The sequence below is a fragment of the Rana temporaria genome, chromosome 6, assembly GCF_905171775.1.
Source record: "Rana temporaria chromosome 6, aRanTem1.1, whole genome shotgun sequence".
NCBI lineage: Eukaryota > Metazoa > Chordata > Amphibia > Anura > Ranidae > Rana > Rana temporaria.
Genome location: NC_053494.1, coordinates 27,031,395 through 27,103,483, shown reverse-complemented (window position 1 = coordinate 27,103,483; position 72,089 = coordinate 27,031,395). Strand labels below are relative to the sequence as shown.

The 72,089-nt window shown below is 43.3% G+C and overlaps 1 protein-coding gene across 1 annotated transcript; it reads right to left on the bottom strand.

The window, feature by feature from the left end:
• Positions 1-27,652: 27,652 nt before the first annotated feature.
• On the bottom strand, positions 27,653-66,577 carry LCMT1 (leucine carboxyl methyltransferase 1). The gene is made up of 11 exons (XM_040356510.1): positions 66,459-66,577; positions 64,974-65,065; positions 62,709-62,830; positions 60,185-60,261; positions 58,237-58,298; positions 53,665-53,767; positions 50,803-50,923; positions 49,208-49,309; positions 32,576-32,667; positions 30,317-30,414; positions 27,653-28,097 (listed from the first exon to the last, which is right to left on the bottom strand). Exons 1-11 carry the CDS (start codon positions 66,542-66,544, stop codon positions 28,075-28,077), a joined length of 978 nt encoding a protein of 325 aa, XP_040212444.1. The 5' UTR covers positions 66,545-66,577; the 3' UTR covers positions 27,653-28,074.
• Positions 66,578-72,089: the final 5,512 nt, after the last annotated feature.

Genomic DNA, 72,089 nt, shown 5'->3' with positions numbered 1-72,089 from the left:
GGCACTTGTATATTACAGCAAATTTCCCCATAAAAAATAATGGAAACTCAGATGATTCGTCCCGCAACCATTTATTCATAGGTCTTTCATTTAATAGTCCATATAAAAAGATTATAGCAATGTGATAGGTTGTGTAACCATAAAATGTCCATCCACAAATGGAAGCCTCCACAAGGGGATTGGAAGCAAAATCCAGCAGGAGCCACAGAGTATAAAAGAGAAGAGAGGCGCCTCTAAGTGTAGCAATATGGTTACATGTAATGAAGGTGCAACATTTAGCAACTCACATAGTTAAAAGATGATTAAAAGAGGCACATCTAAGTATGCAGGCATCCGGGGTAAAGCAATCCACATAGACCGTCCTCAGCACCGCCAGGTGCCAGCTCTCACCGCTGTCAGTCTGCAATCGTGACCGGGAAGACTACCCTGCAGTGAGTGAACTGAAATTGAGGCTTGAACCACTCATGGACCACTGGAAGGGAAGGAGTGTGGAAGGCACGACGTCGATGGCGGTGCGGAGGATGTGGACAGCCTATTTTAATCATCAACCATGTGAGTTGCTAAATGTTGTACCTTCATTAAATGTAACCATAGTACTACACTTAGAGGCGCCTCTCTTCTCTTTTATACCCAGTTGTGACCTGACGCTACTTGTATATCAAGACATTGCTTGTATATCAAGTCAAAATGTATTTTTTTAAAAATTCTTGTCTTGCAAAACGCTCTCAAACCAAGTTACTCTCAAACCAAGGTTTTACTGTATGTTATGGACCCGTTTGTTGCAAATTGTTGGTCTGCTAAGAATTTGCAGTTGACTGAACGGAACTGACCGTTGCGGTTGCTGCAAAAAAAAACAAAAAACGATTGTTATGGGTACATTTTTAAAAAGAAAAATCTTGCGTTGTTACGTGTTTTTTGTTGTTTTACTAAGGACATTATTGGGTTTGCAGAGCCAATGGGCAATATGTAAATATGTACATACTAGATAGTCAAGTGTTTTCTGCCTGTATTATTACCTGTCTATAGGGAATAGTGCTGCTGTGCAGGAGCTATGTCTATCTAGACACGGTAGCTGGATTTTAGATTAGATAGGATGTGTCTCTGCTTTATTCCAAGGCTATGGCAGATGATGAGTCACAAATACTGTATTTACTATATGAATTTGGTAAAGGAAAAGGGGATCATTTACAGTGCAATTTAAATTGGTGGAAATGATGAGAAAGAACAATGGGCCAGATTCACAACCAGCGGGCGCAACTTAACTTTTCCGATTTAAGTTACACCGCCGCAAAATTTTCTGCCTAAGTGCCCGATCCACAAAGCACTTACCTGGAAATTTGCAGCGGTGTAACTTAAATCCGTCCAGCGCAAGGCGGGCCCAATCGAATGGGGCGAGTCCCATTTAAATTAGACGCGCTCCCGCGCCGGACGTACTGCGCATGCTCCGTCGGGTAAATTACCCAACGTGCATTGCGCTAACTGACGTCGCACCGACGTAATTTGCTTAGACGTTAACGTAAATGGCGTCCAGCGCCATTCACGGACGTCTTACGCAAACGACGTTGATGTTTAAATTTCGACGCGGGAACGACGGCCATACTTACCATGGCTTAAGAGAACTAGGGCTAAGCCCTAGTTTTACGCGGCGTAACTCGACGGAAACTACTTGGATTTAGATCGACGGGCCGTTGGGGACGTTCGGGGATCGCCGTAAGTCTTCATTTGCATATTCTACGCCGGCCGCAATGGCCTCGCCACCTAGCGGCCGGCCTAGAATTGCATTCTTAAGATCCGACAGTGTAATTCAATTACACCTGTCGGATCTTAGGGCTAGCTATGCGTAACTGATTCTATGAATCAGTCGCATAGTTAGAAACAGAGATACGACGGCGTATCAGTAGATACGCCGTCGTATCTCGTTTGTGAATCTGGCCCAATGTCTTTGTTATAAAAATACAAAATAGATTTTATTTAATACAAAGGAATTCGCAAAAAAGATATATATTAAAATCTTGTTCAATTGATTTCACGGATGAACTTTAGCACAATATGCTAATTTTTTGAGAACCACCTGTATTTATGCCCAATAGGGGTACTAAAGTATTTCTAGGCCACTGGGCAGCAAGGTGGTTGCCATAGCATAGCATGTGGACTTTGGTTATTATATTGGGATTATGGGAAGGGATGGTTGGCACTCAGGATGGTGTCAAATAAAGTATTCCTTTATTGAAAATACAATTTTTGCAATGCTGTAAAAAACATCCTATGACATTAGAATTCATATAGCGCCAACAGTTTACACAACGCTTTACAATTTAAAATAAACTAGTACAGTTACAATACAATATAATACAAGTGGGTTAAAGTGGAGTTCCACCCTCAAAAAAAATCTTGACCAAAAAACCTAAATAAAAAAAATAAACAAAAAAGTTTACTTACCAGAAATAGCGGTTGCTATGCGGAAGTCTGTAATCTGCCTCTTCATCGTCCACAGCAGGTCTTCTTCCTCGGTCCTACTCGCGGTGTCTTCTGGTGAATGGGACGCGCTGCCTTCTGGGAACTGTGTGTATCCCAGAGAGCAGCCGGCCCATTCACAAAGCGCTGCGTGACTCGCGCATGCGCAGTAGGAAATGGGTAGTGAAGCCGCACGGCTTCACTGCCTGTTTCCTTTACTGAGGATGGCAGCACTGGGAGCTGCCAGGATCGAGGGATCGGCCTTGGGGGGGCTGACATCGCGGGCGAGTAGGACAGGTAAGTGTTCTTATTAAAAGTCAGCAGCTACAGTGTTTGTAGCTGCTGACTTTTAAAAAAAGAAAATCGCGGGTGGAATCCCGCTTTAAGAGGTCCCTGCTCATAAGAGCTTACAATCTAATATAATGCTTCAAACATACACTGTGATGTTCATGCTCATATGCTAACTTTGTTCCTTTGTAGGTGACAAAGATTTGAACTTTGGCTGCAGTACAATGTATTAGTAATACTGATGCACTATCATTCGCTGGTAGCTAGTGTTAGGGCTTTACCTAGATAGGTTGTCTAAATATGTATATATATTCATATGTAAAGTTTGCTGAAAGAGTTCTGTCTCCAGATGGCTATTTATTTGGCTTGACGGCAGACTCCCAATATGTTGTACAAAACTTTTGCACTTTGACTATGAGAATGTTAAAGCGGAGGTCCACCCTGGGAACTGTGTGTGTCCCAGAAGACAGCCGGCCATTCACAAAGAACCGCGCGACTCTCGCATGCGCAGTAGGAAACGGGCAGTGAAGCTGCAAGCAGATGGTGAGCGGCGACCACAGTACGGATAGGGCTATCACAGACCAGGGTCACTGTACACCTCCTGCTGTGTGGCTATGCCCATGTGTCCCCCCCCCCCGGGCGGACAGTGTCATAACCACCCACCTGTTAACATGATAGGTTGGGCAGCTCTTGCCCTCCGTCTAGATCTGCAGCTCCTCCCACCCCCTGCCTTGCTGATAGGGTGACATCATCAGCCGGGCAGGCGGGGGACCCGTGAAAGGACACATGGACTGAGAACAGCCCCTTCCCTGCTGACGGTAGAAGTCCTGTGCAGGGAATGCAGAGAATATAATTAGTTAGTGATATTAGAGAGCAAAGGGTGGGGGGGCAGACTGGGGGGGCACAATGATGGAGGAAGCTGTAATTGCTAGGGGCACTGTAATGTATAGGTCGCACTGTGAGATAAAGGGGACTGCATTGTAAAGGGGGGCACTATAATCATTACAGTGCCCCATTACAGAGCAGTCCCCTTTACATCACAGTGCCCCTTTTACAGAGAAGTCTCTGTTACACTATCGTAAACTGGACTGTTCTGTAAAGAGAACTACACTGTAAAGGGGCACTATGTTAAGGGGACTGTACTCTAAAGAGGCACTATGTAAAAGGGACTGTACTGTAAAGGGGCACTATGTAAAAGGGACTGTACTGTAAAGGGGCACTGTGTAAAGGGACTGTACTGTAAAGGGGCACTGTGTAAAGGGACTGTACGGTAAAGGGGCACTATCAGGGCTCAAGTCCTGCGGGAACGGAGTTCCTGCACTTTTTTCACAGCAGGAACGCAGTTCCCTTTGCAGGACTAGAGCAGCCGAGAGCAGCCGAGCCGCCCGAGCCAATCCTTCACTAAGCGGCGATGCCCAGCTCGAGTCACTTGCTTAAAGTTCTTTCTAAATCCTGCATTAATTTGCGGCAGACCTCCGCAATGTCTCCTGGGAACAATGACAAAAGCTCCCAGGAGACATTGCGGCATCGAGGAAGTGATGGAATACCCGCACACTTGCTGATGAATCCATATACAGGAAGCGGCCAGTAACATAAAGGATTACTAAGGTACAGTGGATCGGAAAAAATAAAAATGAGTAATTATGCATATGAGCGTATCATTTATTTTTTTTGGTGGGGGAGTGGATCTTGGGTGGGAGTTCCCATACTTTTTTCCCCAGGACTTGACCCCTGGGCACTATGTAATGGGACTATACTGTAAAGGGGCACTATGTAAAGAGGACTGTACTGTAAAGGGGCACTATGTAAAGAGGACTGTACTGTAAAGGGGCACTATGTGAAGAGGACTGTACTGTAAAGGGGCACTATGTGAAGAGGACTGTACTGTAAAGGGGCACTATGTAAAGGGGACTGTACTGTAAAGGGGCACTATGTAAAGGGGACTGTACTGTAAAGGGGCACTATGTAATGAGACTATACTGTAAAGGGACACTATGTAAAGGGATTGTACTGTAAAGGGGCACTATGTAATGAGACTATACTGTAAAGGGACACTATGTAAAGGGATTGTACTGTAAAGGGGCACTATGTAAAGAGGACTGTACTGTAAAGGGGCACTATGTAAAGAGGACTGTACTGTAAAGGGGCACTATGTAAAGAGGACTGTACTGTAAAGGGGCACTATGTAAAGGGGACTGCACTGTAAAGGGGCACTTTGTAAAGGGGATGTACTGTAAAGGGGCACTATGTAAAGGGGACTGCACTGTAAAGGGGCACTATCACGTAAAAGGGGGCTGTGATGTGAAGGGGAACTAAGGACACTGGGACTACTTTAATGGGGGAACTGTGATGTAAAGGGGGACTGTAGACACTGATATAAAGCGGGGACTGTGCTGTAAAGGGGGGTTGTGGTGTGAAAGGGGGCTGAGGACAGACTTCCCAGGCCCTGGGAAAAGTGGCTGCTGTGGAACTGGTCCCTACTGCCAAAAAGGTTGGGGACCGCTGCTCTAGAGGGTATTTTTGGTGGATTGCTGCAAAGTCCTTATTCACCTGAGTCACTATCAATCAGCTCTAGGTAGAAGGACAGAGACCTCTATATAGCACACTTATGCTGGTACGAAGAAAAGGCTCTGGTGAGCCAACCTTGATTTTCTCTAGTAAAAATTTCATTTACGAGGGGACGTTGTGTCTGATCTGCTTTATATAATTTTATCCGGAGTCCTGAGAAAATGTGATGCAAGAATCAAATAAGTTTTACATTGTGTAACTTGAACTTTAAACTACATACAGCCTATGCCAGCGAGTTATTTTAGTCTAGCTGTGGCCTGGTTTAACTTGTCTTCTCCCCAGCAGTAAACCAAGTCCATTTGGAAAAAATCCCATGAATTCCTATGTGGCCAGATAAAGTCTATGCACAGCAGTTTACAGCATTGTAAAGCCCAACTCCAGTTTTCTTTTTAATTAGTGCCACACCAATCAATACCATTAAAAGAAATACTCAACTCAAAATGACAACCAGGACTTTGAGTATTTACAGCGGGAACCGGCTGAATTGCAATCCATGTGTAGCCATCCATGTTCTAACGTTCAAGAGGAAGAGGTACTCATGGATCTAGTGACTGTAGTATTGGCCACATCCCTGGGCAACATATAACAAAAGAAAATAATCCCCCTGGGTGGGACTTTACAGGCCAAACACGGTGTTAATGTAAAACATGATCTTTAATGGGATAAGACATACACAACTTGGCACTTGATAAAAGCACACAATGCGCACCTAAGTGCATATAAAAGCAACAAACGTACAAAATAAAAAAACAATGCCACCAAAACAATACATGTGCCAAAGATGGCGAGAAAAGAGCAAAACAAAAAAGCACTCTCCTAGTGGGTGATGTAAGTATGCCCGACGCGTTTCTGGTTAACAACCGTCATCAGGGGCCACGGGAGAAGCGTAGTGCAAGTTGTAGTTCAAACCACGTGGTGGACTGGGTGTGGATCCCCTTTAATTAGTTTAAATTCAATCCAAGAGTTATATGGGGGTGGCTTAGCGTCCGAGCATCCCTCATTGCCAGAGGAGTGAAAACTAGAGGGGCCCAGGACCTGCCGGTGTTTAACTAGCCGGATAGCGTCCTGCCCAGTTCCAAGAACTCCCCGCTGCCTAATTCCCCTTTCGGGTCTAAATAGACCTAAAACACTCAGGTGGGTCCAGGGGTGAACTATGGCGTTATGCCAGCTGAGTAGGTGCCTCCTAACGTTCAAGAGGAAGTAAAGGCACAAAAAAACAAAAAAAACACTGCAAGACAAAGTCATAATGAGCTAGTATGCATAGCCGTACACCGCTCGGGCGGGCCGACATCTTTCCCGGGGGTTTCTTCCAGGTATCGTGGCTCCGGCGCTGTGATTGGCCGGAGCCGCGATCACATGTGCGTGGGGGCCGCCAACCATGGCACGGCTTCCCTTTGGAACGCCACCACCGCCGTTGCTAAAGTGCGCATGCGCCGTAGACATCTACGCCCGTGATTTTTGTAAATATCTCCTAAACCATGGAGGTTCAGGAGATATTTCAAGCACCTACAGGTAAAGTTAAAGTGGTTGTAAAGAGTTTACAACCCAGCGGAAAATGAGGTGGATTCATTAAAGATAAACAGATTAGAGGTCACAGCACAAATGGCAAATTTTCGTCATTCAAGTTTAGTCCTCATTCCAGTATCTGAGGCAGTTTTTCCAGCTATCTGAATAAAAAGAGCCAACTAAATTGGTAAGTGACGCCCAAATCACTAAAAACTAACAGTAAAAAGAGTACTTATCAATCTAGGGCGATGATATTTTAAGGTCAATAGAGATTAAATGCTTGCACCCAGGCCTTCCTGGCACTCATAGGCTTGGGTCTCAAGGGAGCTCTTTGTACTGGAACAGACTGGTAGTTGGTGCATTGACCTGCATATTTAGCGTGTGACAAGTCATCATTTATAAATAACCTTGACGCAACAATTCCAGACTTCCTTCTAACAAGAGACCAATGCAAGGAGGGTTTAACAAACATGACCAACAGTTCCAACACCGGAAGGCTTCAGGCGAAGTGAGCTGATTGTTTATCTGCATGATACCACTTTGCCAAGTTTCCAGAGACGTCATCGTCCAGTGTGTTTTCCGTAAATGCTATGTTCATTGATACATGTCCAACTGGGCTTCTAATAGGAAATCACTATAACGTAAGCAACAATTTATATTGTCTCTCTTGGAACTCTCACAAAATACCCAATGCTTCCATTTATGGTAGAGCATGACCTGCTCCCGTGAGGCCTGAACACTGTCACATGAGGAAGGAGGGCAATAGCAGGGGACTGCAGTAACCCTATAAGTGAGTCGAGGGTGGGCTTTAAAGATGCTCTGTCACTTTGCCCTGAATCATCCACTGTTCTCTCACATTTTTCAGACAAGGAATTACTCCACTGGAAATATCAAAGCCAACCAAGTTGGCTGTCCCAGGCAACAGGAGTTTCACCCTGTCGTCTCCAAAATATAAATACTCGAATACAGATCGTGAGACCCTTTATTGGTACCTATGGGGAACTAAAGCTGGACACTTGTGTGCATAGATAGCACCGCCAGAGTTTACTGATGGCTGAAATTACCTTTCAATTCTCATAATTTCACATACACCATTGACAGTGGTAGGATATGCACTGGGAACTATTCAGGCTCTATCACACTGCAGAATGCGCTCAGTATAAGATGTTTAAAGGGGTTTTAAAGGTACACGTTTTGTCACCTTAATGCATTCTATGCATTAAGGTGAAAAAACATCCGCGCATTAGTGGCCCCGCAGCCCCCCTGTTTACTTACCTGACCCCTCGAAAGTCCTGCGCCGTGAACACGCTGGCTTCTTGGCCAGGCTTCTCAGCTCATTCATTGGTTGATTGACAGCAGCGCCATTGGCTACCGCTGCAGTCAATCAAATCAATGACGCGGCGCACCAGGAGGCGGGGCCGAGTGATACAGTCAGTGGCTACAGTCAGGAGCGCCCCCACAAGCTAACCCCCTGGGAGAGAGCTTCCTATGAAGGGGGTTATGAAGGGGGTTAGCTGATGCAGGGAGAAGCCGACCCCAGAAGACGAGGATTACTCTGTGCAAGACGAGCTGCACAGTGGAGTTAAGTATGACATGTTTGTTATTTTAAAGAACAAAAATGGAAAACTTTAGTGTCCCTTTAAGGTACAGGGAGCTGGAGAAGGGTGTGTTTAGGCATCTTAAAGGAGAGGAGACCACTGGAGTGATGCCCTTACATAATCCAATGTACTGCTTAGTAAAACACTTAATATACTGTACATGCATTTCAAGTCAGTCTGAAAATCAAAATCTTAATATTCCCAATTCTCTACTAAAGACATAATTAATTTGTAAAAAATAAATAAAAAAGTATCTACCCTGCATTAAAGGAAACCTTTTTTGGACAAAATACAGGGGTCGCCATTGGGGACCTACACCGAAAAAGTGTGAGCCGAGACTTGCCCCTGGGGTACCCCAATTTCCCTCTTCTTACCTGCTTTCATTCCCTTGCTACTGGATCGACCCCCCCCTCTTTTTTTGTTCTCTTTTGGACTTTGGAAATGCCTTGGATACACTTTGCTCCCTATTTTGCACTGTGGACAACTTTTCCTTTCTTAACCCCCCCCCCCCATTTTTTTTTCTTTCTTCATCCTTAATATGGCTGAGGCCCACGATACTGTTCTGATTGTCCTTGTGGGGGGTTTGATGTTTCTGTCCGCAAACACGCATACACCTACATAATCTGATTACATTTGCTCTTATGTGACCTGTTCTTCGGCTAATGGAACATCTAGGTCATACTTCTTTGTTTAAATGTTGTACTTCATATTTTTTTTGTCAAGGGTGAAGATTTTGTGTACTTGTTTACTGTGATTGCACTCTCTATTTGCACCATACGTGTACTGTTCCTTTTGTTAAAACTTTATTACATTTAAGTAACAGTTTTTGGCAGCCATGCCACTTTTTTACTTCCGTGCTTTGTAGTCACCAATATGCAACAAGCATTGTCCAGTAAAGCACATCCTTGTTCTGCACTCTGTCAGTGACCCAGGAATGTCTGAAGTCATGATATTGGCATGGTAGCCATTGAACTAGTATTTTCTGGAAAGCAATGCCACATATCCTTGATGTTTCTCTCACCACAGGATTCCGTTAGTAGTGTAAACAAAACAGCACCTATATGGAATATTATGTTTTCCATAGTGACCAATCAGATGCCACTAAATATCACAACAATGCGTGTTGATTGGTGGGTATGGATTTTGTAATATTGATTTTGTTAGAATTAAGTAGAGAGCTTTGGTTTGTCTTGGCTGTTGTTCTAGAATTAAGTAAAACTGAAATTATTTGCCTCTCCCAGCATCTTGTGCCACGTACCTTGGTTGGTGGCCAAGAAGACAAGTGAGCTTCCCTTGCGGCTCTGGTCCAAGCACCCCTGAATATGGTGACAGAGACACAAGGCTCAAAGTAGCATGGGTGCTGGTAGCTGGGTAGAAGGTGGAGACCCCCCAGGATCGTGGTTGGCAGGGTGGTACCCGGGGGAAGAATCTTGGGAACATGGTATGAAGACTTGAGCAGGAGTACGCTCAGAGACCGAAGCATGTCATTGTTGGGATCAGAGACATAGTCAGAGCTTGCCAGGGCCATACAGGGTTGGAAAAGCATAGTCAAGTAGTTTTTATCCCCTGGTGCCCATTGTGCTGAATATGCTTTTATTTGTTGATCACTACAATAAAGATTTTGGCATCCTTTCGGAGTGTGCAGCCATTCATTCATTTTTCCATAACATCACTTTTGATTTACCCGAATGTCAACAGCGCCATTTTCAAAAATCAAACACATTTAAACACACGTGATTAAATGCTTTTAAGGGTAGAGGAGAGTTTTGGGGTCTTATAGAGTACCAGTCACATGCCTATTGCTGTCACAAGAGATGCTTACATTCCTTGTGACAGCAATAAAAGTAATACAATTTTTTTTTTTTTAAAGTGCCTCCATCCCCCCATGGAAAGTCAGTCTCGCACGCACGCGCTAACAGCAATCGTCCCATACCTGTGAGGTATCACTGCAAATGTCAGATCATGGGCAGGAATTCTAGCACTAGACCTCCTGTGTACATCTAAAGTGGTAACCTTTAAAGGCTTTTAGGCCTCGTACACACCTACGCATTTTTTTGAGCGTTTTCAGTTTTGCAGAAACACACTACAGTCCTTTTAACATGGTTTCCTGTGGATGTAGTTCACATCTGTGGATTTTATGGACAGGGCCAGGGACTTTTTTTCTGGTTTTTGGTTCCATAGGATTCAATGGATCAAAAACATGTATTGAAAAATTCAAAATACACCTGAAATATGCAAACTGCAACCTGCAGGCTTAAAAGCGTTGCCTATGGATAGTAAAATTGACGTTGTTTGTCGCAATTTTAACCCAAAACATTGGGTTATTTCTTTGAGAGCCGCCGCACACAGGTTTTTTGTGCGCGGCGGCCTTCGGGCACGTCCCGGGGACACATGCGCCATTTGGCGCTGGCGGTCCGCGGGGGATGCTCGAAGGGAGGTTAGCGATGGCTTTAGTACGTTGTGTTCTGTTGTTGTGTAATTTACCCATTGCGTGTACTGTGTGTACTATTATGTTTTATTTTTGTCGTCCTTGTCCCTGTTTTACAAATAAAAAATTTAGAAAACATTGGGTTATGTGTTGTGCTTTTTTTTGCATTCAAATGAATAAAAAGTACAATTCTTCCCAAAAATACAGTGTGACATAAAAAATTGCAAAACTCAGCATTTTATTCTTTAGGGCCTCTGCTTAAAAAAAATATTAATAATAATGTTTGGGGGTTCTAACTAATTTTCTAGCGAATTTTTTTTTGATTTTTACGTGTAACTAAAAGTATCAGAAAAAGGCTTGGAGCTCAAGTGGTTGACCAGGAGGTCAATCAGCCACAGCTTTAGGAACCCCTAGGAAACTCTGGCAGAACCGTAGGGTTGCACGGAAATCTGGTTGAGAATTGTTGCTGTAGACGGCAATTATTACGGCAATAACGGCAATAAATTCCTTGAACGATGCAAATGTTAGAACAACATGTAATGTAGGAACACTTTGGGGCCAGATTATTAACACCTGCGGCAACATCTGCACCAAAATTAAAAGATCTACAAAGCAAGAACATACAAAAATATGATTTATAACATTTATGTTATCAAACAAATTAAGCTGCAAGGAAACTTCACACCGAGAACAGATTAGACATTGTTATGTACAGCATTAAATTGGTCTACAACTACAATAACCACTGGTGTGTGAAAGAACATTGTGATCAGCAATATGTTTCTGAGGCTACACTCACAGGAATGAATAAGAAACAATGACATGCTTGCACTGTCTGCCCATCCATGTCCAGAAAAAAACATGGGGAGATGCTCAGTTACAGTTGGTGATACCATGAAAAGATTTATCCTGCAGGAAGTTGTACAGTTATTTTAGTTATAAAGAGGTTCAAGGCCTACCTGTACAAAGGTTCTGCTCTTGCATGGTAGAATTCTCTATAACGCCAAAAAAGACACGCACCACATTCACTTGATCATATATGAGGCTATGGTTTTGTACTGTGCTCTCTAAGCACACTGAGGGTTCTGTAAGTGCGTAAAGATGCAGCCCATGTATTGTGAGATCACAAGCTCATTTGAAGATAATCCTCCACATTGTAATTAACTAGACAGTTCAGCTCAGTGTCAAGTGAGATACTTAGGTTGCTTGAATGATGTGCAGCACTCAAGGGGGCAGATCCACAGAGATCTGCACCCGCGCAGCGTATCAGAGATATGCTACGCCGCCTTACCTTACCTGGCTTTAGTTCGAATCCTTCAAGATTTTGCACCGTAAGTTACGGCGGCGTAGTCTATCTCTGGCGGCGGAATTCAAATCGGCGATTAGGGGGCGTGTTTCATTTAAATGAAGCGCGTCCCCGCGCCGAATGAACTGCGCATGCGCCGTCCCGAAATTTCCCGCCGTGTATTGCGCTAAATGACGTCGCAAGGACGTCATTTTTTTTAACATAGACGTGAATTACATCCATCCCGATTCACAGACGACTTAAGCAAAAAAAAATAAAAAATTCAAATGAAACGCGGGAACGACGGCCATACTTAACATGGCAAGTCTAACTATACGCCGCAAAACACCAGCTTTAACTATACGCCGGAAAAAGCCGACTAGAGACGACGTAAGAGAATGCGACGGCCGCGCGTACGTTCGTGGATCGTTGGAAATAGCTAATTTGCATACTCGACACGGAAAACGACGAGAACTCCACCCAGCGGACGCCGAAGTATTGCATCTAAGATCCGAAGGCGTACGAAGCCATACGCCTGTCGGATCTAACTCAGATGCCGTCGTATCTTGGTTTGAGGATTCAAACCAAAGATACGACGCGGGAAATTTGAAAGTACGCCGGCGTATCAGTAGATACGCCAGCGTACTCGCTCTGTGGATCTGCCCCATGGTATCTAAACATTGCTCAGGATAATTTTTTAAACCATGATGGATTAAAAAAAATTACAAAATGTGGAACATTTCAAGGGGTATGAATACTTTTTCGAGACACTGTGGATGGTTGGGTGGAGAGTGATAGCAGATGGTAGAATGGAGGGGCTGCACATGGTAGGGAGGAGAATAGGAGAAGTAATGGGTGATTGTAGAAAGGGGGTTATAGATATTAGTCTGAGAAATAGGAGATGATATTAAAGAATTGGACATGGAAGGAAGTGCTAGCACAAGGCCATTTAACGCCAAAGTGCACCTCACTTGATCTGTGAACTGCTTTAACAGTATAGGTTGTAGGTCCTAACTCCTGACCTTTTTGTGCCCCCCTCCTTCTGAAGCATCAAAGGCGGCCATCTCTTATGCTTACTCTTATGCCGCGTACAGACAAGCGGACATTCCAACAACAAAACCGGGGATACATTTCCAACGGATGTTGGCTTAAACTTGTCTTGCATACACACAAATGTTGTCGGAAATCCTGAACGTCAAGAATGCGGCCACATACAACACGTACGACTGCACTATTAAAGGGAAGTTCAATACCAGTCGTGTTAGTAGAAGTTTGGTGAGAGACGATTCGCGCTTTTCAGTCTGTTACCACGTGACGAATGTGCTATCTCCATTACGAACGCTATCTTTACCAGACCTAGTGCTTCCGTCTCGTACTTGATTCAGAGCATGCGTGGAATTTTGTGCGGCGGAATTGTCCACACACAATCGGAATTTACGAGAACAGATTTTGTTGTCGGAAAATTTGAGAACCAGCTCTCAAATTTTTGTTGTTGGAAATTCCGACAACAAATGTCTGATGGGGCCTACACACGGTCGGAATTTCTGACTAAAAGCTCCTATCGGAAATTCCAAGAGCGTGTACGCTGCATTAGGCTCAACTTTAGTATGGAGGTCAATGAGGCTGATGGTGGAAGGTTGTTTGTTGGAAGGGAGGGGAATAGAATAAGCGTGTGGAGAGTGATGGTAAGATGGGGTTTTAGATAGCAGGGTAAAGAATAAGACCTGATGGTGGAGAAGTGGTGGGCAATGGTGAGAGAGGGAGGTTGTACATGGTAGTGAGGGCAATGGAAGCTGGTGGTGAAGTGAGGGTAATGGTAAAAAGCTTGTACATGGTAGGGAAAGGAATTGTAGCCGATAATGGGGAGTCTCAAGAGCTGATATGGGAGTGAGATATTGCAATGGGATTTTACCCCGGAGAGGACGCAGGACAGTTGAGACGTGTGTTGTAACCAGGGGCTGAAGGTTTATGAAAGGTAGACAAATTATGATTTTTAACAGGAGATGTAAAAGGGAAGAGGAAAATGAGCAGGACAGGGGCTGAATATCAGAGGAGTGGCCTTGCATTTTGGAAATCAGATGAGACAACTGGACGATTAGGGAAGTAGTGGCACATGAAAGAATGGAGAAGAATTGTTTTTTGTAATGGAAAGGAGGTGGGTGACAGACCCTCAAATGGAAAGGACTGTAGATGGAGAATGAGACAAGTGTGCAAGGAGTGGCAAAGGATCGTAAACAGGAACAGGAGGAGGCAGTAGGATGAGATTTTGGATTTGAAGTCAGAGGATACAAGCAAATGAACATTGGCAAAAGGCCCAGACTGGGTGCACAAAGTCCTATCTTGGCCAAAACGGTTCATATGCCATGTGTGTGCTACATGAAGGCACAGCTTTCCACACCACCAAGCACAAACTGAAGTGCAGGGGGCAGTGCACAGCTCACATATTTCAAGTTACAATTGCAGCATTTACCTTATGTGCCAGTTCAGCGACTTGGGATCCGACTTGTCAGACCTCAAATTGCTGGACATAAGAAATTCCATTGAAGTGAATGAGAGCTGTCTTAATGCACACTACTGAAGTTGCTCTGACTTCAGAAAAGGTTTCTGTACTACTTCAAGGCGACTTCTAAGCAACTTATTCCCATAGATTTCAATGGAAGTTGCCTCCAAGTCGGATCTCCATCTTAATTGAAGCAACTTTACAGGAAAAGAAAATAGTTTACCCAGACAAACCCCTCCCTCCCACAGAACTGATTATTCCATGATTGGCCACAGCCAAAGTCGCCTGTCCTGGAGGCAACTTAAGTCACGTTGTAAGTTTCTCAAAGTCGCGCTGAAGTCGCCTCCAAATCGCCACTGTAAGTCCTCGTACACACGATAGGATAGCCAGAGGACAACGGTCTGAAGGACCGTTTTCATCGGTCAAAACCGATCGTGTGTGGGCCCCATAGGTTATTTAACCTTCGGTTAAAAAAATAGGAACTTGCTTTAAAATTTAACCGATGGACGCCTAACCGATAGGTCAAAACCAATGGTTAGTATGCAAAAGCATCGGTTAAAAACCCACGCATGCTCAGAATTAAGTCGACGCATGCTTGGAAGCATTGAACTTCGTTTTTTTCAGCACGTCGTTGTTTTACGTCACCGCGTTGACACAATCGGTTATTTAACCTATGGTGTGTAGGCGTGACGGACCATCAGTCAGCTTCATCGGTTAACCTAAGACAACGTTCCATCAGACCGTTGTCCTCTGGCTATCCTATCGTGTGTACGAGGCCTTAGTCGTGTTGCCCCTGTGTGAATCGGCACTAAAGAAATTGTTTTTTTTGTAACTGGAATACAGAGATCTGTAGAGTGGGTACTTGAGAAAATTCTACATTTCATAACAATCACTTTACATGGTTGTCTAAATAATTGTTGAGTTAGAGCATCAGACACACAGAGTGCTTTCAATGAGAAGACCAACTCATTGCCTTGTATTGTATGAAAAGCTATAAATCAATGTGAAGCAGTGCAAAGTAAGAAGCATAGACTGCATAGGTAATAGCTCTCGTCATTTATTCGTGTAATTGAAAACTATAAATGGAAAAAAGTTTTTTTTTAAATATCAACAAGGGATCTCTTTCAAAAAATAAATTGGAGACAATCCATTCCTTTGAAATATACATTAAAACCAAAGGCTGTGCACTCATTATGGTAACAGATCGCTCAGCTCATGCTTGACATGTCGATCAGAGGCAGAGGAGCTGCAAAAAAAAAACAAGAAGCTGGCGGAGCTCGGTAGCAATGTTACTCGTGGTCTGGTGACAAAACGGCAGTCAGTAGGTCAAGCTTTTGCATCACATCAGCAGTCAGTAGGAGAAATACACAAATTGACTTCAATCTCACATGTGAGCTGAGTGCCTTCATGGAGAAGTAAAGGTGCCCATTTAGAAGCCAACTCATTCAAGCCGCTTCAAAACGCTACCCTTTTTCTGCTTGGGTAAGTGCTGCCAAAATGCTGCAAGGCAATTATGTGCCACTTGCCTGCAATTTGTCATCAACGTGCTGTGTATGGATAGAGGGGCACTTTAGATGGTTGTGGGATGTATGATGTCAGCTTCTTCTTTCCAAGGTCACCTCTGAAATAAAGAGGACCTGCAGCGGGAGGACGTGCTGTGAGAACAATAAACGTAGTTTAAGTGTGTGGTGCCAGAATTTGTCTTTCAGGGGAAAAGGAGCATTACAACATCTAATATTGACTCAGGATTATATATCACTCCCAATAGCTTCTGTGTGATTAGCAGACACAGTCATGTTCTCCACAGAAAGACGTAAGAGCAAATATGAAAATGTACAACATCTGAGAGCTATAGTCTAATCAAATAAGGCAATTTTGCACTTATACTGACTCAGTGTAAATGGAAAATCTATATTTGATTCTGGCATTCAATCAGGGCTCAAGTCCTGCGGGAACGGAGTTCCTGCACTTTTTTCACAGCAGGAACTCAGTTCCCATTGCAGGACTAGAGCAGCCGAGCCAATCCTTCACTAAGCGGCGATGACGAGCTCGAGTCAGTGTCAGGCGAACCTTAGTAATAGTTTATGTTACTGGCCGCTTCCTGTATATGGGTTTATCGGGTAGTGTGCGGGTATTCCGTCACTTCCTCGATGCCGCAATGTCTCCTGGGAGCTTTTGTCATTGTTCCCAGGAGACATTGCGGCGGTCTGCCGCGAGTTATCGCAGGATTTAGAAAGAACTTGCTTGCTCCTGGGAACAATGACAAAAGCTCCCAGGAGACATTGCGGCATCGAGGAAGTGAGGGAATACCCGCACACTGAATCCATATACAGGAAGTGGCCAGTAACAAAGGATTACTAAGGTACAGTAGATCGAAAAAAACAAAAAACAAACATGCGGTTTAGTAATTATGCATATGAGCGTATCTTTTTTTTTTTTTTTTTTGGTGGGGAAGTGGATCTTGGGTGGGAGTTCCCACACTTTTTTCCCCAGGACTTGACCCCTGCATTCAATCTTGAACACCTTGATGCCATGCTAGCTAAATCCCTAGTCACAGTATGCCCACTATCTGAATGGCCCTTTTCGGCTTCATGTGCTCTTTTAGGCATAATGTTACCTCATCCAGTCATTTAGATGTGAGAGGCAAGTGGCACAGGGCATGAATATTGAGAAAGAGGCTATTGTGCCACTAGGAGACTTTGTGAAATCCTTTCCATTCATATATTACTACTACATTTATTTTTTGAATCTTCCACTTTTTAACCACATGGCGACCAGCGACTAGGGATGAGCCGAACACCCCCCCCCCCATTTGGTTCCCACCAGAACCTACGAACAGACCAAAAGTTTGTGTGAATTTTAGCACCCCGTTAAAGTCTATGGGACTCAAACGTTTAAAATCTAAAGTGCTAATTTTAAAGGCTAATATGCAAGTTATTGTTCTTAAAAGTGTTTGGGGACCCGGGTCCTGCCCCAGGGAACATGCATCACTTCAAAAAAGAAAAAGTTTTAAAAACTGCAGTTTTTTCAGGAGCAGTTATTTTAATAATGCTTAAAGTGAAACAATAAAAGTTAAATATTCCTTTCGATTTCGTACCTAGGGGGTATATAGTATGCCTGTGAAGCTGTTTCCCGTGCTTAGAACTGTCCCTGCACAAACTGTCATTTCTGAAGGAAAAAAAAGTAATTTAAAACCACTCGCGGCTATAATGAATTGTGGCTCCCAGCAATACAGAGAAAAGGCATTGAAAGTCATTGATATAAAAAAAAATGCGTGGGGGTCCCCCCCAATTCAATTACCAGGCCCTTCAGGTCTGGTATGGATTTTAACCACTTAACGACCCCTTCACGCCGCTATACGTCGGCAGAATGGCACGGCTGGGCACATCAACGTATAGGTACGTTGTCCTTTAAGCCCAGACGTGGGGTCGCGGGCACGCTCCCGCAACCCGGTCCGAAGCTCCATGACCGCGGGACTCGCGGACCCGATCGCCGCTGCAATGGTCATTTTCACAATAAACAATGCATTTTAAATGCATTTTTTGCTGTGAAAATGACAATGGTCCCAAAAATGTGTCAAAATTGTCCGAAGTACATAATGTCGCAGTCATTATGCCATAATGCCATGAAGCACCTGCATTATTTAAGTAAAAAAACTCCCAGGGCCCAGTTCAGACTGAACAGAAAAAAAAAACACTCCTTCTGTGCTGACCGGGGGGGGGGGTTACCCAGGGGACTCAATGCTTAGCCATACCACCTCCCCTAAGAGGGAGGGACTGTACTTACCAGTCCACGCAACAACTCGCTGACACATTCCAGACAGGCGTACAACCGCAATGATGGTAGCCGTCGGCCCGGTCCACTGTGAGTGAGACAACACCACAGCCCAATCATGTGCGGACCTTGGAGCAAAGCTCACTGGCCACCCCAGGAGTCATGGAGCATGTCATGGCAGACCCAGCCTCTTTGTAAAGGTGTGCTCACGCTCGCTGGCCGAACTGAGAAGACTACAAGGATCTATAATATCCAGCCTGTCTCTCAGCCGACAGTGATAGAGGTCAAAAAGACAAAATAAATATAAAATCTTTTCCTCAGGGCGCTGGGCCCAAAGGGAGCCATACGTCCTTCTCCTGTGCTGGGCATAACGAAACTGAGGCTGCATGCTGCAGTGAGGAGGGTTATGTCTGGAGGGACCGCCCCCTGGGCGGGGCTGTTCAACTCTGTTAATGTAACATGTATTTAATTATCTAACATGTTTCTGCCTAGTCCTCTCCTGTAAACAGGGAACATAACCCACTTGTCAAGATTTAAAGAGAAAATGTATTTTTCCAAAATTGTCGCTCTGTTTATAGTGCAAAAACAAATAAAAACCGCAAAGGTGATCAAATACCACCAAAAGAAAGCTCTGTTTGTGAAAAAAAAAAAAAAAAGACTTCAATTTTGTTTGGGTACAGCGTCACACGACTGCACAATTATCAGTTAAAACGATGCAGTGCCGTATTGCAAAAAAAGGGGGGCAAATCCTTTTGGGGCTGAAGTGGTTAAAGTACTCTTTACAGAAAAACTCTCCTATATTTAGTATATATACACTCCTCTGCTTGCTCCAGCATACTTGCTTGCAGAAATCCTAGCTGGCACACTGTTAACCGCTTGAGGTCCCCTTTAAGAGCCCAGCCGTGGGTCGCGAGCGGTCCTCTTTTCCATGACCGTCCCCGCGGGAACAGCGGACACGATCGCCGCCAGTGTCCCACGATCGGGTCACAGAGAGGAAGAACGGGGAGAGACAAGTGTAAACAAACTTCTCCCCGTGCTTCCTAGTGTGGCTGTCTCTGATCATTTGTTCCCTGTCATAGGAAACGACGGTCAGTGACGTCACACGCACAGCCACGCCCCCCCACAGTAAGAATCACTCCCTTAGGGCACACTCAACCCCTTCAGCGCCCCCTCCTGGTTAACCCCTTTCACTGCCAGTGTAATTTTTACAGTAATCAGTGCATTTTTATAGCAATGTTCGCTGTAAAAATGACAATGGTCCCAAAATGGTGTAAAAAAAGTCACGATAAAAATCGCTGATCGCCGCCTTTACTAGAAAAAAATAATTTATAAAAATGCAATTAAACAATCTCCTATTTGGTAGACGCTATAAATTGTGTGCAAACCAATCAAACGCTTATTGCGATTTTTTTTTTTACCAAAAATATGTAGAAGAATACGTATCGGCCTAAACTGAGGGAAAATGTTTTATATATTGCATTTTTTTCAAAATTGTCGCTCTATTTTTGTTTTTGGCACAAAAAATAAAAACTGCAGAGGTGATCAACTACCACCAAAAGAAAGCTCTATTTGTGAAAAAAAAAAAAAAAAAAAAAAAAAAAGGATGCCAAGTCGCACGACCGCGCAATTGTCAGTTAAAGCGTTGCAGTGCCGAATCGCAAAAAGTGCCCAGGTCTTTTAGCTGCATAATGGTCCAGGGCTTAAGTGGTTAATTGAGAAATGGGAAAAATACTGCGCAAGAAATTAATGAAATAAACAAAAAATGCACCCTTAGGCAGCAGCTCTACTGCGAGATACACATAGAACCAGAAAGAAATTAGTTTGGAGCTGCGTTGCAAACCAAATAAAATAACTACCGTATTTATCGGCGTATACCGCGCACTTAAAAAAAGGGGAAAATCGTTTGAGTTTGAACTGTGCCGCCGACATATACCGAGCGCAGTACACTCGGGTACATTCGGCCAGGCTCGGCTTAGCTCGCAGTCACGCTCTGTGACGCCTCCTAGAAGCCGAGCATGCCCGAGTGTACTGTGCTCGGTATATGTTGTCGGCGGTGGCGGCGTTCAAACACAGCGCGGTAAGCGGGGATTCGACTCAGAGACAGCGCGGGAGGACACTACCGAGGCCACAGATGGACGCCGGACTGGACAAGGCCGCCGATGGACGCCGGGCAAGACATCGACGAGGGGCATTCAAACAAAGTATTTTTTTTTTCTGGAATTTTCCTTCCAGGTTGGGGGTGCGCGCAATACCCCGATAAATACGGTATATGCAAATGTAAGTACAGTGATACCTCGGTTCACGAACGCTTCTGTTCACGAACAACTCGGTTCACGAACAGGAAAGTTCATAAAAATATGCTCCGGTTCACGAACTCCGCCTCGGTTCACGAACAGGAGCCGCGGCCATTTTAATACTATTTCCCGGCTGTCACATGGTCGTGACTTTCTGTAGGAAGACCGTGGAGAGAAGAAGACACACAGAAAGAAGTACTGTGAGTACTCTGCAAACATTTTGAGTGATTTTTTGATTTTTGGTGTGCTTTTTAGCACATACAGTACTGTACTGTACTACAGTACTGTCCTTGCTGTATTGTACAGTTCACTGAAGGAGATCCCCCTGATGTCCTTATGGAGGGGGACTCTCCCCCCAAACAATAACTGCCTCCCACCTGCCTTCCTCCATGCCAGAAGTCATCTCAAGCAAGGTTAGTGTCCTCTCTTTATACATTACTATACTGTATTAATGTGTATTGTAATTTGTTTCATATTTTTGTGCTTCAAAAACCCCCAAAAAAAGGTCAGCACGGATTAACTGGATTTACATTGAACCCTATGGGAAAATGTGCCTCGGTTCACGACCAATTCGGTGCGCGACCAGAGTCAGTTCACGAATTAAGTTCGTGAACCGAGGTATCACTGTACCTAGAAACACAGTTCAATATACCTTAAAATAAACATAAATAAAATAAGATATATTTATATCCTTAAAAGTAGGTCATAAAAAGTCCATCATCCACAGGTGTAGGAAAATGAATCCTATTCATCATGGTGACTTGCAAACATGAATTCTGTGCACCACCACCACATAGATTGTGTGCTTACCAGATGGCAAGCTAAGGAGAGCTTGTGGCTATAGCCCAGCCAAGGCCTTTATACAGGGAGTAAAGGAGGTAACAGCTCATGGATAGACTTCTTGAAACACAGAGGCAGGGCACCACTCACAATATGTTTGAATGGATAACAACAAACTCCGTACTTAATGGTCAGATATCAACCAAAGTGACCCAAAAAGTCCGACCACTACTTATAGCGGAGGTTCACCCTAAAAACATGTATATACCATTACATTCAGCATACTTCCGACATGTACAGTATGCTGTTTGTTTTTCGCTGTACATTCCGTATTAATGTTTTGCTTTTCCACCCGGCTTCCGGGTTCTAGCTCCCGCGGGAGTAGGCGTTCCTATGCAGTGGCGCAATGTCATCTGGAACCAGATGATTGACGTGCTTGATAAAAACTTCCCCCCGGCGGATAAGGCACGTCACGAGTTTCCGAAAATAGCTGAACTAGGAGTCTGCTCTATACTGCGCCTGCGCACAGACTAGGAGCCGTGTAGAACTGACTGCGCAGGCGCCGTATAGAGCCGACCCCAGTTCGGAACTCGTGACGCGCCTTATCCGCCGGGGGGGAGTTTTTATTAAGCACTCTGACAGATTTGGAGTGTTTTAGCAAAGAAGAGTGGGAAAATATTGCCAAGTCAAGATGTGCTATGCTGATAGACTCATACCCAAAAAGACTGAGTGCTGTAATAAAATTTTAAAGGTGCTCTAACAAATTATTATTATCTAACAAATTATTCGTGGAAGGGTGTGCACACTTATGCAACCATATTGTTTTATTTCTACTTCCCTCCACCTAAAAGATTTCCGTTTGTTGTTCAACTTAGTTTTACAGTTTATAGGACACATTAAAAAAGGTGGAAAAAGTTCTTAAATGAATCCCATTGAAAATCTGTGGGGTGATCTGAAGAGGGCTGTGCACAGGAGATGCCCTCGCAATCTGACATATTTGGAGTGTTTTTGCAAAGATGAGTGGGCAAATATTGTGTGTGTGTTTGTGTACGTACGTACAAGAGGCCTACAGCAACATTGAAAGGAGCTGCAGGAATTTATAATATACACACATACACAGATATAGCTACACACACACACCTCTAAAAAAAAAAAAATTGCCATTTACAATAAAGTACATTATATATTAAAACAAAAAATACATTTCATAGACCAGATTAATGTAATATGTCAAAAATTATGTCTTAAACAATAATATGAATAATCACCTTTAATAAGACAGATTACCAAAGAATGAAGTTCCATTATTTTTATTGGCTGTGTAATGGGTTCCATCTTTGCTTACAATTTGTAGACATCGGCAATCATTTCCGATCATTGTACCTGCAAGTTATGGCATGAATAGACTTTCTGACATATTGGAAAATCTCTCCTGGCAGATCAGCGATTGTTCCTTATGAAAAGCTTGAGAATTCCTCCCTACATGGCATGGACAGCTGAGTCAGGAGGAAGCCCATGACTAATCCTTGTGGTTGTGCGATTTGGACCAGTGCACCTCTCACCACTAATCAGTCTTTGTGAGAGAAGTGCCCATCTGTGGTGTGCATGTTAAGAACAAAAGCATTAAACTACAGCTTATCAGTCCATTAGTAGTGATGGCTACATTAGTTTTTATTTATTTTTACTTCCCCCCCCATAGGTTTTTTTCCTTTTGACAGTAACACTTGTGTTACCCTAGAGACAACGCTCACACACTGTACTGCATCTGTAGAGGTGCAATTTTGTCAGCCAAGAACATGTCGTATTAGGACCATAGAGCATCCCATGGAGAGGTGTTATGCGGTCTACAGAGTTTAACTAGGCAGAGCTGATAACACTGCTTGGGATTTAGAAGCAGCACAGGAAGTGAGGAGCTCACTGGATTTCTGGAAGAATCAATGGGTATGAGCCAGATGTACGCATATATGTGGGGGTGCATATCAGCATACTGCCACATACATGTGTATAGCTGGTGCCGCTGAGTAAGCATACAAAGACAAAAAAGGGGAAAGCACCTCTAAGTGTAATAGATTAAAACTCCTTTATTAAAAACTACAAAGGGGCCACTCACATTTGGGTAACCATAAGAAGCTCATCATTTCGGTGAGCATCCGCTAGGATATTGCTAAAAGATCCTCGACAGGCTTAGCATAAACCACAATGCTGGGAAGGGACGCTGGCCACTCTCTTCCAGGTCGCGGGCTGCCAGAAACGCAGCGTCGTGAGCGTAATGGCATCACCAGAAGGGGGATGTGCAACACGTTTCAGAGCATCCCTCTTCTGGGGACGTCATCACGTTCACGTTGGTCCTGTGTTCTGACTTTCTGGCAGCCCGCGACCTGAAAGCGTGTCTGGCATCCCTTCCTAACACTGCCGTTTATGCCAAGCCCTTTGAGGATCTTCCAGTGATATACAGCAGATGCCCACCAGATTAATGAGCTTTTTATGGTTACCCAAATGCAAGTACCGTAGCTCTTTTGTAGTTTTTAATAAATTAGTTTTAGCCTATTACACTTAGAGGCGCTTTCTCTTTTTTTTTTGTCTTTGCATGTCATTCTACAGAGTTGACTTCCTGTGTGGATAATCTTGCCCTAAGTAAATGGACTTTGTATTTGAACTTTTTAAAAGGACTAGCTTTATCTTATTTTTCATGATCGATACATATACTAGAAGTCTACAGCCTTGTGTTTAATCTCCTTAGGTGCCTACAGTACTCTCCTTTTTCCGATGAATATGCATGCTCATTCCTTGCCCCAGCATGGTGACTGAGCGTTCATTGTTTAGGAGCCAGTAGGACAACCTTCTAATTATGGGATCAATGACATCGATTACAGCAATCACATGATCGAGAACCTGCCTTCTTGCGTTATAGCGGAAGTAAACCCATCCATAAAACAGTTTCAATTCCAGCATGTGCCGGAAATGCAACACTCCCATTGGTTGTGCTCTCAAACTGTCAAACCAGCCAATGGCTGGTGTCATAACTGATCACATGTGCAGCATCATGGCAGATGTAGATTAAACAGAGGCAAATATGTCAGCTACCTTGGCTGAAAACGATAGGGGGGGGGGGGTACTTCCACTTTAAGGAACCTTTAAAGGGCCAATGGAAGTTGACAGTAAGGTGTTAAGAGATCAATGGTAGGGTTTAACCACTTGATCACTGGGCACGTAAACCCCTTTAATAACCAGACCAATTTTCAGCTTTCGGTGCTCTCACAATTTGAATGACAATTACTCAGTCATACAACACTGTACCCAAATGAAATTTTCGTCCTTTTTTTCACACAAATAGAACTTTCTTTTGGTGGTATTTAATCACCGTTGGGTTTTTTATTTTTTGCGCTATAAGAGAAAAAAAGACTGAAAATTATGTAAAAAAAAAAAATGAATTTCTTTGTTATAAAATTTAGCAAATTTAGTATTTCTTCTTCATTATTTTGCATAAATGTGAAAGATGAAGTTACGCCGAGTAAATAGATACCAAACATGTCACCCTTCAAAATTGCACACGCTTGTGGAATGGTGCCAAACTTCGCTACTTAAAAATCCCCATAGGCGACGTTGCAGGGTATTTTGGGGTATTGCAGAGTAGTGTGGGGTATTGCAGAGTAGTGTGGGGTATTGCAGAGTAGTGTGGGGTATTGCAGAGTATAGGTGTGTAGTATTGCACAGTATGGGGCAGGGATGGCTGAGCAGGGATGGATGGCTGGATCTGTGACTGCATGTGTCACAGATCCAGCTCACAGCACTCGTGCTGCATCTGCTCTCTCCCCCCTCTCCTCTCACACTGTACCGTTGGACGGAGCGATCACGTGATAAACTGCCGCTATCAGCGGCGATTTACCGTGATCTGTGACGCCAGGTCCATGGACGTCCTCCCAGAGTTAAGCAACCGCTTTGCAGCCGTATTTCGACTGTAGGCGGTGGCTAAATTGTACATCCCATCTGTATATATTGCTATATTCAAGACTATGGGTTAAACAATAAATCTGGTTGTTTTAAATCTTTGGTTTTAGGTCTTTTTGTATATTCTTTATTCTTTAACAATATAAAGAATTTTTGGCTGTAATGCTTTTGATGGTAAAAAAAAAAAGGAAGGAAAAAATCCCACTGGCTTCTTTCCCCCGCAATTGCTTTTAAGTTGACCACTCGTTTAACTTGTACAACCAGCCTGTTGGATTTTACATGCGATTATTGCTGTAGGCTAAATATAGCGAATATACAGTGCCTTGCGAAAGTATTCGGCCCTTTTGCCACATTTCAGGCTTCAAACATAAAGATATAAAACTATAATTTTTTTGGAAGAATCAACAAGTGGGACACAATCATGAAGTGTAACAAAATATTTCAAACTTTTTTAACACATAAAAAACTGAAAAATTGAGCGTGCAAAATTATTCAGCCCCTTTACTTTCAGTGCAGCAAACCCTCTCCAGAAGTTAAGTGAGGATCTCTGAATGATCCAATGTTGACCTAAATGACTAATGATGATAAATAGAATCCACCTGTGTGTAATCAAGTCTCTGTATAAATGCACCTGCACTGTGATAGTCTCAGAGGTCCGTTTAAAGAGCATCATGAAGAACAAGGAACACACCAGGCAGGTCCGAGATACTGTTGTGGAGAAGTTTAAAGCTTGGGAAATCTTTTTGTATCCAAATCCGGCTTTAAACATCCCAAGGAGCACTGTGCAAGTGATAATATTGAAATGGAAGGAGTATCAGACCACTGCAAATCTACGAAGACCTGGCCGTCCCTCTAAACTTATAGCTCATACAAGGAGAAGACTGATCAGAGATGCAGCCAAGAGGCCCATGATCACTCTGGATGAACTGCAGAGATCTACAGCTGAGGTGGGAGACTGTCCATAGGACAACAATCAGTCGTATACTGCACAAATCTGGCCTTTATGGAAGAGTGGCAAGAAGAAAGCCATTTCTTAAAGATATCCATAAAAAGTGTTGTTTAAATTTTGCCACAAGCCACCTGGGAGACACACCAAACATGTGGAAGAAGGTGCTCTGGTCAGATGAAACCAAAATTGAACTTTTTGGCAACAATGCAAAACGTTATGTTTGGCGTAAAAGCAACACAGCTCATCACCCTGAACACACCATCCCCACTGTGAAACATGGTGGTGGCAGCTTAATGGTTTGGGCTGCTTTTCTTCAGCAGGGACAGGGAAGATGGTTAAAATTGATGGGAAGATGGATGGAGCCAAATACAGGACCATTCTGGAAGAAAACCTGATGGAGTCTGCAAAAGACCTGAGACTGGGACGGAGATTTGTCTTCCAACAAGACAATGATCCAAAACATAAAGCAAAATCTACAATGGAATGGTTCACAAATAAACATATCCAGGTGTTAGAATGGCCAAGTCAAAGTCCAGTCCTGAATCCAATCGAGAATCTGTGGAAAGAACTTAAAACTGCTGTTCACAACCTCACTGAGCTCGAGCGGTTTTGCAAGGAGGAATGGGCAAAAATGTCAGTCTCTCGATGTGCAAAACTGATAGACATACCCCAAGCGACTTACAGCTGTAATCGCAGCAAAAGGTGGCGCTACAAAGTATTAACGTAAGGGGGCTGAATAATTTTGCACGTCCAATTTTTCAGTTTTTTATTTGTTAAAAAAGTTTGAAATAGTTTGAAATATCCAATAATAGTCCCGATTGGACCCCCGACCCACGTCTAGGCAGGGACGTACGGGTACGCCCATCTGCCTGTACGTGCCATTCTGTGGACGTATATGTACATGCGGCCACTTTAAATCTACTGGCATGTGAGAGGACATTCACAAACAGGCACCATCAACATGACCAGAGTAAGGCTGGGTTCACACCTATGCCAATTGAATGCGGCTTATACTGACATTTTCTAATCTGTTCGTTTGAATGAGGCTGGCTCACATATGTGTGTTGCATTAGCACTCGGCATTGCCCAACAAAAAGTGTGTGTTTTCTTGGATTCATTGCAGTGTGAATTGCATCTTCACAGAGAAAACCGAGCTGGAATTCGCACCGCACATGTGTGAATCCAGCCTCAAGGTCTGTGAATTGATGGTTTGTTGTACTGAAAATGATAATGGTCACCCTTCTATGTTTCCTATGGGCTTCACAATACTTACAACCACATTTCATATAACGGAATTTTAATTTTGCTGTCACATCAGCAGCAATCAGCAGACAAAGAAAAAAACTAAAAAGGACCAGAAAGTCAGTAGTGCCAAACCTTGTACCAAGTAATATTTGCTCATCATAATAAAAAGTAACATAAAGAAGCACACGGTCAATGAAGTTTGCACTTTGGAGACTGAGGGCATGCAAACTGCACAATAACTCCATTCCATGCTTACAGCCAGACTTCCACAGACATGGGAGATTTGTCTCAAACTCTGAAAACACAAACAGCTCATGAAGCACTTGGCATCAGCAATAACATTTTCTGCTAGGTGTAGCTGGGAAGATGGAAAGCCAAAATGTCTTGAGCCTGACAAATTTTCCGATTTGAAGTCAGTGCGATAGGAATCTCATGGCCGGGTGCACTTTTCTGTAGGTCAAAACATGATTTTTGACAGACCTAAAAAAACAAGAAAGAGGGATGACAGCCATCAAGAACAGGCATGAGAATCTTTTATAGGAGCGGTCGTACTTTTCATTTGGCAGGACAAGAACAAATCCCAGGTCCTAATATAGGAGCAAGGATGGCCATGTACGTTAGGGTGGCTCTGCATGCCACCCTAACTTGGCTCTATATCACCTAACTGGCACTATATCCCACCCTAACCATAGGTGCCAACAGTCCGGATTTTCACGTACCATGTCTGCACCCTTTCCTGTACCATTTTATCACCCTCTACTGTAGTGGTCATCAACCCTGTCCTGCAGGGCCCAGTAACAGGCCAGGTTTGCAAGATAACTGAAATGCATCACAGCTGATATCATTTGCTCCTCAGTGATTGCAGTATTCTAGACTGCATCTCCCCAAGGTAATACATAAAACCTGGCCTGTTAGTGGGCCCTGCAGGACAGGGTTGATGACCACTACAGTAGAGGGTGATAAAATGGTACAGGAAAGGGTGCAGACATGGTACGTGAACATCTGGACTGTTGGCACCTATGGTTAGGGTGGGATATAGTGCCAGTTAGGTGATATAGAGCCAACAGTCCGGATTTTCACGTACCATGTCTGCACCCTTTCCTGTACCATTTTATCACCCTCTACTGCAGTGGTCATCAACCCTGTCCTGCAGGGCCCACTAACAGGCCAGGTTTTATGAATTACCTTGGGGAGATGCAGTCTAGAATACTGCAATCACTGAGGAGCAAATGATATCAGCTGTGATGTATTTCAGTTATCTTGCAAACCTGGCCTGTTAGTGGGCCCTGCAGGACAGGGTTGATGACCACTGCTCTACTGTACCTAGTCTGCACACTCTCCAGTGCCATCTCTTGTATCATTTCTCAATAAATGGAAGTTTTTTAATTACTATAACAATAAGGAATAGGGTGGGACTTTAAATGAGGCATGCACCCCAGGAGAGTAACAATAACAGTGGGATTTGGACAGGTACTTGATCCAGCAGAACCGAGCAAATAACATGAAAGCATTGCACGGATACAAAAAACAGTCAGTTATTTAATAGTATAAAAATTGTATATACAGTAGATACAATAGTAGCATGGTAGATCTGTTACAATAATCAAAGAAAATTGCATACATTTCAACAGTTCATGGTAACAATGGTAGGAATAAATAAATAAATATAATAGGTTCATGCTGGAAACGATATCAAAAGAGGCCAAATCACTGGAAAGTATCTCCATGATAAATGAATATTGATACGTTGGTACACTCCACTGGTATAAAGAGGAAATTAGTTGGTAAAAGATATCATATATAAACCAGAGGGGCTTCTAATGGCTCCTAACAGTAAAAGTTAATGCATAGTATAAACATTAAATGAGACCAAATTCGTTGGAATAACTCCACAGTAATAGTGACCACAATCGATCATATAGTCGATGTGTATGATAATGATTAGTACATTAGCAACGGGCATGGGGGGGGGGGGCATCTGGTGGCTCCTCCATAGTGATAACACCCATAGTTGAGAAGTATATAAAATACAATCGATCTGTAGAACGTTGGTAAAGATGTAATGGCAACGATTGAGAGGGGGGGGGGCGTCTATTGGCTCAACGCGTTTCGTGGCTAGTGCCACTCCTCAGGAGCAGAGTATGAGGTAGATGTCTGTAAATATCAAAAACCATGATTTAAAATGAGGGTATATATAATAGATCCAGTTATGGAGAGAAGGGGAAATGGGATCATAGTAGTAACTAATCCCCAAAGTACTTACGGGTGTGTCAAAACCGAAGGTACAGACTAGGAGGGCAGAAACGTAGCCGGGGAGGTAACATGGCTCTATGCCTTGCGCCTCATTTAAAGTCCCACCCATTTAGTTTCTTGCATTTACATTTTTTAATTACTACACGATGATAGAAAAACAAAAAAGCCAGCGCAAATTATTTTGAATCACCTACTAGCTTTTCATCAGATCTTTGCACCCATGTTTCCAGCTCCGCCCACTGCTATGGCTAATATTCTTGTAACCTGAATCTCTATAAGTTTTAGAGTGTCAAGCTCCGCTTTAAGACAATCTACCTGCTGAATTCTTATTCCCCATCTCAAAAGACTCAACTTGGAGAAATATTAAACAAATGATAAAGTGGCCCACGATGTACGCAGCAGTTTTTTTTTTTTTTTTTAAATGTGCCGAGACAAAATGTCCTTACCCAAGTGTAATGAGTCTTTTGTACCCCAGCTGATACAGTAATGGAGTAGCAGCTGTTCCAGTAATTCCTTCTCATCTAAAAATTCCAGCTTCTCAATCCTAGGGGGGGAAGGGAGACAAAATTAAGTTTTACTCATTTATTGCATTCATTTATATAGCGTCAACAAGCTGTGCACAGCTTTACAGAGCACACGGACATCAAACCGTGAGTACACCCCTCACATTCTTGTAAATATTTTATATCTTTTCACGGAAGAAATGACACTTTGCTACAATGTAAAGTAGTGAGTGTACAGCTTGTATAACAGTGTAAATTTGCTGTCCCCTCAAAATAACTCAACACACAGCCATTGATGTCTAAACCTCTGGCAACAAGAGTGAGTACAGAGTGAGAAAATGTCCAAATTTGGCCCAAAGTGTCAATATTTTGTGTGGTCACCATTATTTTCCAGCACTGCCTTAACCCTCTTGGGCATGGAGTTCATCAGAGCTTCACAGGTTGCCACTGGAGTCTCTTCCACTCCTCCATGACGACATCACAGAGCTGGTGGATGTTAGAGACCTTGCACTCCTTCACCTTCCGTTTGAGGATGCCCCACAGATGATCAATAGGGTTTAGGTCTGGAGACATGCTTGGCCAGTCCATCACTTTTAACCTCAGCTTTTTTTGCAAAGGCAGTGGTCATCTTGGAGGTGTGTATGGGGTCGTTGTGATGGAATACTGCCCTGCGCCCAAAGGGAGGGGATCATGCTCTGCTTCAGTATGTCACAGTACATGTTGGCATTCATGGTTCCCTTAATGAACTGCATCTCCCCAGTGCCGGCAGCACTCATGCAGCCCCAGACCATGACACTCCCACCACCATGCTTGACTGTAGGCAAGACACAGTCTTGCCCAAGTCTTTTTACTCCTCACCTGGCTGCCGCCACACATGCTTGACACCATCTGAACCAAATAAGTTCATCTTGGTCTCATCAGATCACAGGACATGGTTCCAGTAAGACATTAATGGCTGTTAGAATGCATTAAGGTAAAAAACCTTGAGGCTTTACAAAAGTCCAGGGTAGGCATGCCAGGGGTTGTTAGCCATGGGCACAATAGCTTTTCAAATCTCCCAGGTACACCTCCATGACTAGAGAAATGTTTTTCCAAGCAAAGTGTATTGTTAATTTGGTTCTTCCACTCAGAGTGTGAAAGGGTTTGGAGACTCATATCTCATAAGAATAAGCTTCCTGCCTTCTTAGGAGTCTTGCAAGGAAGGCGTTTAGTATATCCCAGAACATAGTGTACATAAGAGGGTCACCAATTTGAAAATAATACTGCATTTATAGCGTTACTAAACCCAGGAGCCTGCATTCACTATATCTGGTCTCCCACAGAACATGGAAATGCAATAGTTTTAGTAAATATAAACTGCATGCTTTACTGCATACACAAACTGATTTTACGGTTGTGGGTTTAGTAACACTTTAACGTACTGGTGACTGCACCCCAAAAGAGCATTCAGCCAGTCTTTACTCACAAAGTCCTCCATTACTGCATAGACAGGCATGGAATATGCCCATTCCCTGGTTTACCTTATCAGCTTCCCTCTGAGGCCAATCTGCTTAGTAGACCGTGTCAGCACTACTATGTGCTAGCTAATTTGCTACTAGGGGCCGACGAACATTGATCTCTTTCTCAATACCCATCAATCCCTGCACCATGTTAAACTGGTCAAACCAAGGATGGCAGCGGTATGGGAGGGACATAAACCAGAATGGGGGGCAAAGCCACGGAATCTGACATCTATAGCACCGGATATGTGAGAATTGTCCTCAGGCTACACATGCTCACACAAAATGTGTTCAACAGCGATCACCGCAGGTAACTACTGGCTGCGTAGGTAGTCACGGATAGCTGCAGTAGCCAACTCCTGTCATTGAAGTGTACAGGGCTCGGCGGGGGCAGCTAGCGGCTCACAGGTGGCAGAAACACCTGCAGGAACCAGCTTCCTGCCGATAACTCATGCCCATGCAGTCTTATAGGAAGAGAGGCATTGGGGCTTATTTACCAAAACTGAAGAGTGTAAAATCTGGGGCAGCTTTGCATAAAAAAAATGGTTTTAGTGCTAAAGCTTAATTGAACAAGCTGAAGTTAGAAGCCGATTGGCTACCATACACAGCTGCACCAGATTCTGAGTGCAACAGCTTTAGTAAATCTCCCCCAATTGCATGCACATTCAGAAATGACACAGGTTAGATGTGTGAGGTTACATACCGTGCTAGATCATTCCGAGGTAGGCTGCCATATACTCGGATCATGTCCAAGGCATCTGCTGCTTCCCACCCATTAGACAAGAATCGATCAATCTGCAACAAATACATTAATGTAAAAACCCTACTTTATAAAAGAATTAAAACAGAATTTTTAATTTTTTATAAAAATGTCGATACAAATAAATGTGGAAACAAATCTTTTTTTTAAAACTTGACATAGACCTTGCTAGAAAATCTGATATGGTAAGACAGGACTTAACCTACATGTCTTTATATATTATTTATAACCCATATTGTTACTTTACACTGTTTTGATTTTTATCGATTTGTCTTAATTTTTTTGCATTAACACAGTGGTTTCTAAACTGTGGTCCATAGGCCGAATGCAGCCATCTGATTGCTCTTATCTGGCCTATGGGGCACTGATTTACCCACTGATATGAGGCATTCTTCCATCCACTGACACAAACGATGGGGCACTGCTCCTCCCACTGATGAGGTATTCCATCCACTAATACTAAATGATAGGGAATTATTTCTCCTTCAGCTGACAAGAGGTGCTATATAATTTTGTATACTCTCTCTGACCACCAAACCTAAGACATTTTCTACTCCCACCCACCTATAGTGCGAAGGACAGTAAACCTGACCTTTGTTTAGAAAGTCTGGAGAACCCCTGCAAGGAAACCAACCCAGTAGTATAGTAATGTGCTTTTATTAAAGATAAAGAATGGCAACACATATACTGGCTTTTGCACTAATTTATAAAAGACCCACCTGATAGAAAAGCATTATTATAATGTAAAAGCGTATTAAACCACCAACTACAATTATGTGACCTCCCTTTCTTGCAATGAAAAAGCAACTTCTATCCAGCCTAGCAACTGACAGCTTGGAGCCCATTTTGTAAAAGCCATACGCAGTGCCATAGTCCGTAGAAATCTGTCTCACGGTAGTGCGACAAATGGTGCCACTTGTAACAGAATAATGTACAGTGCCTTAAAAGTATTCATACCCCTTGAAAAACTTTCCACATTTTGTCATGTTACAACCAAAAACATAAATGTATTTTATTGGGATTTTATGAGAGCAACACAAAGTGGCACATAATTGTTAAGTGGTAGGAAAATTATAAAATCGGTTAAAAATTTTTTTTTTAGAAACAAAATATCTGAAAAGTGTGGTGTGCATTTGTATTCAGTCCCCTTTACTCTGATACCCCTAACTAAAATCTAGTGGAACCAATTGCCTTCAAAAGTCACCTAAATAGTAAATAGAGTCCACGTGTGTAATTTAATCTCAGTATAAATACAACCGTTCTGTGAAGCCCTTAGGTTTGTTAAAAGAACCTTAGTGAACAAAAAGCATCAGGAAGGCCAAGGAACACACCAGACAGGTCAGAGATAAAGTTGTGGAGAAGTATAAAGCAGGGTTAGGTCGTTAAAAAAAAAAAAAAAAAAAAAAAGATATCCCAAGCCTGAACATCTCACTGAGCACTGTTCAATTCATCATCCGTAAAATGGAAAGAGTATGGCACAACTGCACACCTACCAAGACATGGCCGTCCACCTAAACTGACAGGCCGGGCAAGGAGAGCATTAATCAGAGAAGCAGCCAAGAGGCCCATGGTAACTCTGGAGGAGCTGCAGAGATCCACAGCTCAGGTGGGAGAATCTGTCCACAGGACAACTATTAGTTGTGCTCTCCACAAATCTGTCCTTTATGGAAGAGTGGCAAGAAGAAAGCCATTGTAAAAATAAAGCCATAATAAGTCCTTTTTGCAATTTGCAAGAAGCCATGAGGGGGGACACAGCAAACATGTGGAAGAAGGTGCTCTGGTCAGATGAGACCAAAATTGAACTTTTTGGCATAAAAGCAAAATGCTATGTGTGGTGGAAAACTAACACTGCACATCACCCTGAACACACCATCCCCACCGTGAAACATGGTGGTTGCAACATCATGTTGTGGGGATGCTCTTCTTCAGCAGGGACAAGGAAGCTGGTCAGAGTTGATGGGAAGATGGATGGAGCCAAATACAGGACAATCTTAGAAGAAAACCTGTTAGATTCTGCAAAAGACTTCACTGGGGGAGGTTCACTTTCCAGCAGGACAACGACCCTAAACATACAACCAGAGCTACAATGGAATGGAATGGTTTAGATCAGGGATAAGCAATTAGCGGACCTCCAGCTGTTGCCAAACTACAAGTCCCATCATGCCTCTGCCTCTGGGTGTCATGCTTGATGCTGTCAGAGTCTTGCTATGCCTCATGGGACTTGTAGTTTGGCAACAGCTGGAGGTCCGCTAATTGCATATACCTGGTTTAGATCAAAGCATATTCATGTGTTAGAATGGCCCAGTCACAGTCCAGACCTAAAGTCAAATGGAAATCTATGGCAAGACTTGAAAATTGCTGTTCACAGACGCTCTCCATCCAATCTGACAGAACTTGAGCGATTTTGCAAAATAAGAATGGGCAAAAATGTCCCTCTCTAGATGTGCAAAGCTGGTAGAGACATCCCCAAAAAGACTTGCAGCTGTGATTGCAGTGAAAGGAGGTTCTACAAAGTATTGACTCCGGGGGGCTGAATACAAATACACACCACACTTTTCACATATTTGTAAAAAAGAAAAAAAAAAAAAAATTATGTTGAAAACCATTTATCATTTTCCTTCCACTCCACAATGTGCCACTTTGTGTTGGTCACATAAAATCTCTCTCATTGATCTGACACAACTACAAACCACACACGGGTCTCATGAATTTACAGCAAGGCTTTTTTGACTGCATACACACTGCCAGAAATGTGTCACACATGGCTTATTAAATTGCCTCCAGTGTATCTGTGTACACCCCCTCAAACACATCATGATGACCATATGGTAGAATAGGTTTTAATACGATCTCATTTTCTTGATTTGGACCCACCAAAGCATGGCCTTTGAGGAGCAATGGTCACACACAAAATTCTTTTACTTTTGACCGATTATTTGAAACATGGAGACACCATTAATACAAGTTTTCTTCCATGTAAATATTTTTACACAAGCAATTGCTATTTTCCTTAACCACTTCAATACTGGGCACGTTCATCCCCTTCCTGCCCAGGCCAATTTTCAGCGCTGTCACACTTTAAATCACAATTGTGCAGTCATGCAACAAATGACATTTTTAAAAAAAATTGACAAATAGAGCTTTCTTTTGGTGAGATTTAATCATGACTGGGTTTTTAATTTCTTGCAATAAATAAAAAAATAAATTCCAAAACTTTTCTGCTTTTATTTTTTTTCAAAAAAACACCTTTTCCCCCCTCGTTGCCATTATACAAATTTAGCAAATATATATTTTTTCTTCTTCCTTGATGTGTACTGATGAGGCTACACTGATGGGCACTGATCAGTGTGAACAATGTACTCACTGTGCCCCTTACAGATCCTTTTCTCACATTCTCTGTGTGCGGAAAAAGAGCCGTTAACCGGCAAGTCGTATATTGGCTATAGCCCAGGTGGCAAGTGGTTAAAATAACCAAGTTACTGATTTGTGACCAATTCCAACATCATATGTACTTAGCAGGGTTTCTCCTTTAAAAAAAAAAGAAAAAAAAAAAAAAGTAAAACATGATTATTGGGTTTACGTGTCAAACAAGATCCTACAGAAGTAGTCGCATGTTCTATAGATCCCCTGTTCATGAATATTCATTCATGCTCGAATTCACAAAGCTGCTGATATCTTATCTACGCAAAAAGTCAAATAGGCTTTCCACCTGCTAATCGATCGTCTCTGTACATGGCAAAATGAACTCCCAGGATAAACGGACGTCAGCTGCATCGACGAGTCTGCAATTAGCTTAGTGAAAGATTAATGAGAGAAAAAGTCAGGTCACCGAGGTCGTGATGAGGGCACACTCATGGTACATACCTGTGTAGAATCCGGCACGTCAATACAGGGTTTTTAGTGACTTGCCAGATTCTATACAGGTATGTACCATGAGTATGTCCTCACCATGACTGCTAGGCACTGGGCATCAGAAGACATCCCAACTGACTGAATTAAAGAGAAGCTGTACTTTGCCTAATGAAACTCAATTAAGTTTTTTTTTTCAACAAACATTTATTGTGGAGAAAACGAACACCTTGCATTTTTCTATTTTTTTTTTTTCAGTTTCCGCAGCTTTTAAAAGTATGCAAAGTCTACAGTCCAAGACCCTTTCACATGACAAGCACGCTCGGATCGGCCTGTCTATTTTTCAGGTGGATCCGAGCGGGCCATCCATTGACTCCTATGGGCAGGCGGGTGTCAGCAGAGATGTGTCCGCTGACAACCATCTACAATCCGATGTGTTAAAATCAGACGTACAGTTTGAATGTGCCAATGGTCGCGCACTAGACCCGGGAGAGCTTGGGGGGTTGAAGAAATTATCCAAGTTGTTTAGATAGGGGGTGCAGATACCCGTCTAAGACAGGTATTTGCACCCATTCTGGGAATACACTCCGGCGGCAGTCACACCCCTACCCGCACCCGTCTTTTGGGAAACACACTGTTCCCAGGAGAGAGCGGAGACCAGCGACGGCGTGCCGCACTACTCGCGCAAGCGCAGTAGGGTACTGGGCAGTGAACCAGCAAGGCTTCACTTCCCGATTCCCTCACTGAGAATGGCAGCGGCAGCAGACATTGCGGGCACGCTGGACAGGTAAGTGTCCATTTTTTTTTTTAAAGTCAGTATTTTTAGCTGCTGGCTTTTAAAAACAAAATTTCGGTGGAACCTCCGCTTTAAGCAAGTGATCAGCAGATTGCACAGGTATTTAGGAACACACTTGTCTAAAGGGATCTTAGGGCTGTGCTCTTCCAGGAATAGCAGTACACTAACTGATGCCAGTCCAAAAGATCATGCCTGTATATGACAACAAGCAAGATAGGGCAAAGACCGTAGGAATCAGGTGGAGGCAGAATTGATTGACGATTGAGGTCATTCAGACAGGAAATGTAGGTGGATTCAAGAAAGTTGCTGCAGCTTCAAGGGGTTTTATTGTCGAGGTGCAAGTTTGCAGAACATTCAGAGTAATCAGTTTCAACACGCTAAATGATTTGCCACAAGTGTGGAGAAAAATGTAAGGCTGGAGCTCAGCTTAAAAAAACGATTTTATACAGTGTGTAGTTGCCTAAAGAGTAATTTTAGTTGGTGTGTTTTTTTTTACTTTAACAAACTAAATGGGATCCTTTCAACACTGCAGCACAATGCATGGTTTTCAATGAGACCTCTTGGTACCAATGTATAGTCCAGACATTGCACGTGTGCTGGAAAATGGGGCAAAAACTGTCAACTCACCTAGTGTGAACGAGACCTTTGTGGGTAGTGAATACACTATCACTAGTAATTTACAGGAATGCACACATATGCAGAAATCTGCAAATGTGTCGCCATGGATCAATACAATCAATACCTTCAGGCTGCATTCACACCCGAGTGTTTTCAGCTCATAAAATGCCTGAAAAAACACCTGAAAAGCCCCCACCAGGCAAAATTCCATTAATTTCAATGGCCCTGTTCACATCTGAGCGTTTTGTCACCTGAAGCAAAAACGCTTTGAAAAACACCTTAAGCTGAAAAAAGAACATACGCTTCTTTGGGGCAGATTACAGAAGTTTCTCTGCTTTTTACATTGGTGACCTGTACAAAATTGCGGCAAAAAACGTGCGTTTTTGAAACGCTCAGGAGTGAATGCAGCTTCAAGGTCTATAAACCACTTAAGCCCCGGACCATATTGCTGGTCGACTTTTTGCGATTCGGCACTGCGTCGCTTTAACTGACAAATGCGCAGTCGTGCGATGTGGCTCCCAAATAAAATTGGCGTCCTCCCCCCCCCCCCCCCCCCACAAATAGAGCTTTATTTTGGTGGTATTTGATCACCTCTGCTGTTGAGTTTTTGCGCTATAAACAAAAATAGAGCCACAATTTTGAAAAAAAAACGAATATTTTTTCAGTTGTTTCACACTTTTTTTTAGGTATAATTCCACATGTGTTAATTCATAGTTTTGATGCCTTCAGTGTGAATCTACAATTTTCATAGTCATGAATGTGTATGTATGTATGTATGTATGTATGTATGTATAATAAATTATATATATATATATATATATACATACACACACACACACACACACATACACATACACACACACACACATATTATACACACACACAATTCATATTTGATGGGTCATTATAATATAACATCAATCCTTATAAAATTATTAGTGAAAAAAAGTCCCAAAATGTAGTGCATATATGAAAATCAAACTTTCTCCTTAGTAAACCCGAGCTGTTGGATTCTGAGGAATACAGGATGAAATATGATTGGAGGTGTATCTGCCTTCACATCTCATCTGGCGAGTGCATTCCAGAGGTGATGGTTTGGTGCACTGCTAGTGAGAAAGTGGATTTTTTGCACCTTTGGATCTGCATTTACCAAGGAGAAAGATTGATTTTCATCTTTGCACTGAATGTTGGGGCTTTTTTTGCACTAATATTTAATAAGAATTGAGGTCATTTAATAATGACCCATCAATATATGATTTTTTTTACATATTTATTCATATGATGTTGTAGCTTGATTTTGAGTAATCACTTAATTCAGCACTTTTTATTTAGCATTTTAGAAGCGCTGCACTTTTCAGATTTGTATGTCATGTTAGCCGATTACCTTTAATTTTTGTCATAGGTTGCCACGAGGCTGTGGATAGCGCTGTAGGAAGCTGGGCATTGGCAGCTTTTTGACAACTGTCAAATCTGGTTTCCAATGCCAGCTTGGGAAGCAAAGGCTACCGACGCACTTTTTTTTTTTAACATTAGATTTTGGGAAGCAGAATCGGGTCTTTTTTTTTTAAATCGAAGCAGTACTTACAGTTTTAGAGAGCGTTGTTCTCCGCCGCTTCCGGGTATGGTCTTCGGGACAAGGGCGTTCCCATTTGATTGACAGGCTTCCGACGGTCGCATACATCGCGTCACGAGTAGCCGAAAGAAGCCGAACGTCGGTGCGGCTCTATACGGCGCCAGCGCACCGACGTTCGGCTACTTTCGGAAAATCGTGACGCACTGTATGCGACTGTCGGAAGCCTGGCGGAAGACTGTCAATCAAATAGGAACGCCCAGTGCCGCAGCCCATACCCGGAAGCGGCGGAGAACATCGCTCTCTAAAACGGTAAGTACAGCTTCGATTTTAAAAAACCACCCGATTCTGCTTACCAAAACGAGCCTCAATCTAATGTTAAAAAATTTAGTTTTTGGGTGAACCTCCACTTTAACAACTTTGCTGTGCCCACATCCAATCCTTAGATCCTTTTACACTGGGCGTTTTTCAGGCGCTTTAGCGTTAAAAAAAAAGTGCGTGTAAAGCGCCTGAAAGAAGCTGCATCTGCAATCCCAATGTGAAAGCCAGAGTGCTTTCACACTAAAGCGCCTGAAAAACGCCTCAGTGTAAAAGGGGTCTTAGCATTAAAAAAAGCGCCTGAAAGAAGCTGCATCTGCAATCCCAATGTAAATGCCCGAGTGCTTTCACACTGAGGCGCTGCGCTGGCAGGGCGTAAAAAAAAAATCCTTTATCAGCATTTTTCGGGCGCTGCCAGTGTGAAAGGGCTCTGGAAGCACTCTGGCTTTCACATTGGGATTGCAGCTGAGGCTTCTTTCAGGCGCTTTACAGACTTTTTTTTAACGCCAAAGCGCCTGAAAAACGCCTCAGTGTAAAAGGGGTCTTAAGCTAAATATCAAGAATCTTGTCCCTGACATCCTTGGACAGAACTTTGGTCTTGGCCATGGTGGAGAGAGACTGGAATCTGATTGATTGCTTTATACAGTTAACAAGCTGAGATTAACAAGCTCTCCCTTTGAGAGTGCTAGTAATCTCAGCTCGTTACCCGTATAGAAGAAGGGAGTAACCGCTCAAGTGCGATTGTTGAACCTCTTCACTGGATCCAAAGCCACAGGTGCTGGCAATGCAAATGATAATGCAAAAAAGTAGGAAGGAAGGTTTGGCAGCCGCACTCTAAAAAAAAATTGTTTTTTCTTATTAAATGTTAAGAAAAACATAGAAAGTTAATTTAACTTTAATTATAAAAACGTATCTAGTATATTGATCGACAGTCACTTTATAGTAGGCATCACTTTAGCCAGTCACGTAGACATACCAGAGTGTTTACATTTTCTGGAAGCAGACACGATCGCATTTTATTGACAATATATCCTGAAGAACTGAACAGTCTTTCGCACGGAACAGATGTTGCCGATACACAAAGAATTGTCTGCACAAAACTGCTTAAAAACTGGTAATTTTTGCCCCCTTCCCCTGATGCATCCTCCTGCTCCACAGATGCAAAAGGTACCTCAATCCAATGGGTGCAGTTTGCTCGCATCCAGCAGGGTAAGTCTGTCCGGAGACGTCAAGAATTTTGAACGATCAAAAAAAAATTAAAGATTAATCGAGGAATTAATCTTTTAATTTCCCCAGCCCTAATTTTTGTGATTTGATTTTACAATAAAAGAAACCAATTTTTTCGGACTGCGGCTGTCCAAACCTTAGTTACCCGTATAGAAGACACCTGGGGGCCAGAAATCTTGCTAAATTGATAGGGGATCAAATCATTCTCACTCAATTTGTTTTTCTGGATTTTCTTTTGTTATTCTGTCTCTCACTGTTGAAATAAACCTCCAATTAAAATTAAAGACTGATCATTTCTTTGTCAGTGGGCAAACGTACAAAATCAGCAGGGGATCAAATATTTTTTTCCCCCTCGCTGCAAGTGTGCAATTTTAATTGCTCAATAAAGGTTTCTCGCTATGCGAATAATGATCCCGCGCTACTATTCTTTTGTCATAGAAAGGAGACTGAAGCTCATCTTCAAGTTTAGATTATTAAATTACAGTCTATGGCCGCCGCAACTTAGAGAGGCAAGTGCTGTATTCACAAAGCACTTGCGTCCTAAGTTACGGCGGCGTAGCGTAAATGGGCCGGCGTAAGCGCGCCCAATTAAAATTGTGAAGAGGTGGGCGTGTTTTATGCTAATGATAGAGGATGAGACCAAGTGAATATAAACCAAAGGCTGCTTAGGGCCAGTTAGCATAAATACTCATAGGTCAAGGGATATTGGTTGGGACTTTCGAGGCACTGATAGGAAACCACATTTGACCCATTATATAGCAATTCTAACAGAGGCCAGTCTTCCTTTTTGACTTTTATGCTAATGAATCGTGACCCGACGTGATTGACGTTTTAAACGAACGGCGCATGCGCCGTCCGTGGACGTATCGCAGTGTGCATGCGTCGGATAGAATGCCTAAGATACGTCGAACACTGCCTACGACGTGAATGTAACTTACGCACAGCCCTATTAGCGTACGACTTACGCAAACAACGTAAAAAGATACGCTTGTTCCGACGTCCATACTTTGCATGGGCTGCGCCACCTAGAGACCTGCTTTATCTTTACGCCGGTGTATGTCTTACGTAAACGGCGTAACTAAATGCGACGGGTGCGCGTACGTTCGTGAATCGGCGTATCCAGCTCATTTGCATATTCAACGCGGAAATCAACGGAAGCGCCACCTAGCGGCCAGCGTAAATATGCACCCAAGATACGACGGCGTAAGAGACTTACGCCGCTCGTATCTTGGCTAAATTTAAGCGTATCTGGTTTCCAGAATACACTTAAATATACGCCGGCGCAAATTCGGACTTAGGACGGCGTATCTACTGATACGCCGTCGTAAATCTTTAAAAATCTGGCCCTATGAAGCAAAAGCAACTGCTCACTGTGTCATCTTCTAGCCACTCATCCTTTTTTACATTTCAATGTTTTTATTGAAAACAATCCAGCAGTAACAGAAGTAGCTGTTAAACAGAGGCCAATTCTCGAATTGTCACTATGCCAGATACATGAATACAGAAAATATGAATTAACCAAAATAACATCACCCATGAACACAAGGGAACGATCAATAATTGTGGGATGTTCTCAGATAAATCTGCTGAGATTAGGAAGTCCAACAAACAGTCAATAAATAAGAAAAAGTTAACTTTATCTACAAAAGAACTGTCCTAATCAAGAGTCAGAATTGTAACCATGTGCAATAGAGTGCAGCAACCCGAGTATGGTACGGAGAGATAAACGGGGAGGGGGGTGGAGGGGGAATAGTGGATAAGGGGAAACAAGGGATCCTCATACCGATTCCTTAATAAAGCTTTAAAAGGAGTTGTAAATAAAAAAAAAAAATTATGCTTCCCTTAAACGGGAAGGTGGAATAGTACAGATTCCCTAACAGCCCCGGAAGAATTTACCCCCTTCCTGACCAGAGCACTTTTTGCGATTCAGCACTGCGTCGCTTTAACCGACAATTGCGCAGTCGTGCGACGTGGCACCCAAACAAAATTGACGTGCTTTTTTTTCCACAAATGGAGCTTTCTTTTGGTGGTATTTGATCACCTCTGCGGTTTATTTTTTGCACTATAAACATAAAAAAAAAAAATTCGGAAAAATAAAAATAAAGCATTTTTGCCATAATAAATATCCCCCAAAAATATATAAGTCTCTCTCAGTTAAGGCCAATATTTTGTAAAAAAAAAAAAAAAAAAGGCAATAAGCGTTTATTGATTGGTTTGCGCAAAAGTTATAGCGTCTACAAAATAGGGGATAGTTTTAAGGCATTTTTACTATTTTTAAATTTTTATTATTAGTAATGGCGATGGGTGATCTGCGATTTTTATTGTGACTGCGACATTATGGCAGACACATCGGACACTTGACTATTTTTGGACCATTGTCATTTATACATCGATCAATGCTATAAAAATGCACCGATTACTGTGTAAATGACACGGGCAGTGAAGGGGTTAAACACTAGGGGCGATCAAGGGGTTAAAGTGGTTGTAAACCCACTTTTGCAAGTTACACCTACAGGTAAGCCTAGATTAAGGCTTACCTGTAGGCGTTAGCAGTATCCCCTAAACCAGGGGTACTTAATTAAAATTCAAGGAGGTCCGGTCGCCAAAATTTTCTTTGGCCCGAGGTCCGAATCTCAAGTCTGTGTTATGACTCTGAGAAAGATTGTAGTCATTGTATTTCTATTAAAACATGAAAAATGTACAATTTCACAGCGCCCCTTTACATCAGGTGTCCCCATCACAGTGCCCCTTTACATCAGGTGTCCCCATCACAGTGCCCCTTTACATCAGGTGTCCCCATCACAGTGCCCCTTTACATCAGGTGTCCCCATCACAGTGCCCCTTTACATCAGGTGTCCCCATCACAGTGCCCCTTTACATCAGGTGTCCCCATCACAGTGCCCCTTTACATCTGGTGTCCCCATCACAGTGCCCCTTTACATCAGGTGTCCCCATCACAGTGCCCCTTTACATCAGGTGTCCCCATCACAGTGCCCTCTTACATCAGGTGTCCCCATCACAGTGCCCCTTTACATCAGGCATTCCCGTCAGAGTGCCTCCTTACATCAGATGTCCCATCAGAGTCCCCCTTAACATAAAATGTGCCCATCAGCATCTCCCTTAACATAAAATAAGAGTCACGCTGATGGGCACATTATATGTTAAGGGACCCTCTGATGGGCAAATTTTATGTTAAGGGACACCCTGATGGGCACATTTTATATTAAGGGGCACTCCGATGAGCACAACAAAACGTGCCCCTTAACATAAAATATGCCCACCAGAGTGCTCATTACCAAAAATGTGCCCATCGGAGTGTTCCTTAACATAAAATATGTCCAACAGCATGCCCCTTAATATAAATGTGCCCATCAGTGTGCCCCTTAACATAAAATAAGGGTCACGCTGATGGGCACATTTTATTTTAAGGGGCACGCTGATGGACAAAATGTAATTTAAGGGGCACGCTGATGGACAAATTTTATTTTACGAGGTATGCTGATGGACAAATTTTATTTTAAGGGGCATGCTGATGGGTATATTTTTAATGTGCAAACTGATGGCCACATTTTATGTTAAGGGGCACGACAAAATATGTCCATCAGTGTGCCCCTTAACAAAATATGCCCATCAGTGTGCACATAAAAAATATACCCATCAGCGTGCCCCTTAAAATAAAATGTGTCCATCAGAGTGCCCCTTAAAATAAAAAAAGGTGCCCATCAGCCTGACCTTTAATTTATATATGCCCAGCAGTGTGCACAATAAAAATACTTGATCACTAGTTAAGTGTATAACACATACCTTGCATGCAGGAGGGCACATCTTAAATATCGAAGGGACAGAAGCTGCGAGACATTGGGAGCCAGGACCCGGGAACCGCGAACAGCGGGGGGACGGGCGCGCCCGTGACGTCACGCCTCTACTCGCAGGGGGAGCCGGGAACCGCGAGCAGCAGGGGGCGGGGCGCACGTGACGTCACGCCCCTACTCACGGCCCGTGAGTCAACTTTTGTTTTTGCCGAGACCAGCGGTGAGGAGCAGGGGGCGGGCACATGCACGCAGCGTCAGTGGTTGCTGAGGAAACCCGCGATCCCAGCAAACCAACGCTGCCATTTACATTATACTGGCGGTCCGGGAAGAAGCGTCACTCGGTCCGGACTCGGACCGCGGGCCGCCATTTAGTGACGGCTGCCCTAAACCTACACGGTTTAGGAGGTATTTGCCGAATGACAGAACCGCTGTTTACGGCGCATGCGCCATAGACAACGGCACGCAGGCGCACCAACAACAGCCGTCCTAAACACGGCAATGTTTGACGGCTACCGCGTGCATGACGTCATTGCCACTCCGGCCAATCACAGCACCGGAGCGGCGAAGAAGATCGCCGGAGACATGGCGGCGGCAGAGGAGAGCTTCGGGGTTTCGTTCTCAGGTAAGTCGATCACAATGAGCTAGTAGCTCATTATGACTTTATCTTGCAGGGTATTTAAAAAAAAAAAAACACAAGGGTTTACTTCCTTTTTAAGCGTCTCCTAGGGTGTTATTCTTACTGCGTGGGGGCTGGGCTTACTGTGACATGACACTGATCGCTGCTCCCGATGGCAGGTAGCAGGCGATCAGTGTCCTGTCACTAGGCAGCACAGGGAGATACCTTGTTTACACAGGCAGCCCCCCATTCTGCAGCTCTGTGACATGATCGCGAAACACCGGCGGACAGTCCAAGCTTACGTCATGGAGCGCGTACGACGGCAAAAATTAAAGGGACGTGTGTATATATATATATATATATATATATATATATATATATATATATATATATATATATACACACACACACACGCCCATGTGCCTGTCCGTGCCATTCTGCCAACGTAAAAGTGCGTGCAGCAGTGGGCAAGTGGTTAAACAAAGGCCAATTCTCAAATTGTCACTATGCCAGATACATAAATACAGAAAATACGAATTAACCAAAATAACATCACCCATGAATATAAGGGAACGATCAATAATTGTGGGATGTTCTCAGATAAATCTGCTGAGATTAGGAAGTCCAACAAACAGTCAGTAAATAATAAAATGAACACTTTATCTACAAAAGAACTGTCCTAATCAAGAGTCAGAATTGTAACCATGTGCAATAGAGTGCAGCAACCCGAGTATGGTACGGAGAGATAAACGGGGAGGGGGAATAGTGGATAAGGGGAAACAAGGGATCCTCATACCGATTCCTTAATAAAGCTTTAAAAGGAGTTGTAAACAAAAAAAAAAATTATGCTGAAATGACTGTTTACAGGGTATAGAGACATAATAATTAACCGATTCCTTTTAAAAACAAAAATCAATCATATAATGTACCTGCAGTTTCTAGTTTTGTTTTTGCATGTTGTTTCCTGCCTCTCTGCTGTACAGAGCCACAGAGCAGTGATGGTTTGGAAAACGAAACTGATCCAAAGGGGAGGTGCTGAGGGGTTTTAGACACACAGTAATCACACCTCTTTGAAGTTAGTGACCACAGAGAGAAAGCTCCCAGCACTGTAGTTATCAGGAAACAGACAACCAGGAAGTGTGGAGATCAGAGAAGAATTACAGCAACTTGAGAGCAAAAACGAACAATGAGGACATGAAAACAGCACTGCATTAAGGTATAGGAAGCTATTAAGATGGAAAAAAAAAATCCTTTACAAACCCTTTAAAGTAGGGTAGGGACCAAGTACCAGCGCAAAAGTGTGTTATTCTGCCACTCAGACAGAGCAAAAGATTCAGGTCTTTTTCCCACTGGTACATATAGGAGGAGTTTTTAATTTGGTTCAGTGAGAGGCATACACCGCAGATATTCGTCCTCTCAAAAGATCCCTAGCCTGGCAAGACAACTCAAAAGTTGTAAGTGTATGTGGCCGAACTGTTAGATTAAATTTGCATTTGACAAAAGACACAATTTGATTATATTGGAATATTTCCCCAATAGGTATCTGCATATTGTCTTAAAAGTGTTGTAAAAAGTATACCTGGTTTTCATTAAAAGGGGTTGTAAAAGGTAAAAAAAAAAAAAAATCCTAAATAGCTTCCTTTACCTTAGTGCAGTCCTCCTTCACTTACCTCATCCTTCCATTTTGCTTTTAAATGTCCTTATTTCTTCTGAGAAATCCTCACTTTCTGTTCTTCTGTCTGTAACTCCACACAGTAATGTGAGGCTTTCTCCCTGGTGTGGAGCGTCATGCTCGCCCCCTCCCTTGGACTAACGGAGAGTCTGCAATGAAGAGAGCGTCCTGACCCTCCAGTAGTCCAAGGAAGGGGTGAGCATGACACTCCACACCAGGGAGAAAGCCTCACATTACTGTGTGGAGTTACAGACAGAAGAACAGGAAGTGAGGATTTCTCAGAAGAAATTAGGACATTTAAAAGCAAAATGGAAGGATGAGGTAAGTGAAGGAGGACTGCACTAAAGTAAAGGAAGCTATTTAGGGGGGGAAAAAAAATTGTACCTTTACAACCCCTTTAAAGTGAAGTGCACCAACTATTAAAGAAGAACTGTAACCCCACCCCTTATGCATATAAAAATCATTTTATAAAAATGTCTTCCTTCATCATAGATACTCCCTCCTAGGATGGGTTTCTAATAACTTCTTGCACGGTCTACTCCCATTATTATAGAGGATATATATATATATATATATATATATATATATATATATATATATATATATATATATATATACACACACACACACACACACACATACACACACATATATATATATATATACACACACACACACACACACACACACACACACACACACACACTGCAAGGTAGCCTTCCGGGTCATGATTGCAGACGGACAACGGTGAGAGCCGGCGGTGCAGAGAATGGTCTATGTCAGGGGTGCCCAACCTTTCGAAGAGCGAGGGCCACTTAAGCGACTTGGTAACTGATCACGGGCCACAATGAGAGGAGTGGGTGGATAACAGCCCACTCGGCTCTATAGAGCCCACTCTACTTTCAGCACACGAAACTCGCAGGTAACAGAAGTCTATGGCTCAGTGCATGTAACCCATAGGTGCACTTCTCTGCACCTGCGGATCAGTTTGAAAGCAGCCCAGTAACCACTGCATAACAGATATGTTCATATATACACTGTGATATTAGTAATAAACTTATCTTTAATAACAGTATTGGATTCTATTTTATTCCACCCCAAAGCAGGAGGTCGCGGGCCACATCAGAGGGCTCTGCGGGCCACATGTGGCCCCCGGGCCACTGGTTGGGCACCCCTGGTCTATGTGGACAGCTTTATCCCAGATGCCTGTATACTTAGATGTGCCTGTTTTAATCATCAACCATGTGAGTTGCTAAATGTTGTTCTTTCATTAAATGTAACCATATTGCTACATATAGGTGCCCCTCTTCTATTTTATATTCTGTAGCTCCTGCTGGATTTTGCTTCTAATCCCTTTGTGGATGGACATTTTATGGTTTACACAGCCCATCATGGTGCTATAATCTTTTTATATGGACTATAAACTGAAGGACTTATAAATAAATGGTTGTGGAACGAATCATTTGAGTTTATTATTTCTTATGGGAAAATTTGCTTTGATATAAGAGTGTTTTGGATTACAAGCATGTTTCTGGAACTAATTATGCTCGCAATCCAAGGTTCTAATTAAGCTGATTGCATATGAGTAAAAAGTGTGAAGTTTACATAGTTATTAGTTATTCTAAAAAGATTGTTTTATAAACTATGTCCAGACCATTGTCATTTTGCTTGTGGGCATTGTGAAGCCCACAAGCACTTACTTCCTGGAAGTCTTGGGTGGGGAGTGATAATTGGGTAGTGCACTGCACCCTGGGAAATGATGACACACATTTCCCAGGAGCATTAGAGGGAGATGATGTCAGGATCCTAGGTGATTCCAAAGGCAGATTTCGTGGGACCGCATAGCAACAGGCATTTCCAGATGAGTAAAAAAACATTATTTTTTTCTTTTTTAGGTCTAATGAGCACAATAATGGAAAAAAAAAAATTTGGGATGCAAACTCCACTTTAATACTAGTGCCGAGAGCTCAAATAAAAGCAAAGGTGGTGGGAAATGCAACCAGCCAGCTTCGATCAAAACTCAAACATCAAGTCTGGGTGGACTTTGCCCCTCTAAACATTGTGCAACAGAGAGAAGGAAAGCAGTGGGCTCCTCACCTGAGACTGGAGTGACCGGCAGGCCTCAACTCCCGCCAGATTGCATTGTCGTCTCTGCAGATTCTCTATCATGATCTGTCCAAAGCGGTCTGCCATGTTGACCTGGTCAGTAGAAGAACAGAGGTCAATAGACATTTCTTATCACTGGCTGGCTCGTAAAATAATCAAATAAAACATCAGACTGTTCTCATCAAATGTTTGACATCTCATAAACCCTTCTGCCCATCCTGCCAGCTGAATCGGGTCCAGCAAGAATGGAGTTTATAGAAGGAGCAGAGATATACAATATTACAGAATCCCTGAATATTTCTCAATCTGTCAGCTCAGTCCATGTTGATCTTGAGCTCTAACAAATTTCTGTAGTTCTGCAATGGTTGTGTATGTTCAAAGCGCATTTGTCACCTATAGACAGCAAAGGCTGTTATTCATAATAAAAGTGAAATACCAGGACTTTAACCACTTAAGCCCCGGACCATATTGCTGGTCAAAGACCAGGCCACTTTTTGCGATCACTTTAACTGACAATTGTGCGGTCGTGCGACGTGGCTCACAAACCAAATTGGCATCCTTTTTTCCCCGCAAATAGAGCTTTCTTTTGGTGGCATTTGATCACCTCTGCGGTTTTTATTTTTTGAGCTATAAACAAAATTAGAGCGACAATTTTGGAAAAAAAATGAATATTTTTTACCATAATAAAATATTCCCCAAAAATGTATTATATATATATATATATATATATATATATATATATATATATATATATATATATATATATATATATATAAGGAAAAAAAATTCCCTCAGTTTAGGCCGATACATATTCTTCTACATATTTTTAGTAAAAAAAAAAAAAAAAAAAAAAAATAAATAAAAATAAATCGCAATAAGCGTTTATTGATTGGTTTGTGCAAAAGTTATAGCGTTTACAAAATAGGGGATAGTTTTATGGCATTTTTATTAATATTTTTTTTACTAGTAATGGCGGCGATCAGCGATTTTTTTTTCGGTACTACGACATTATGGCGGACACTTCGGACACATTTTTGGGACCATTGTAATTTTTATAGCGATCAGTGCTATAAAAATGCATTGATTACTATAAAAATGCCACTGGCAGGGAAGGGGTTAACACTAGGGGGCGGGGAAGGGGTCAAGTATGTTCCCTGGGTGTGTTCTAACTGTAGGGGGGGTGGACTCATTAGGGGAAATGACTGATCGCTGGTCATACGGCGCTTGCGCCCGCCGTGTAGAGCGGACTGCGCAGGCGCCGTATAGTGCCGACTCGCAGCTCGGCTATTTCCGGAAATCTGGTGACGTGCGTTGTGCGACAGGGGACCTGTTTCACAAGCCGTCAATCATGGAACCGAAGGATAGGAACGCCCAGTCCCGCAGTCATCAGAACCCGGAAGCCCTGGACAAAAGCAGAATATAAAAGGAATGTACGAAAAAAAAAGACCTGCCGAAAGTAAATGTCCTTAGTATGCTGGCTCTAATATTAGAAATTAGTTTTTAGGGTGAACCCCCGCTTTAATTTTTTGCTGGGGGGGGGGGGGGGGAGCAGAACTCTGCTTTAAGAACACCATATGATCCTATACCTGTTCATAGTTTACAAACATGGCTGTGGGAAAGGTGTCAGTTGCCCATCTCAGGAGGTTGGCGGAATTCTCAGGAGACATGTAAACCAGCACACACTCCGCCACAAGCAGTGTTGGAAGCCTGGAAATAAAGACAGAAAGAAGATTTCAAGCAAAACCAACACAACATGGCAAAAAAGAACTTCTAGTTGAAAGGGAGCGTGAAAAAAAAAAAGATGAATTGGAAAGTCAGTATTTCTTTCCCTTCATCAATAAAATATTTGCACAAGGAATTGGCGAGTCAGTAGAGTCCATACAATCATATCTGCAAAAAGTTGGTAACCTACAGATTTGAGGATTGACCCTGCATTCACACCTGAGCGTTTTATCGCCTGAAGCGCGACGCTCAAAAACGCTAGAGGGGAAAAAATACATTATTCCCTATGGAGATAGTTCACATCTCCACTCCAAAACGCCCGACGCCGAACACCTGAACGCGCGTATCGGGCGTTTTTGAGCGTTTCCATTTCCCATAGAAAGTAATGGAAACGCTTGATTCAAGCGACTACGAGCATTTGCTACGGGCGTTTCGTCGCTTTAATCAATAGAACATTTCACCCAGGCAGAAGATAAAAAAAAATCTACCAACAAGTGATGAAAAGATGATCATTTTTCCTAATGGCTAAAATAAAAAAACGTCGGACGACACTGTATGCAAACGCGCAAATAAGCATGAATACGTGCGACAAAACGCCGGAAAAACCGACCGCACGACCAACCTACGCTCAGGTGTGAATGCAGCCTTAGGCAATTCCTCTACTTCAGGGCTTGTGATAGCTTCTGCAGAACTCTTCTCCATGTGTGTCAGTTTATGTGGCTAATCTCTAAAAAGAATTTAGGATGCATCAGCAAGGCCTGAAAGTCATTGGCTACCAACTTTTAATAAATCTAAATTGTTGAAACCTGACATTCAACAATCCATATATTTGGGGCTCCACTTCTTTCTACACATTCATCCCAGGTGTCTCAATACATAAAGGGTAACTCTGGTCAAGCAGAAGATTTTATTTAAAGAGTAATTCTACTTCTGTTGAAAAAAAATTTAAAAATAAAAACCATTCCCCTCTGGGTGATCTATGTACATTGCAAGGATTTGAAAAAACATTGTTTGATTCCTTCCTTTTCTTATGCAGAATCAGCTGTTTTTGTTCATATGCTGAGTGAATCTGTATGGGAGTGGTTTTAGAATTATGAATCAGTTGCTGCACCTGCAGGGCTCGAATGAGAAAAGTGGCACGGAGCGCATTGCTTGCTTTAGACGTGTTTTGCCTTTGGAGTATCTCACCAAAAATGAAAAATGTTGTTGCAGGGGATGCCCAAAATCGGACTTGTATCTTAACGCCGACTTCTGGGAAAATCAGTAAGCCAATCACACAAGCAAATTACAATTTCAGGTGGTGTTCTGTACACTGCGTACAGATCGCCTCTAGATGGCCATATTGCATTTGACAGAAAACAAAAAACAGTGCTGCTGAAAAGGAAAGGTAATTTTTATATCGGATGTGATTCCCACCGCACTGCAAATCACGTGCTATTACTGTGCAATGCGATTTCAGCCATACAGATAGTTTTTTGGTCCGCAACAGAGTCGGACTGCATGGGGGATGTGCGATTCCTGTCCGAATTTGCAGTTCGCACTGCGATATGCAAACTGATTGGCGGGCATTAAGTTTCAATTGACTCTCAGCAGTTCGCATAGGGCAGTGTGAACTGCCGCCGGGTGACATGCGATGCAGGAACCCGCAGTGAATTTGCAGGGTTCCCGCATCACTGCAGTGTGAACCAAGACCAAGTCTCAATTGTACATGCCATATTTGTTTTTTTATTTGACTTCAACTTAAAGTGAACCTGTTGACATGGATAGATTAAGCACAGGTTCACAAAGATAGAAGAAAAGACGCAACACTCCCGTTCAGCAACAAAAATCTTGTATGCTTTATTTGATGTAGTAAGAAAGAGACACTAACACAGCTCTAGAAGGGAAGCAGTTGACGCGGTTCACACTTTTAGTGAAAGTAATCACTAAGGGCCAATAGAGTGAAACGCATCAATTTCCCTGGTAGAGTTATTTTAGTGTGTTACTACACCCAATAAAATATAAAAAAAATTATTGCTGAATGGCAGAGTCTCTTCTCTTCTGACATTTGCGGCTGCGGACCAAGCTGGCACCCAGGATTTCAGCAGTATGCCATATGCCAAAGTGTTACTAAATACAGTGAAATCAGTCTGTTTATGCAGTAAAGCATGCTTGTTATACTCACTGTGGAACCTAAATGGTTCATCCTCTGCATTATGTAAAAATGCTGTTTGATCCTGTCTTCTCCGATTCTCCCCATTGTTTACCGTCCCCAAACCATCTTCCGACAGTACAGAGTCCTAGAAAGGCACTCTGCACATGCCCAGTTTGGCGTGTATTGCTAGAGTTTTTTTTTTCTCATGGGAGGGTGCATGTGATCAGCACAGGGCCAATCATCACTGTCCAGACAGAGGGTCAAGGGTCATGCAGCCTTATAGGACAGAGTACAATAAAAGAAGACTCCTACAGCGTTTAACCAATCACTGAATGAAGTCACAAGACTGCTCTATACTGCTGAGAACGGGTATTTAGCAGTTTAGATTTACTAAAACTATTGCATTTCTATGTTCTGTGGAAAACCAGATATAGCGAATGCAGAGTCCTGGGTTTAGCAACACTTTAAGACTGAAGTCCACCTGGAGTGTTGTGCATCTCCTTCCCTATAAGCACAGGTTCCCATTAGGATAACATTAAGGTATATGGTGTGCGTTAAATTTTGGGCTTTCCTTTTTAAATAGACACCTTACTGTGGGTCCATGCCAACTTTCTTTAGCTTCTCCTCCATGTCCTTCAGGTTTCTCAGATCTGCCCCAAGGATGGCGTATCGAGAGGAGTCAAGGCTGTAAGCATCTATGGAAAAAGCAAACAAGTATCTGTATAAGCATCTGAAGAATGGCCACAGACTGGCATGAATCTCTCAGGCAGCTGGCGGAGATCAGATCAAACAAGTTGTATAGCTCTGGTGAGGCTTCCCTCGATGGACACCCAATAGTAGCCCAAACCATAAAAATCAGAAAGGAGCGCCAGAGCAGAACTAGATGGGAAGCCAAGAGCATTTTAATTGTCGGTTAAATATAAAAGTAGCCAATGCACATTGATAGCAAACACACAGGATAAAATTGAATGGACTCGGAGAAAACAGTGACGGCACCATATTATATTAGAACCAGTACTGAATTCTTTCCATGGTGGAACAACTTGATAGCGGTTACTGAGCAGCAATGGAGACCTCCATTAACCACTTAAGGACCCATTCACGCCGATATACGTCGGCAGAATGGCACGGCTAGGCACATCCACGTACGTGGCTCTTTAAGCACAGCCGTGGGGTCGCGGGCATGTGCACGCGACCCGGTCCGAAGCTCCGTGACCGCGGGACTCGCAGACCCGATCGCCGCTGGAGTCCCACGATCGGTCCCCGGAGCTGAAGAACGGGGAGAGCTGTGTGTAAACACAGCTTCCCCGTTCTTCACTGTGGCGCCATTATCGATCGTGTGTTCCCTTTTAAAGGGAGCCACAATCGATGACGTCACACCTACAGCCACACCCCCCTACAGTTAGAAACACAAATGAGGTCATACATAACCCCTTCAGCGCCCCCTAGCGGTTAACTCCCAAACTGCAACTGTCATTTTCACAATAAACAATGCATTTTAAATGCATTTTTTGCTGTGAAAATGACAATGGTCCCAAAAATGTGTCAAAATTGTCCAAAGTGTCCGCCATAATGTAGCAGTCATGAAACAAAAAAAAAAAAAAATAATAAATTCGTTGATCGCTGCCATTAGTAGTAAAACATTTTTTTTTTTTTATAAAAATGCAATATAACTATGCCCTTATTTGTAAACGCTATAATTTTTGCGCAAACCAATCGATAAACGCTTATCGCAAATTTTTTTACCAAAAATAGGTAGAAAAATACGTATCAGCCTAAACTGAGGAAAAAAATGTTTTTTTTATATATTTTTGGGGGACATTTATTGTAGAAAAAAGTAAAAAATATAGTATTTTTTTCAAAATTGTCGCTCTATTTTTGTTTAGAGCGCAAAAAATAAAAAACCGCAGAGGTGATCAAATACCACCAAAAGAAAGCTCTATTTGTGGGAAAAAAAGGACGCCAATTTTGTTTGGGAGCCACGTCGCACGACCGCGCAATTGTCAGTTAAAGCGACGCAGTGCCGAATCGCAAAAACTTTCCGGGTCCTTTAGCTGCCTTAAAGGTCCGGGTCATAAGTGGTTAAAGAAAAAGTCGGAAAAAAATTAAACTGTTGATAAAGAGTGCAATCTTTTTTTTTTTTTTTTCTTTTGGTTGAACTACGCAGGCAAGGCAAATCTTATTTCACACACTTTGATAAAGACCGGTGCTCTTCTCGTTCTGTCGTCACCACAGAAGGTCATTTGCTTTATGTGTTTTCTTCCAAAGTCTGTCAATCGAGGCACTGAAAGATGGTCCTGGAAGTTTTTTGTTTCAGCAGTGGAAGGCAGATTGGCCAAAACCGCGATGACAATTTCAGCGCCGGAGCCGCGATACCCGGAAGTAAACTCCGGGAGAGAGATCCTTAGCCGAAGGAGGGGTTCGAGGATGGCTGCGGGGGCTTCGTTCTAAGGTAAGTAATACATAATGAGCTAGTATGCTATGTATACTAGCTCATTATGCCTTTGTCTTGCAGGTTTTTTATTTAAAAAAAAATTTAAGGGTTTACAACCACTTTAAAGCAGATCTAAAAGCACTATATTTACCTCCTCTCTAATGGTTTGGGTTCCTCATTAGCATAATTGCATGTCTCTTCTGTAATAGCCTGCCTGTTCAGGATCTGTTGTAAAATGTTTTCTGTTCCACTTTAAGGAAATGCAAATCATATATTTTTATTTCTTGCATAGGTTTAGGTTCATTTCAAAAGGATAAGTTCACCTTAGGGAACATGCTATTTGTTTCACCCATTTTTAGGGTTGAAAATGTCACATGTTGCCGCTCCTGCAATCTGCTGCCTCTGTGCGACAGCAGTACAGGGAGAAGATCCCCGTACCAGCTGTCACTTTTTGAAAAGAGCTCGGCCATGCAGGGCTCCACCCACAAAGCTGCATCATTCATTCACAGATTTCTGTGACTGGATGAACTACAAGTAACAAAGAATTTGCAGCTGTTGGCTTGTAGTTTTCAATGAACTATCACGGCACTGTTGAGCGCTCAGGTAGTTCACCGATTCTTCCTGTCAGTGTGTAACTGCCTGCCTGTACAATGTATGGGTAGACAGCTTACACCGACAGCCTCCTGGAATCTTGCATGGCACCAAGCAATCTAATCGCGGGTCCAATGCTTTCCAGGCTCCTAAAAGATCTAGTAAATGCACTTTTTTTTCTACCTGCATAAAAGAAAAAAAAAAAAAAGAAGTGCATTTTTTTTTTTTAAATGGTGAACTTATCCTTTAAGCTACCAAAAAGTGAACAGCACCAAGCGCAATTACCCCTCAGAAGGTTTCATTTTACTGTTCTTTACTACACTATTTACTTACTATATATACACAAGTTATGTGTGTTATTACACTTAAGTATACTAATAATGGTGCAATATACTTTTAAAACCAGGAAAAATATATTCCGACCCATACAGACAACAGTACACTAAATTACGATGTGGCTTTTTGAACCTACAATCTCAGGATAGAACAAGAAGAAAAGGAAAGAGTTGAGCAAAGTGCATGCTCCCTGCGCAATTTACACCTTTCCCCTTGATATGAGGCTTTTTACAATGTGCCAATTTAGGTAGATAAAATAAGTGGTTAAGTTTATGTTTTACGAGCGGTTATAATCATAATCGGTTATACAGTGTTGTACATTGTTGGCTATCTATAAAAAGGTAGAAAGTTTAAAGTGAAAGCGACAATGCATCTTGGCTTACTGAAGACTGAATATGGAAGTTTTTAAAACACGTTAAAATGGTCCAATCACCAGATCCTATTCCAAAATCCAGGCAATTTTTTTTTTGCAGCAGCCACAAGTGAAATACGTTACCTTACCTCCAAGGCCCATGCACACTGGGTGATATGCTCTGGTGCAGGAAGCTGCTGTGTTTTGCTGCAGCTCAGAGGGCAGAGATGCATCATCCAGCCCCATTGCCTATAAAACTATAAAACTGTATGAGAGCCGCTGGAAGGTGCGCCTAGCGGGACTTCCACTTAGGCAGTATTCACCCAGGGACAAATGCAGATTCCTTGAATTCCAGGCATCAGTCTCTGGGCACATACTGCCTGAAACACACATACCTCTAGGTGCACCACACAGCCCCAGCAGCTGTCAGATTCTCAAAGAGTTTGACAGGATTCCTGCAGCAGGCTGCATGGTGCGCTTATCCCCTCAGCTAAACACTCACCTGCTACCTCATGTGCTAGGGCCAAATGTCCAGTGTGCATGAGGCCAAAAATATATACAGTAAAACCTTGGTTTGAGAGTAACTTGGTTTGAGAGCGTTTTGCAAGACAAGCAAAATGTTTTAATAAATTTTGCCTTGATATACAAGCGATGTCTTGATATAAGAGTAGTGTCATGTCACAACCGAGTATAAAAAAAAAAGAAGAGAGGAGCCTCCAAGTGTAGCAATATGGTTACATTTAATGAAGGTACAACATTTCACTTAGAGGCGCCTCTCTTCTCTTTTATACCCTGTAAAAAAAAATGCTTTGATATACAAGTGCTTTGGATTACAAGCATGTTTCTGGAATAAATTATGCTCGCAAACCAAGGTTTTACTGTATATAAATTTCATTAATCCTAGTTACTACAGTCAGCATTCCTGGTAAAGTAAAGAATTCTATCATTCACTCTTCCTTTGTCCATTCACAAAAAGCTTTGCATTCTTTTTACAGTACACAAAGCAAAGCATTCATTAAATATAAGATGGGGAGGGGCACATAAATGACAGGATCTCCCCTTGTCCAATCTCAGCAGGTTACCAGAAGAAAAAGAAAAAGAAAAAGAAAAAAAAAAAAAAACACACACACTAAAGGAAGAAGCACCAGACTAAAGATAAGATAAGAGTCAAAATGTATTTATTGCTTATTAGATACTGCTGGCCAGTAACTGCTGATCCAGCTTCCCTACACAGATTCACTGATGAAGGAAGAGTTTATTCCGACACCCAAAATGTGTTGATAATTTTAGTATATACTTATAAATTATTTTGCACTCTTATCCTTCCGCCTGGTGCTCCTTCCAATAGTGCAGTTTTATTTTTTTAGCAGCCATTATTTTTTTTCCACGACTGCTACAGGCATCAGAAGCAAAACTTTTGTTTATATACACACACACAATACTGTACTCACCTATCAGCATAGAGTCTCCACTGTGGGTTTCCATTATTGGCTTGGAGAGAGGTGGTTTTGACCTGTTAAAACAAAATTAAAAGCAGTCGGAAATTGCAGTTGATGCAGCCCCGATTGGACATTTGAGTTAGCAGAGAAAAAAAAAAAGGATAGAGAATATATTAGATAGATAGATCTCTATCTATATCTAAGAGATAGGGATATAGAGATATAGATAGAGATATAGATATATAGAGATATAGAGATATCTCTATCACAGGCCTTTGCTGAATTCTATTTTCATGGTCGAGGGTGTAAATCCTACAGGCCAGTACGTGGCAAAGAATCGCTTCAACTTTCAAAGTTATGGCTCTGGCAACGTACACATGTCTATACAAGCAAGAAGGAATACACATTGCTCTGAGGTACATTGGTGGAAGGCTTTTAGGGATCACTACTATGCCTCATATACAGCTGATAATGGTGAAGTTCAAGCGAAGATTTCGTTTAGGTTTAAAGGTCAGGTGTAGGTGTATCAGAATACATTTGTCTTGACATCAGCATCCTGTAAAGCCCTGCACAGCAGTGCTAGGAGAGGAAAGATCAGTCCTTCACAGCAGCCCTAGAAGAGGGTCCCTTTTACAAGTCAGAGCTTTATTGGTTGCATAGTTTTGTTAGCACAGGGATGAACCCATTAATATGCGGTTGCCAGTTGCAATCACAGGCAGGGAACATGCTTTATTACTTAACAGCAGTGTAATCTACAGAAAGGTCAAAGACCCGACTTTGCTGCCTGCACAGGTAACTGGATCACAAGACTGGCTAAACAGAATTGCAAATCCTTTCACAAGTAAAGCATTACAATACATATTCCATCTGTGCATTTGGCTTTCTGCTTTGAATTCTGCTTTAAGCATTAAGTTGAGGTTTAAGCTGGCCATATATGTATTGCAATTTGGCCATTTTAGCAAGATCAGGCCGAATTTCAATCCATTGTTGGACAGGCTGATTGGATCGACTTGGGTACAATCAGCCTGTCAGATCTTTCTACATGCGATTACTGCCAATGGCTATAACCACTAGCAGTAATCATGGTATTCCGTGCGCCCCTTCACTGGCAGAACACAATAGCGCTGCAGGAGATATTTCCCCATCAAACAGTGTTGACGGAGGAATTAAGCCATTTTCTTTTCTTCTACCCAAGGTGGAAGGAAAGGGAATTGATCCACCCATGGCTTGCCTTAGGGTTATTTTGAGGATAAACATGTTTACTTATCAGTTTTGTGTGTGGTAGCCTGAAAACACCCAAACCACTATTGTACACCGTGTAGCACAAAGCGGACAGGGCAAGTTGAGGGACCAATTCTCCATCAGGACTGCTCCTCTTGGGGTGGGGGGGGGGGGGGGGTCAGGGACATTATGGCTGGACGTGTATATATGAACACCGAAGAGGTCAGTGGGTCATTCACTATCCTAGCTGCGATGAAAAGGGTTCGCCCTTGAAAACGAGTCATCCATTTTGAACAATACTTGGTATTCCTGCAGTACAGAAGGACTTGAATAGACTTCTAGATAGGTAGTTCCACTTGCTAGGATATGCGTTTATGCTCTATGCATTTGTGAGTATATTTATTGCGGTTTCCATCTTTCATTAACCTTTATTGAGGTAATGTGCTAGGTTGGTGCGCCATACTCTTTTAACCACTTGAGAGCCGCGCTATAGACGCAAGACGTCCACAGCAAAGCTTTCAAGTGCCGGGTGGACGTGAGAGAAGTGGCACAAGACAGCTAGCCTTGAGGGTGAATGAAGTAGAAGCTCAGCTGATGGCAGATTGCATTATAACCACAATGTGATTTTATTAATATATAAAATAAGCTAATCCCCCTGTACATATAAACATTTTAGTAAACAAAGTATCACAACGGCTTTCAATCCCATTATAGGAGGTAAACCGTAAAACCCACTTACTTTATGTTGTAGAGCTTTCGTGCGACTATTGCAGGAAAATCCACTTCAAAATATTTCTTAGGCAGGAGATTTTCATCCTAGAATGATAGTAAAACAATCCGCTGTTTATTCCAGATAGAATGTCATGTCAATTCTTTTTTGCATAAACATTAACAATTTTGGCAGAGAACAAAAAGAAAAAGTACCAAGTACATTACGTCATGTAGGAAGATGTGAGAATTTACAGAACAAATATGCATTAAAAACAAACAATTAAAGCCATTTGGCAATACCTTGAAGTAAGGAGAGCATATAATAAAAGCCTATCAGGTAAACAATGGTCCTTAAGGGCAACCTACAAAGCTAGTGATGAGAATCAATATATCTGTAGATACCTCAATCTGTAAAGGCTGAAACTGTAAAAAGTAGTGCACTCAGTTCGAACAACAGGTTCAGCGAGGCGTGAGAATATGAGCCAACAATTTAGGCCCCTCTGTCAGCCTCCCTGCCTTATATCATTAAACAAATGTAGTAAGAAAGAAAAGAAGAGGTGAGAGTGGACAGGCAAAAGAAGAGCGAGTGAAGAAAGAGAAGGGAAAAAAAAAAAAAAGGGGGGGGGGGGGCAGGAGACTGGGGAAGGACTCTCTCAAAAGAAGGGGGGGTGGGAAAACCACCAGCTACCCTCTCCATCAGATTGCGGTACTTATGGGCATTACATTAGGCCTAGAATGGCCTCCGATGTCAACATCTGGTACGTTTTTACACCAGTTCAGACATCAACCTGCATCAAATCCGGACATAACTGAAAACTTCCAAATTTTGTCCACGGTTCCCAAATAAGAATGTCATTTTTTTTTTTAAATAGAATTTCTGCCACTGAACCACCCAAAAGCAGTTTAACCACTTTCTTACTGGGCACTTAAACCCCCCTTCTGCCCAGACCAATTTTCAGCTTTGAGCGCTGTCGCACTTTGAATGACAATTGCGTGGTCATACAACACTGACATTTTTATAATTTTTTTTCCTACAAAATAGAGCTTTCTTTGGGTGGTATTTGATCACCTCTGCGGTTTTTATTTTTTGTTAAAAAAAAAAAATATATGTAAAAGGCTGATTATTTTTTTTTTTTATATATATATATATATATAATATATAAAATATATTTTGTTATAAAATTTTGCAAACGGGTAATTTTTCTCCTTCATTGATGTACGCTGATGAGGCTGCACTGGTGGGCACCGATGGGTTTGTTTACATCATGTGATCAGCTATCATTGGCTGACAGTTGATCACATGGTAAGGGGCCGGGACCGGTGATCACAGGGGGCGTTGCGTGTGCAAAGGGGAGGACGTCTATTGACATCCTTCCGGATTTTCGAATGACGGCAACAGTGCGGACCTCTAGTGGTTAAAGAATATGGGACAGTCTGACAATTATTTCTCTGCTTATAAAGTCTACCTAACCAAGCTTGAATCCGAGATGAGACAAAAGGGTTACTGCAGGGGTCGACAAAATCCGGGCGCCAGGTCACAATTGCGACAAGAAATTGTGACGTGGCGGCCGGTAATTGAGGCCGCGGCTTTGCGGCCTTGTGAAGTCCCAAGCTCTTCCTTCTGTGAGCCATGACTCTGTGAGCTGGCGCCATCTGGTGGTGGCCGTTGGCATTACAAGTTAAACAGCTTTCTAATGTGTAATCTTTCACTGCCATCTCCTTCCCTCTAAGTAGAACCCCCAAACATTATATATATATTTTTTTTATTCTATAACACCCTAGAGAATAAAATGGCGATCGTTGCAATACTTTCTGTCACGCCGTATTTGCGCAGCGGTCTTACAAGCGCACTTTTTTTGGGAAAAAATACACTTTTTTTTTTAATTAAAAAAATAAGACAACAGTAAAGTTATCCCAATTTTTTTGTTTGTGAAAGATAATGTTACGCCGAGTAAATTGATACCCAACATGTCACGCTTCAAAATTGTGAAAACTTTTACCCTTTAAAATCTTCATAGGCGATGTTTAAAAAAATCTGCAGGTTGCATGTTTTGAGTTACAGAGGAGGTCTAGAGCTAGAATTATTGCTCTCGCTCTACAAATCACGGCGATACCTCATGTGTGGTTTTGAATACCGTTTACATATGCGGGCGCTACTCGCGTATGTGTTCGCTTCTGCGTGCGAGCTCGTCGGGACGGGGTGCGTTTTCTGGCTCCTAACTTTTTTAGCTGGCTCCTAGATTCCAAGCAAATTTGTCAAACCCTGGGTTACTGAACCACTGGGCTGCAGAAAAACAACTGCATTGTATCAAGGCAAGCAGGATTTAATCTTTTGCACTGCTTACAAACCTTTTCTAAAGAGTAGCGCAAAACACTTTAGCTGACAGCCAATGGCTGCGCTGCCATCAATCTATCCAATGGAGAGCCGAGAAGAACGCGATCGCAAGATGTTTTTTCACCTTAATGCATAGGACTCTAGTGAACCATTGGATGGTCTCCGATTGGTGCAGCTAGCCTTTTAAATTTTGGGACGGATACATTTGAGAACTTACCTTTAACCTCCAGAACGTTGTGTCCAGCCCGGCCCCAAGGTTAATGACTTGGCAATTGCATTCAGTTCTCCCCAGAAAGGCAGTGAGTAGTTGAAAGACCCCCTGTACTCGGGCATAGTATCCTAAAAAAAGCAACAGAAATAAAATCAATGAAGATTCATTCCAATGCTTACAGATCACCTTCACAAACTGAGAACTACAAAACAGCAACTGCAGTGCCATCTAGTGATAAATCCGGGTATTTATGTGAAAACCTGCAGGGCTACCTTTTACCAAGATATACTCTAGATTAGGATGAACTAAAGTAAAAATGGAAGGTTAAACCAGAGATGGGTACAGAGAGCACTGACCAGTTCTTTTTCCATGGATTTTCTAAGTCCTTTAACCACTTCCATAACGAGCCTTTTCTGGAACTTTTTGTTTACAAGTTTAAACACTTCCCTACATGTAAAAGTCATCGTTTGTTTGCTAGAAAACTACTCAGAACCCCCAAACGCTATATATGTTTTTTTAGCAGACATCCTAGGGAATAAAGTGGCGGTCATTGCAACTTTTTATCTTGCACGGTATTTGCGCAATAATTTTTCAAACGCCTTTTTTTGGGGGGGGGGGGGGAAACGGTTTCATGAACAAAACAGTAAAGTTAGCCCAATTTGTTTATATAATGTAAAAGATTATGTTACACCGAGTAAATAGATACCCAACGTGTCACCCTTTAAATTTGCGCACACTCATGGAATGGTGCCAAACTTTCGTACTTAAAAATCTCCATAGGCGACGCTTAAATTTTTTTTCACAGGTTACCAGTTTAGAGTTACAGAGGAGGTCTAGTGCAAGAATTGTTGCACACGCGGGGATACCTCACGTGTGGTTTGAACAGCATTTACATATGCGAGTGGGACTTATGTGTGTGTGTTCGCTTCTGACCTCGAGCTACCGGGGACAGGGGCGTTTAAAAAAAAAAAAAAATCTTAATTTTACTTAATTTTTTTTTTTTTTAATTATTTTTTTGATCACTTTTATTCCTAATACAGGTAATGTAAACATCCCTTGTAATAGGAATCTATTGTGACAGGTCCTCTTTATGTAGAGAGGTGGGGTCAATAAGATCGCACCTCTCTCCTCCACGTTAGAAAGCATGAGATCAGGAAAAAAAAAATTCATCGATCTCATGCTGACAGCTGCTGATCGCGGCTTTGTTTACTTCTGGGAACCTGGGCGCAACATCATAATGTTGCGCCCTGGCCTCCGACGGTCATAGAGAAGGCTGGTGACCACCTGGTCACCAGAAATCTCCATCATCGTCATCAGATACCCCCTCCCCCCCTAAAGTCCAGGACGTCATATGACATCCTGTGGTGGGGAAGTGGTTAAATTGCTTTTTTTTTTGCTAGAAAATTACTCAAAACCCACAAACATTATATGTTTGTTTTTTTTAGCAGAGACCCTAGGGAATAAAATGGCAATAGCTTGGCAATCGCTTGTCACACGGTATTCACGCAACAATTTTTCAAAAGTGTTTTTTTTTTTATACAAGCTATTGCCATTTTATTCCCTAGGGTCTCTGCTAAAAAAAAAAAAAAAGGTTTCATGAATTAAAAAACAAAAAACAGTAAAGTTAGCAGCCCAACCTGGTCACCGGAAATCTCTATGATCAACGTCCGGCAGTGGATTCCTTCTCTGGCTCGCCGATTGCATGGGCGAGCCGGGAGAAGCCCCCTCCCGCCGCCACCTGCAAGAACGATCAAGCAGGTAAAACTGTAAACATCCCTTGTAATAGGAATCTATCGTGACAGGTCCTCTTTATGGAGAGATGCGGGGGTCAATAAGACCCCCACATCTCTCCTCCATGCTGGAAAGCATGAGATCGCGATTGCGGCTTTGTTTACAACCGTGGTCTGGACATGACGTCATAACATAGCACCTGGGCCTCCGAGGGTCATAGAGATGACCGGAAATCTCTATGGTCATCATAGTCGATTGTTGGATTGTTTCTCCAGGTCCTCGATGGCACGGGAGTGCCCAGAGAAGCACGGGGTGGGAGGCGCGGATGTACTAAAAAATGGTGCACACAGAATCTGGTGAAGCCAAGCTTGATGGCCAATCCGCTTCTAGCTTTGACAAAATAAACTAGAAGCCGATTGGTTACCATGCGGAGCTGCACCAGGTTCTGTGTGCTCCAGTTTTAGTAAATCTCCCCCTGTGCATGATAAACCACATCAAACACAAAAGTGCCTTCTTTTTATTGCGTTCCCATTGACTTGCCTCTATTGATCTCGGGCGCCTTGCGCTCTTTGGCCTGCCTGACGAAATACTGGATGTAGGGATCTTTCCAATAACCAACACTCACCGCAAACCTGCAAAAAGCAAACAAAGGGTTAGTTCATCTATGTGGCCCCCCTAAGAAATTAAACCTACAATAGATCCCAATCAGGATCTGCAAAGTCATTTTTCCCCCGGAAAACAGCACCATTGTTATTTCGTCCTCCATTGTTCCACACTGCTGTCCCTTCCTGCCAATGAAATGAACAGACCGACACAGAGAAATGTGATGCCCGCTGAATGGCAGTATGGATGTGTCAGGTGGTGGGCTGCCAACCAATCAGGTTTAATCACTTCAAACTGATATGCCAAGTGCTCCCTTTGTGGGGCCTGTGTGTATAAAGCTTTGCTTATCAATAAAGTTGTGGCAATGAAAAAAAAAAAAAAAAAAAAAAAAGTATATATATTTATAGGAGGTGTGTCCAGGAGGACACCTGGTCTTCAAGCTGACCCCTTTATCGCTGGGTGTGATAGTGGTGAGTAATCTTCTGCTCAGGTCGGGGGTCACACCGAATACCGATGTGGCTCGGGGGGGGGAATGTTCTCCATTTCAGGGACAAATCACACCCACATTTTTCCCTGAATTCAGACCTGAAACTGAGCCAAAGACACACAGGACCTTGGTGTATATACAGAGTGGGGGGGGGGGGATGTATATACAGAGTGGGGGGGGATGTATATACAGAGTGTGGGGGGGGATGTATATACAGAGTGTGTGGGGGGGGGGGTGTATATACAGAGTGTGTGGGGGGGGGGGGTGTATATACAGAGTGTGTGGGGGGGGGGGGGGTGTATATACAGAGTGGGGGGGGGGAGGGGTGTATATACAGAGTGGGGGGGGGGAGGGATGTATATACAGAGTGGGGGGGGTGTATATACAGAGTGGGGGGGGTGGTGATGTATATACAGAGTGGGGGGGAGGGATGTATATACAGAGTGGGGGGGTGTATATACAGAGTGGGGGGGGGGGGGTGGGGGGGATGTATATACAGAGTGGGGGGGGGGGTATGTATATACAGAGTGGGGGGGTGGGATGTATATACAGAGTGTGTGTGTGTGTGTGGGGGGTGTATATACAGAGTGGGGGAGGGATGTATATACAGAGTGGGGATGTCTATACAGAGTGGGGGGGGGGGTGTGTGTGTATATACAGAGTGTGTGTGGGGGGGATGTATATACAGAGTGGGGGAGGGTGGGGGGTATGTATATACAGAGTGGGGGGGGGGATGTATATACAGAGTGTGTGTGGGGGGGGATGTATATACAGAGTGTGGGAGGGATGTATATACAGAGTGGGGGGGGGGGGTGTATATACAGAGTGGAGGGGGGGGTGTGTATATACAGAGTGGGGATGTATATACAGAGTGGGGGGGGGGGGAATTTTCCTCCCCTCCCCCTCATGTGTCCTGTATGTGATCTCCTCCTCACCTCTTACATATAGAGGCGTCATCACAGGTGCCCCTCACAGCCTCATCCGCGGTGTCAGAGTTCCCGGACATGTCTCCTCCTCTCATCACGACACCTCGCACACCGTTCTGCAGTCTCACACGCCATTGGCAGGCTTCTTTCCGAAACGAGCTGTCCCATTGGTCCCGTTATCCGCCACTCCCCTGTTCACTTCCTATTATGCAAATCTTTTGGACATGCGGCCGAAGTGCCGTCGGCCATATTTAGTGAGGGAAATAAAAAGGGCAATGACTTTCTGCGGTGCTGTGTCTTTTATGTAAAAAAAAAGCTGATATTTATAGATAAAAGGAAACTTGCACAATTTCCGGCGGTGGATTTATTTTTCTCTTTTTAATTGCAAACAGTTCCTGGAAAATTAGAGAAATAAGTGGTAGTCTGTACTGATCACTGCACTAACATGTCACTAACTTACTGTCTTGGGCAGGGCTTTTTTTCAGGGGGAACTTGGGGGAACTCAGTTCCACCACCTCCGGCTCAGACCCTTTGGTGCCTGCTCACCACAATCACTTGTAAACACAGAAGTCTGGTTTCTGTGTTTACAAGTGACAGCTCTGCACTCTGTGTGTAACCCCCTGAACTCTGCATTCTGTATGTAATGCAATCCTGGTATTTAATGCCCCTTTAAGACCCTTCTACTGTTTTTGAATTCTGAACGGGGTCGTGGTTGAGTTCCTGCACCTATTTTCTGAGAAAAAAAGCTCTGGTCTTGGGAGTGTATACTGTCCTGATTCCGTATATTGCCCTAAAAAAAAAAAAAAAAAACTCACACTTAAAAGCAAGATGTAAAAAAAAAAATAATTCTGCTAGCATATTAATATCTGTATACTGGGTGTACAGCCAGAATTCACACAGGTAACAAACTAAGACAGGGTCCCAAATAAAAAAAAAAAAAAAAAAAAAAAAAAAAATTATATATATATATATATATATATATATATATATATATATATATATATATATATATATATATATATATATATATATATATATATATATATATATATATATATATATATATATATATATATATATATATTGTGAGGGATTAGCTCGTGGGGATCACCTTTTCTGAAATCACAGTCTGTAAGCAGGCACTTTCTTTTAAGTCTGGCGGATGCCAGATTTTATTTATACACGGTTTGCAGATTAAAATAAACAAAACAATAAATTAAATCCTTGCCGTCCGGCGCTAAACTAAACAAACAGGATCTCCTCTCTATACAGTGTGGGGCTAGTCCCTGACACCCACAAAACATGTAGTAAAGCAAACCTTTTAGTCCAGCACTCAGCGCTCCCCTCACTCAGGTCCCTTCCTGAGTTTCAAGCCAGAGCCCTGTTGTGCTCTCTTCCTGGTCATTTAAAGTCCAGCTGATTGTGGACTCCAGTGGACCCAAACATCCGGACCGGAACCCTAGCCAGGCCCAGAGGCTGTAAAACCCGGACCGGATTCCGGTTCAGTCCCTCATAATGGAACGTATGCGAGGTGAAATGTACCTATGATCATGTATCGCACCTCGCATACTGTCACATATCCTCCCCCTCTGCTCAAGCCCCTGCGACTGAGCACTTGACCCAACCATGCAGTGCACACGGGAGAGGGCATCTGCATTATTTTGGAGCTTTCCTGGCCTGTGCTCCACCGTAAATTTAAAAGGCTGTAAAGCCAGGAACCACCTTGTCACCCGAGCATTTTTCTCCCTGTTATTACACATCCACTTCAGGGGAGCATGGTCTGTGACCAGCTTAAATGACCTCCCCAGTAGGTAATACCTCAGGGAGTCTAAGGCCCACTTAATGGCGAGACACTCCTTTTCTACAATGGCATAATTTTTCTCGTGCTTGTTCAGCTTCCTGCTCAGGTATACCACTGGGTGCTCCTCACCATCCCTGTTCTGTGACAGTACGGCCCCTAGGCCCACCTCAGAGGCGTCCGTCTGTATAACAAACTCCTGGCTAAAATCAGGGGTTACTAGTACAGGTACCATACAAAGAGCCTGTTTTAACTTCTGAAATGCCTCCTCAGCTTCGGGGTTCCACTTGACCATGACCGACCCCTTACCCTTCGTCAGATCGGTCAAGGGGGCGGCAACGGTGGCAAAATTGGGTATAAAACGCCTGTAATACCCCGTAATGCCCAGGAAGGCCCTCACTTGTTTTTTATTGACTGGTTGGGGCCATTTTTGAATTGCCTCAATCTTATTGGTCTGCGGCTTGACCACTCCCCGGCCAATAATGTACCCAAGGTATTTGGCCTCCTCCAGGCCTATGGCACATTTTTTTGGATTGGCCGTGAGACGTGCGTCCCTAAGGGAATCTACCACCGCTTGTACACGGAGCAGGTGCGATTCCCAATCTGGGCTGTGGATGACCACATCGTCCAAGTACGCCGCTGCATACGAGCGATGTGGTCTCAAAATTTTGTCCATCATTCGCTGGAATGATGCAGGGGCTCCGTGCAGACCAAACGGCATCCGCTTATACTGAAACGAGCCCTCAGGAGTGGAAAAGGCAGTCTTCTCCTTGGCCGATTCAGTAAGCGGTATCTGCCAATAACCTTTCGTTAGGTCTAGGGTCGTTATGTAGCGAGCCTGTCCCAACCTGTCCACAAGTTCGTCGACCCGGGGCATTGGGTAGGCGTCAAACTTGGACACACTGTTAAGTTTTCTAAAGTCATTACAAAACCTGATACTGCCATCAGGTTTTGGGACCAGCACTATGGGACTTGACCACTCACTGTGGGACTCTTCGATTACATCCAACTCTAACATATTTTTTATTTCCTCCGCAACTGCCTCTCGCCGGGCCTCTGGAATTCTATACGGTTTTACATTTACCCGAACCCCTGGTTCCGTCACTATGTCATGTTGGATCATGTTGGTCAGTCCGGGTAAGGGGGAGAAAAAGTCTCTATTTTTCTGCACGAATGCCCTAACGTCAGTTTGTTGTGCTACGGACAGGGAATCCGTGATGGGAACGTCAGGTATCACGGGTATCCGGTCTGTTGGAGGCAGGGACGTGGCCAGTAAAGTCTCTCGGTCCTTCCAGGGCTTTAAGAGATTTACATGGTAAATTTGGTGTGGTTTCCTTTTCCCTGGCTGGTAGACTTTGTAGTTTACCTCCCCCACCCTTTGGACAACCTCAAAGGGACCCTGCCACTTGGCTAAAAACTTACTTTCTACCGTAGGAACCAGTACCAACACTCTGTCCCCCGGGTTGAAAGTACGGACCTTGGCACCCCGGTTATAGACCCTCCTTTGGGCCTCCTGGGCTCGCTCCATATGTTCCCGTACTAGGGGCAGAACGGCTGCGATTCGGTCCTGCATCAAGGAGACATGCTCTATGATGCTCCTATATGGGCTGACCTCTCCTTCCCACGTTTCTTTAGCAATATCTAGCAGGCCCCTGGGATGCCTACCATACAAGAGCTCAAAGGGGGAATAGCCTGTGGAGGCCTGTGGAACCTCTCGTATGGCAAACATGAGATATGGTAGCAAAAAATCCCAGTCTCTCCCATCCTTGTCGACCACCTTTTTCAACATACTCTTCAATGTTTTATTAAACCTTTCGACCAGACCATCTGTCTGGGGGTGGTAGACAGAAGTACGGAGATGGGAGATTTTGTACAATCTACACAATTCCTTGGTAACCCTTGACATAAAAGGGGTGCCTTGATCGGTCAAGATCTCTTTTGGGATCCCCACTCGACTAAACACCTGGACTAATTCCTTGGCAATAACCTTGGCGGAGGTGTTACGCAAGGGTATGGCCTCAGGATAGCGAGTCGCATAGTCCAGGATCACCAGAATATGCTGGTGACCTCGGGCAGATTTCACGACCGGCCCCACCAGGTCCATGCCAATCCTTTCAAAGGGGACCTCAATTATTGGTAGAGGAACAAGGGGGCTGCGAAAATGGGGCGATGGTGCTGACATTTGGCACTCGGGGCACGATTCGCAGTACTCCTTGACCTCTGTATGCAAACCGGGCCAGAAGAATCTTTGGGTGATTCTCTCCCTGGTTTTTTCGACCCCGAGATGTCCCCCCATTACGTGACCATGAGCCAGGTCTAGCACCATCCTGCGAAAGGGTTTGGGAACCAGTAGCTGTTCTACCTCTTCCTCTCCATGTTTTATCACTCGATATAACAAATTGTTTTTAATTGCCATGTAGGGAAAGGACACCACCCAATTAGGATCCACCGGTTCCCCATCCAACACCTTAACATTTTCCCTGGCATTCATGAGGGTGGGCTCTCGCAGCTGCTCGGTACAGAAATCCTCCCTCCTGACCTCCAAGTCGGGTACCACATTTTGGCTACTCTCCATGTCAGGGTCAGGCGAGGTTTCCTGTTCGTTACCCTCAGGCTGGGTGCTAGCTTCTAAGTCCTCCGGTTCCCCAGCCATGGCAGGGAATGGTGGAGGATCTCCGGCCTCCTCGATCCCACCAACAGCATGCCCTTCCCTTTGGCAAAACGGGTCTGGTGAGAGTTCTCGAGTTTCCCCAGTAGGGGGAGCGCTATCTACGGGCCTCCCTTCACTCTCCCATAACTTCCAAAAATGAGGAAAGTCCCTCCCCACTAAGGCTTCATGGAGCAGTGAAGGTACCACCCCCACTGAATGTGTTACACAGCCCCAGGGGGTATCAACCTCAACCACCGCTGTCTGGTAGTCCCGAGTGTCCCCATGGATGCATATTACCCCAATACAACTGGGGTGTAGTTTTGCGGGGTCTACACACACACTCCTGACTAAGGTCACCACACTACCAGAGTCTAGCAGGGCTGTAAGAGGCTTGCCATCTACTGAAATAACGCACATTTGTTTTTCCAGGCGACGCTGACCTGTCGCAACACATGCGACCTGTGCAAACAGAGAAAGGCGTCTTACCCTATCAACATAATCACATTGCATAGGTTCATCATTTAGAGGGCAGTCTGCAGCAATATGACCTAATGCATGGCAACGAAAACACCGTATTTGCCCTACCCCCAGTCCTCTTACCGGTCCCAAAAACCTTCCTGGCTTCTTTGGCCAGTCTCCAGGTCTAGGACCTACAGTCTCATCTGCTGTAACAACAGTCTTATCCACTCTCCCCAAACTCTTGAACCCCGGAACAGTCTTACCCGAACCGTTGGGAGATCTTGCACCCCGAGACACTCCGAAGTGGGGCGTGGGTGGGTTTATTAAGTCCTCTGTAGCACTGTACCTCTCCACTAGGTCCACCATTTGGGCTGCAGTGTTGGGGTCCCCCTGTCCGACCCACTTTCTCAGGGTAGCAGGGAGCGCACGCAGGTACCGGTCCATTACCACACGCTCCACAATCTGAGGGCTGGTCAGAGTCTCTGGCTGCAACCACTTCCTGGTGAGGTGGACCAGGTCAAACATTTGTGACCGGGGTGGCTTGTTGCTGGAATAGGACCACTGATGCACGCGCTGGGCCCGGACTGCCATGGTGACACCCAAGCGTGCGAGTATTTCTGTCTTTAGAGTCTCATAGTCCTGGGCCTTATCTGGTTCTAGGTCAAAATAGGCCTTTTGGGGTTCTCCTGTTAGGAATGGGGCCAATAGTCCCGCCCACTGCTCTTTTGGCCAT

Excerpts from the sequence above, each read along its gene's own strand:
- LCMT1 (XM_040356510.1), bottom strand. The coding sequence starts at position 66,544 with ATGAGAGGAGGAGACATGTCCGGGAACTCTGACACCGCGGATGAGGCT. Across the intron at positions 50,924-53,664 it reads AAAGTTGGCATGGACCCACA|GCTTCCAACACTGCTTGTGG; the intron begins GTAAGGTGTCTA and ends CTTTATTTCCAG. Across the intron at positions 30,415-32,575 it reads CCTCGGAATGATCTAGCACG|GATTGAGAAGCTGGAATTTT; the intron begins GTATGTAACCTC and ends TTCCCCCCCTAG.